The sequence below is a fragment of the Nicotiana tomentosiformis genome, chromosome 4, assembly GCF_000390325.3.
Source record: "Nicotiana tomentosiformis chromosome 4, ASM39032v3, whole genome shotgun sequence".
Lineage (NCBI taxonomy): Eukaryota > Viridiplantae > Streptophyta > Magnoliopsida > Solanales > Solanaceae > Nicotiana > Nicotiana tomentosiformis.
The window spans coordinates 52,021,507-52,093,595 of record NC_090815.1 but is presented as its reverse complement, the minus strand read 5'-3'; the positions used below and the strand labels follow the sequence as shown (position 1 = coordinate 52,093,595).

At 39.2% G+C, this 72,089-nt stretch overlaps 3 protein-coding genes across 4 annotated transcripts; 1 reads left to right on the top strand and 2 right to left on the bottom strand.

Moving 5' to 3' along the window:
• Positions 1 to 27,688: 27,688 nt before the first annotated feature.
• LOC104099114 (ribose-phosphate pyrophosphokinase 4-like) lies at positions 27,689 to 43,006 on the top strand. The gene is made up of 7 exons (XM_009606016.4): positions 27,689 to 28,189; positions 29,682 to 29,997; positions 30,119 to 30,214; positions 31,341 to 31,409; positions 40,934 to 41,062; positions 41,757 to 41,856; positions 42,583 to 43,006. Exons 1-7 carry the CDS (start codon positions 27,825 to 27,827, stop codon positions 42,714 to 42,716), a joined length of 1,209 nt encoding a protein of 402 aa, XP_009604311.1. The 5' UTR covers positions 27,689 to 27,824; the 3' UTR covers positions 42,717 to 43,006.
• Positions 43,007 to 43,381: 375 nt separating this feature from the next.
• Positions 43,382 to 51,914, bottom strand: LOC104099115 (uncharacterized). 2 transcript variants are annotated; one of them, XM_009606017.4, is made up of 10 exons: positions 51,325 to 51,914; positions 47,087 to 47,569; positions 46,779 to 46,936; positions 46,395 to 46,478; positions 46,254 to 46,306; positions 45,263 to 45,344; positions 44,857 to 44,964; positions 44,577 to 44,700; positions 44,317 to 44,402; positions 43,382 to 43,928 (listed from the first exon to the last, which is right to left on the bottom strand). In XM_009606017.4, the coding sequence occupies exons 1-10, from the start codon at positions 51,683 to 51,685 to the stop codon at positions 43,704 to 43,706; spliced, it is 1,764 nt and encodes a 587-aa protein (XP_009604312.1). In that variant the 5' UTR covers positions 51,686 to 51,914; the 3' UTR covers positions 43,382 to 43,703. The 2 variants fall into 2 exon arrangements, with proteins under 2 accessions (XP_009604312.1, XP_009604313.1); XM_009606018.4 differs by having other exon boundaries at positions 43,505 to 43,928; positions 44,317 to 44,411.
• A 17,125-nt stretch (positions 51,915 to 69,039) lies between these two features.
• Positions 69,040 to 70,501, bottom strand: LOC138909667 (uncharacterized). The gene is made up of 2 exons (XM_070200878.1): positions 70,444 to 70,501; positions 69,040 to 69,332 (listed from the first exon to the last, which is right to left on the bottom strand). Exons 1-2 carry the CDS (start codon positions 70,499 to 70,501, stop codon positions 69,040 to 69,042), a joined length of 351 nt encoding a protein of 116 aa, XP_070056979.1.
• Positions 70,502 to 72,089: the final 1,588 nt, after the last annotated feature.

Below are 72,089 nucleotides of genomic sequence, written 5' to 3'. Positions count from 1 at the left end.
TTTATGGGTTTAGTATCAAGATCTCATAATGATGCAGATAAGGTGCAAGATATTTTTCGCAAAAGCTATATCTTCACAGCTAGTTGTTTAGTGATTAACCAAGTTCCTACGCAATATTGAAGAGTATTGGAACGTAGTGTTGCCAAATTGACTTGGTATAGTTAGCAGGAAGCTATGTCATAAGTGTAGTGTTTGAAGACTACAATTGGAACCCGTTTTCTACAATGAGAAGGATCACTTGATCACGTACAGAATAGTGGCCATGATAAGGTTATCATGAGATATCAGTTAAGTACAAGGACATGTAATATTACCTCTTGTGATGAGGTTTGAGGATGTACAACTTCTTATGAATAGGTTCGTCCTATTCAAGTAGAATGGATACATCGCAGCAAAAGAGTTTAATAGATTGAGCAAGGTCACATGATTGACATAGGATAAGGGTTCGTCTAAAGGACACAATGACATGTATTATGTTTAGTATCACATGATCTTCCTCAGGTAAGAGTTGTATACTAGTGTGAGTACATGGTAGTTGAGAAAGATCAAGAAGACTTATGTTTTCAAGCCAAGAGGTGGAGTTTGAAATTGACAACTGGACCTTATGAACATGTGTTGATATAGTCTAAGCATTAAGGGACACTTATGAATTAGTTATGGCCTAAGAAGGGTGGCATTAAGGTTATGTCGGCCTTGGATTTGCCGAATAAGTGACATGCTACTGCTTGAGTGATATACATATGTTGATGAGTGACTCAAAATTGTTATTATAAGTGAGCTTAGTGTTGAAATGGGAAGAATTAGCTCGATTTCCTAAGGATAAGGCTACTTACTTTCTATATTCATTTGCAACTAGAACACAGATTGTTTGGCTATGCTTCGGGATATCTGAGTAGAGTTATTGACTCTTATCATAGATCTAGTGGTTATCAAGTTCCATAAGTGTTGCTTGAGGTTTGTCGAATGTTTCACTTATTTGGAGTTTGGAGCTTTGTACTTGGTTTGTGTATATCTCGTGATTCTCTGGATACTTATGTTTAGTTGTCTACACCCGTCGGGTATTCGAATTTGTAAATTGAGATTACAGGTCTTCATGGTTACTATTAACCGGTATTACATGTTGAATAATCTCTTAGTTTTGCATATGGTGGGCTTTGAGGTGATTCTTGGTATGGACTGGTTGTCTCTGTATCATACGATATTGGATTGTCGTACTGAGATAATTACGTTGATGATGATGTGTTTCCCTAGATTAGAATAAAGAGGGATACTTAGTCACTCCACGGGTAAGGTGGTTCGTTCTTGAAGGCACAATGTATGGTTTTGAAGTGATTTTTAGCCTATCTAGCTTTCATTTGAGATACTAGAACAGAGACTCCTGTAATTAATTCAGTACCAGTTGTGAGGTTGTTCCCGGATGTGTTTCCTACAGATTTACCGGGTTTTTCACGTGATATGGATATTGATTTTGATATTAACTTGGTGGCAGGCACACAACATGTATCTATTACACCATACTGTATGGCTCATCATATTTCAAAGAGTCGAAGGAACAGTTGCAAGATTTGCTTAGTAAGGGATTCATTAGACAGAGTGTTTCCCCTTGGGGTGCACTAATATTGCTTGTGAAGAAGAAGGATAGTACCATGAGGATATGCATTGATTATCGGTAGTTGAATAAGGTTACCATCAAGAACAGGTATCCATTGTCTCGTATTGATTATTTGTTTGATCAGCTTTAGTGGGCGTTTGGACATAAGAATTATAAAATTCCGAAAAAAGAGTGAAAAAAAAATTCAAGAGAAAATGCTATTGAAAATTAGAGTAGTGTTTGGACATGAATATAACTTTGGGTTATTTTTGAATTTTTGTGAGTGATCTGAGTGAAAAATTTTGAAAAATAACTTTTTGGAGTTTTTCAAATTTTCGAAAAATTCCAAAATTTATCTTAAGTGAAAATTGAAAATTTTATGGCCAAATATTGATATTGAAAAAAGTGAAAAATTTTCGAAAAAAGGTGAAAAACTTTTCATGGCCAAACGAGCTCTTAGGGTGCTAAGGTGTTCTATAGTATTGACTTGAGATCGTGTTATCAAGTTAATATTGGGGATTTGGATATCCTTAAGACAAATTTAAAGACTCTTTATGGTTATTATGATTTTTTAGTGATGTCCTTAGGTTTAATTAATGCTCCAGTGACATTCATGGATTTGATAAATCAAGTATTCAAGCCTTATTTGGATTATTTTGTTATCGTACTCATTGACGACTTGATCTACTCTTATAGTTGAGAGGAGCATGAGAAACATTTGAGGATTGTAATTTAGACTTTGAGGGAACAAAATGATTTAAGCTATGTTCTCCAAGTGTGAGTTTTGGTTGGACTCAGTTACATTCTTGGGTCACGTGATGGCTGGTGAAGGTATTAAGGTTGATCCTAAGAAGATTGAGGTGATTCAGAAGTGAGCATCAGAAATAGGGTGGTTTGGCTTTGGAGATAGTTATATCGGAGTGGAAGTTGTAGCGTGTCACAATGGACTTTGTGGTAGGACTGATATGTACTTTGAGGAAGTTTGATGTTATTTGGGTCATTATTGATAGATTGACCAAGTCCCGACACTTCATACCAGTGTTGGCTACTTATACTTCAGAGAGATTGGCGCATATTTACTTTTATGAGATAGTTCATTTACTTGGAGTGCTTATTTCTATCATTTCAGATTGGGGTACACAATTTACGTCTCACTTTTGGAGAGTTGTGCAGCGTGAGTTGGGTACACAACCTGATCTTAGTACAATATTTTACCCACAAATTGATTGTCAGTCCGAGCGTACAATTCATATTCTTGAGGACATGTTGAGAGCCTATGTGATTGACCTCAATGGCCATTGGGACCAGTTCCTACCTTTTGCTAGGATGTTGGGTACAAAATTGGTGCAAGATACTTTGGAAAAGGTTAAGTTAATTCATGAGCAACTTCAGACATATCAAAGTAGGCAAAAGAGTTATCCGGACCTGGAAGGTTCGTGATGTTGTGTTCATGGAGGGTGAGAAAATACTGTTGAATGTTTCGCCTATGAAGGATGTGATGAAGTTTGGCAAGAAAGGAAAGCTGAGTCCGAGATTCATTAGTCCATTTGACATATTATAGAGAGTTGGAGAGATGGCTTATAGACTTTCTTTGCCTCCTAGCCTATCGGAGGCACATTTGGTATGTTATGTTTTTATGCTTCAGAAGCATCAAAAAGATAAGTCAGATGTTTTAGACTTCAGCTCGGTCCATTTGGATGAGAATTGGTCTATAAAGAAGAGTAGGTGGTTATCCTGAACTGATAGGTTCGGAAGCTAAGGTCAAAGGGGATCGTATCATGAAAGCACTTTGGAAGGGTCAACCGAGCAGGGAGGCTACTTGAGAGATTGAGTTAGATATACAGAGCAGATATCCATATCTTTTTGACAGACCAGGTACATTTCTAAACTCATTCGAGGATGAGTGTTTCTTTAAGAGGTGGAGAATATAACGACCCAACCGGTTAATTTGAGTTTTATAACCCACTTCCCTTGTTTGAGACCTCCCATTGGTTAATTTAGTAATTTGTGACTTGCAGGTATCGATGATTCAAGTCCCGAAGGATTTGAGAGCATTTTGGAACATTTGATTCCAAACTAGAAGCCTTGAAGTTCATAGAGTTGACTAAAGTCAAAATCTTGTGTTTACATGCTTAGAAACTTGGTTTGAAGGTTCTAATAAGTTCATATAAATATTTTTGCTTGTACGGATGTTCGAATTCGGACTCGGGGGTTTTGGGTGCATTTCAGCACTATTGCATGAAAATTATAACCTTAAGCATAAGTTGTTGATTTAATTTGTATCTTTTCCTTTTGTGTGTCAAGCCTTTGAATAAGTCCCTATATAGTATTTGGACTTTTTGGGATTGTTTTAAGGAATCCCAGGGGGCTCGGGTGAGTTTTGGGGTGTTTGGGGAAGGGTTTTAAGGCAAAAACTAGCAAAACTAGTAATTGAACCAACCATCTTCATCCAATTATTACCAATAGCTTTTTATTGTCCTTTGGTTAAATTAGCCTCATTTCATACTTAGAGTTCATTTCGCCATTTTGGGAGATAGGAAGCTCGGATTGAGGTGATTTTTTAGGAAACTTTCGTCTACTTCATTGAGCTAAGTAATATTAACTTGGATCTATAATTATTACATGAATCTATCTTCAATTTTTCCTTAGAATCAAGGAATCAGAGGTAGAGATGAGGGCTTTTGAATTGAAAAGAAAAGAAGGTATTCTTTTTATTTAAACATTGATTTGGACTCGGATTGAGCATCTAATTAAATATGTGGAGCTGGGAGGTTATGGCTCACCGGGATATGACTCACAGTTTAGGGTTTGACCGTGTGGACTCATGGTTGACATTTGTTAGCTTTTTTTAACTTTGATAAGGATTTAAATTTTCTTTGAGGAATAATTACTATAGCTTTATTTTTCCTTGTTAAGTATTCTTTGGCTAGATTGTGAGCATTTTGTGGCCATAGAGAAAGAAAACGACATTCTTGAAGCTTGTTTGGAGAAGGTAAATATCTTTTCTAAGCTTGACTTAAGGGAATTTTTCCTAAAATATTCATGTATGTTAGATGCTACGTGGTTTGAGGTAACATATATACATGGCGACGAGCGTATATTAGAATACTAAGATGTATCCATATTTGTACTGACCCGGTCGATCATTTTGTATATTTGAGAATGTTCCCCTATTTTATGCTTCTCATATGTTTGTTTGTCGTTTTGTGACTTTCGGGGATGGTTGGTTTGGTTTCGGGAAGGTTTGAGAGGGATTTGAGACACTTAGTCTCATTTTGGAAGCTTAAGTTGTAACAGTTGACCAAGGTTTAACTTTTGTGTAAAGCATCTCAGATTGGTGATTTGAGGGTTCCATTAAGTTTGTATAGTAATTTTGGACTTGAGCGCATGTTTGGAATTGGATTTGGGGGTTCTTAGGAGGTTTCAACGCTATTTGCCGGAAGTTGGCAATTTGGAGGTTTAGAGAATTCCTAAATTTGACCAGGAGTTGACTTTGATGTTCTCGATTTCGGATTGTTATTCCAGAACTTGGAATAGGTTTGTTTTTTTCATTTGAGACTTGTGTGCAAATTTTGGATTAAATCCGGATTAGTTAGGCTTAAATCGGACGCGTAGTTGAAAGTTTGGAACTTGATGAACTTAAGAGAAGCTTAACTTGAATTTTGATCAATGATTCTTGATTTTGATGTTAGTCGTGGTGTTTTGAGAATTTGAACTAGTTTGTATAAGGTATTGAGATTTGTTGGCATGATTGGAAGCGGTCCGGGAAGCCCGGGCGTGTTTCGGGATGGTTTTGGTGACCTTATGCATATTTGGTTCTGGTGCATCGCAATTGCAATTGGAGGATCGCAATTGTGATTGCCGCATTTGCAAGCTGGAGGTCGTATTTGTGGCCTAGTCTTGTTGGGGTCCTTGCATTTGCAAAGGGTTGGGTCGCGTTAGCCACAGTGAACTCATGGGAGGACCTTCGTAATTGCGAAGGTGTTGTGTTGCATTTGTGAATGGGTGGATGGTGAGTCTTCGCATTTGCGAACCTTTGGTCACATTTGCGAGTGTCGCAATTATAAGCTAGAGGTCGTAAATGCAACATCTGCAGCTGGGTTAAGAATTGGAATTTCGAGATTTTTTTCTCATTCTTTTATATTTTGAACCCTAGACTTTGAGAAGTGGAGATTTTGGAGAGCTAATTCACTTCTATATTGGAGGTAAGCAATATTCACTTGGATTTGACTTTATATATTAATTCCCCATGGATTTCTACATCTAAAACATGAATTTTTAAAGGAAAAATTAGGGTTTTTGTCTACAACTTAAGAGGGTGTATTTTAGGTCGATTTGGACTCGATTTTGGAATCTAATCACATATTCGGATTCGTAGGGTTATGGGTAGTCGGGATCTACCCCTTGACTCGGGTTTTGACCATGTGGGTTCCGGTTGACTTTTGATGACTTTTGCGGATTTGATTAAACATCGAAGATTTATTACTTAGAATTATTTCTTATGGCTTTATTTGACATTATTGAGTTATTTGTAACTATATTTGAATCTAGTTAAATTTGGACGGTAGGTGACTGTTGCTTTACTTTAGCTTACCGGGAAGAGGTAAGTTGTCACGCCCCGACCTCGAGGAGCGCGACCAGCGCTCAACCGATATACCCCGATTAAGCAAGCATGCTAGATGCCTTCTGCCCAACCTTGCCCATTAACAATATAAGAATCAGTACAAGTGATAGGCATGAGAAGAGTCAAGTGTTCCATATTCTTTTTCCATTACTAAAGGATATTCATTTATGATTTCCAAAATATTACAAGTTTATATATATAATGAAAAACATGTTTGCCCAAATACCAACACTTACTAGTTTAATTCCCAACAACAAACATCACCCAAAACCTATCTACGGAGCCTCTAAGTACAACAAAAGAGTAGTATAGAAGTGCCGGCGACAAGGCCCCGGCTATACCTCAAATCATAAAGTACGACGTCAAATAACACAAAGCCCGAAACAGAGTAGGGCTCACCAAAATCTGCTGAATAGAAAGTAACTGCTAACGAGGATCAAAACCGTTCGCTGACGAACCACCTGCATCCATTGAAGATGCAGCGCCCCCGGAAAAAAGGGACGTTAGTACATATGGAATAGTACTAGTATGTAAAGCTAAATGTCATCTTTCAAAATAGAATGCCAATATAAAAAAAAAGGGAAAACCATAGAAATAGCAAGTCACAATCAACAATATCCAAATGCCTAGTTAAAGCATAACAATTTTCAAAATACGAAAATAATATATATTTTTGGTTAGGAGATCATTAGCACCGATATACCACTGAGTTTTTAGGACGGAGTCTGATCACGGCCGATTGGCTAGGCCATCTCCCCATGAACAATGTAGTTTGACATGTGATGCGAAAAAAAAGGTGTTGCCAAGATTAGTACCACCATGTGCGCAACATGGCGTCCGATCTCCACCCGATCGGCTAGGCCGCCTTCCCACATATGCCGTGTGGGTTGACTTTTCAATTCACAACTAATATCAATCTCATCCCAATTAAGGAGAATAATCACAATCACACCAATATTTCAATCTCATCCCAAATAAGGGGAATAATCACAATCCACCCCTACACCGGCACGTGTAGTTTCGGGTGTGGGCCTTATGACCCACCCTTCCTCGGTTTGCTAATGATACTCCCAAAATATTTGTTTTGAACAGAAGGGAAACAAAAGTACAAATATATTATTATATTCATCTCTTAACCTTTCACCTTATATATATAGCTTCGTTAGTACTTTCAACCATTCACAACATCATTATATCCTTGGCTCTCTTGGCCATACTTATAATTCTTCATTCATGGCACGGTGGCCGTATCTCATATTCCACACTTTCATTTATTTACTTTCAAGGATCATCATCACAAACATCAACATATCGAATATTCTGAAAATCATAACTTTAAGTTCATTAGTAATGATGGCTTTAAACACATTAGATCCCTTTTCAAAGTATAGAGCACAATGACTTGTAATCACAACACAAGTTAAAAATCATAAGCGAGTACTACACTGTATCTTTTTAAATACTTCTTCACAAAAGGGCAATACACAATTTTAACTCTTGAGTACGTAAGAACTCAAATTACATTGGAAATATTAATAAAGGAAGGCATGGTGATTTACGATTTAAACACGACTTCAAATCAAATGCACTAGCTACAACAACCATGGCCACGTTTTATATCTCACTTTAGTTCTTTCACTTTCAAGCATATTTGTAGGTCATCAATAGTAAGAGCATTTGGGATCAAGGCCTTAAGCATGAATATGAACAATAGGGGTCTTAGGCGCATTGAGTTTTCTTTCACAATTGGGCATAACAACTTGCAATCAAAAACATGATTGAAATCATAACATTCTGACACATTGGTCACATTTGAATACATTCCCGAAGGAGAGCACAATACGATAGGAGTATTCGGTACACATTTCTAGTATATATCTTTCAACACAAGTTTATTCAGAATAGTAACGTTTGTACAGAATAACTCGAAACATGAGAATTAGGAACTTACGGGAACATCATGAAATTCGATTTCAAGAGAGAAGTTTAGCCAACATACCTTGTTTGAGCTTTCCTTAAGTTACTACAACGTCCCAACACTTCTAGCAAAAACAATCTATAGGAAGATAGCGAAAATCGGATAACAATTAGAAGGATTCTCATGGTGTAACTCTCTTAGAAATTTTGTCAAACACCTAGTATGCAAAATAGACTATAAAGCTACACAATGGTAATCCCTTCCTCCCTCAACCAATTTCAACAAGAAACTAACTAAAATGGTTCATTAATCCCACATACTACAACCTATTGTCACATGCATGGCCTATTCCCAACCCCCACAATATACTTAGACCCTAAAATAACTTGCATGGGTGGTTAGGACATGAACTTACCCGGATAGATGGTGGTCTAGTGAGTGGATTCCTTGATTCTTGAAGATTGATGCAAGAATGAGTGCTTAGAATGTTAGGCCCTCCCCTTCTCTCTGCAAAATACTCTTACCTCTCTCTAAATTCATCAAACATCCGCTTCAAAATGAGCCCCTAAGGCTATTTATCAAAATGGGGTCGTGTTATTAAAATAGGAAAAATGGACCCTCCGAACTCAGGTCTGCGGTCGCAGAATGGATCGCATAATAGATACGTGGCCCGCAAAATGGACCGCGAAAGTGATGCCAAAAATTGGGTTGGTCTGGACAGATCTGTGGTCCGTAGAACACTTATGCGGCCGGAGAATGGACTGCAGAATCATCCAACAAAATTCTTCATGCCAAATCTGTGATGGAAAATGCGGACCGCGAAATGGATATACAATCGTACAATGGATCGCAAAACGACCTTCAAAATTCAACCATTTGTTTGCCCAACTTTGCGACGGGTATGCGGCCCGCGGAGTGGTTCTGCGATCGTGAAACTAACCGCAGAATCGCCTTCTTCTGCCAAAACTTTCCATCAACTCCTCTGTGCATTCTTCAACCCAAAAAGTCTGTACCGTGGCTCGAAAGCCCGCCGCGATAATTTCTACAATCCTCAAATACATAGGCCTATCTCGGCATCACGAAACCTTAAATTCCTTGACAAAATTTTACGGGGTCTTATATAAGTCTCTTGTCTATCATTGTAAGAGAGAATTCGCCTCATAGGTGATATAACTGCTACTTGATTAATGATTTAAGAGCCATATATATGCGAAGTGATGAGCGTATATGTGTAGCTAGGTTTTGACCATATTCAGTATTATTTGACTTGAATTGTGCTTTATTAGATTAGGTGAAGTTTCTATCCATGTTCAAATTAATTTTTGGGCTATGTGATAATTTATATTCATGATTTAGGAGCATGCCTAGGTTTATGACTTATTTATTTTACATGCAAGGTTTTTTTTGTCATATCGAGCTTTATTATAAAGTCATAGTCATATACTTGACTTATGTGCTCCACGATTTTTGATGGTTTCTATGGCCTAATTAACTCATGATAATAATATGATTAAGCTTGAACATGTTAAATAGCTTATTGAGTCATTGTGATAAATTGAGTGACATAATTTGCCATAGCCATCCCTTACTCATTTGAGGTATTACCCGCATTCTTATTATCATGTTGGTGCCCTTTTATTATATTATTTCATACACATATGCAAGAGTTGAAAAATGTGGTTATTGAGGAAAGCTGAGGATTTTGGCACTATAAGCACTTGAGCAGATATTGGTACTGAGTATTTGATTGATGATGCTATGGTTGGAACGGGTTACATGCCGAAACGATTGATTAACGATCATTAAGTACGAAACAATCAATGGTTGGATTATGGATCTATCCCTCCAGAGTAGGGTGATTACCCATGTTACTCTGGGCCCTGTGAGCGTAGGCACTGATAATTCTTTTGGTGCTTGTTTGACACGTGGTGTGTGTCAGGCATATGTATTTGTGTTGTGAGTTGTTGAAAAAGGGATCTGGAACATGCATATGTATATTTGTTTAGACCCATGCTATGAATTGATAAAGGTATTGTTGACCGGTATTATGTTTTATTCGAAAATTGGGATGATGATATCTTATTGACTTCTTTTATTTGAAAAACATGTCTAAATTTTGCATGAACTATATTTTGAGCTTTGATAATTATTTATGATATCATTCCTAGTTTCATGTTGAATTATTCTCACATCTGATTATTTGACTGTTAGTGAGTGTCAAAGTCGACCCCTTACCGCTACTTCTTCGAGGCTGGACTTGATACTTACTGGGTACTGTGGTTTGTACTCATACTGCATTCTGCATATTTTATGCACGTTCTGAGGCTGGTCTGAGTGGAATTCATTCAATTTAATAGGAGGACTTGTGGAAACTTCGTGGTGAGATGCTCTACTTGATCGATTCCCTTCACATGGAGTCCCCCTCCCTACTTATATCTTATGTCCATCTATTCCATTCAGACAGACAGTGTATTCAGATTATTTTACATACTTTTGGTAGATGCTTGTGTTGATTGACATCCGGGTTTTGGGCGGTATTGGAAGTTGGGGTCGTGTTTAAACCATACCTTGGATAGTTTATTTATGTTATCTGACTTGAGATTATTCTATTTCTTATCATATTGAGTATTTTGTTAAAATTGGATTAATCTGCTTTAGAATTATGATTGTATTGTGTTGGCTTGCCTAACGAGCGGGTTAGACGCCATTACAACCTCTGGTGGGATTTTGGATCGTGACAAGTTAATATCAGAGCACTAGGTTCTAAGGGTCTCACAAATCACAAGTAGGCCTGGCAGAGTCTTGTGGATTGGTACGGAGATGTTAGTGTCTATATGCAAGAAGCTATAGGGCTTTAGGAAATTTCTTTTTTCTTGATTCCTCATCGTGCGTTGATTATTGTCTTGAATTTAAATCCTTATATTCTGTTCTCTCACAAATAATGAGGACTTGTGCTTCTGGATCACCAGAGGATGTAGGGGTGGTACCACCGGTTGTGACCGGGAGAGGCGGAGGCTGGGGTAGGGCCAAACCTCCCGTTATGGGCCGTAAAATTACAACCAGAGGTGGAACATCCACTGAGGCCCGTGGCCAGGACAGGGTAGTTGCAGCAGACTCACCTATGGACCATGTGGAGGAGCAGAACATAAAAGGGTATATTAAGGCTCCAGTGCATACCTAGTAGCTAGAAGGTTTCATCATTGCACTCGTGTTTTAGAAGGCTATGGCCAAGATGGTCCCAGTGGCTCCAGCCACATCTCAAGTAGGAGGGGGAGCTCAGACCCTTGTCACTCATACTCTGGAGCAGCCGATTGTAGTAGCTAGACCTGAGACTTTAGCTGTCATATCTGTTAATGAGCAAAAGAGATTAGAGAGATTTTAGAGGTTATTTCTTCCACACTTTGACGGCAGTGCTTCAGAGGATGGCCAGAACATTTTAGATAGGTGCCATCAGATGCTTCGCAATTTGGGCTTGGTAGAGTCCAACAGAGTGGACTTCACTACTTTCTAGTTTAAAGGAGCTGCTAGGGGTTCTCAGTCCGTAGTTCTGGCACCAGTTACATCACCCCATGCCCAGATAGCAAGAGGGGGAGGGAACGTAGTGAGAGGACGCCCAAGAGGAGGAGGTCAAGTTGGTGGTAGTCATACTAGTGGTGGCCAGGCTCGTTGCTATGCTTTCTTTGGGGAGACCCGAGGCGATGGCCTCTGATGTTGTGATCACATGTATGGTTTCGATTTTTCATAAAAATGCTTCTGTGTTGTTTGATCCAAGGTCTACTTATTATTATGCGTCATCATACTTTGCTCCTTATTTGGATATGCCTCGTGGTTCTCTTGATACTCATGCGCATGTATTTATACCAGTTGTTGATTCTATTATGGTGGATCATGTGTATTGGTCTTGTGTGGTCAGTATTGGTGGTTATGAGACTAGTGTTGACCTTGTATTGCTTAGTATATGGACTTTTATGTAATTTTGAGTTATTTCAGTACCATGATATCCTTGATTGTCACGCTAAGACTGTGATGTTGGATATGCTGGGGTTGCCGAGGTTGGAATGAAGAGGTTCTCTTGGTCACACTCCTAGTAGAGTGATTTCATTTCTAAAGTCTCAATGGATGGTTGATAAGGGGTGTTTGGCGTATCGGGATTTTGTTCAAGATGTTAGTGTTGATACTCCTATTGTTGGTTCCGTCCCTGAGGGAGTTTCCGGATGTGTTTCCTATAGACCTACTTGCCATGCCACTTGATATGGATATTGATTTTGGTATTGACTTGTTGTCAGGTACGCAATCCATATCTATTCTTCTGTATCTTATGGCTCCAGTAGAGTTGAAGGAATTGAAAGAACAGTTACAAGAGTTGCTGGATAGGGGGTTCATCAGCCCTAGTGTATCACTGTGGGGTGCACCAGTGTTGTTTGTAGAGAAGAAGGATGGGTCTATGAGGATGTGTATTGACGACCGACAGTTGAACAAGATTTCCATCAAGAACAACTATCCGTTGCTGCGCATTGATGATTTATTTGATCAGCTTTAAGGCGGCAAGATGTTCTCGAAGATTGACTTGAGATTTGGGTATCACTAGTTGAAGATTAGGGCTTCGGACATCCCTAAGACAGCTTTCAGGACTCGTTACGGACATTATCAGTTTTTGGTGATGTCTTTTGGTTTGACTAGTGCCCCAGCAGCTTTTATGCATTTGATGAACAATGTGTTCTAACCTTACTTGGATTCTTTTGTCATTGTGTTCATTGATGATATCTTGGTGTATTCCCGTAGCGGTGAGGAGCACGAGCAGTATATCAGGCTTGTGCTTCAGATTTTGAGGGAGAATAAGTTGTATGTTAAGTTCTCCAAGTGTCAATTCTGGTTGGACTCGGTGGCATTCTTGGGTCACGTGGTATCTAGTGACGAGATCAAGGTGGACCCAAAGCAAATTGAGGTAGTTCAAAGTTGGCCCAGACCTTCTACCGCTACAGAGATCAAAAGCTCCTTAGGTTTGGTTGGTTATTACCGCCGTTTCATAGAGGGATTTTCATCTATTGCATCCCCATTGATTAAGTTGACTTAGAAGGGACTCCGTTCAGATGATTGGATGAGTGTGAGGAGAGCTTTCAAAAGCTCAAGACTGCTTTGACTACGGCTCCAGTTTTGGTATTGCCTTCAGGATCAGTGTTGTATACGGTTTATTATGATTCTTCACAAGTTGGCCTTGGGTATGTGTTGATGAAGGACGGTAGGGTGATTTCCTATGCATCACGCCAGTTGAAGCCCTTTAAAAAGAACTACACAGTGCATGATTTGGAGTTAGCAACTACTGTGCACGCGCTCAAGATTTGGAGGCACTATCTGTATAGCGTGTCTTGTGAGGTGTATACGGATCATCAAAATCTCCAGTATCTATTTAAACAGAAAGATTTTAATTTGACTCAACGGAGGTGGTTGGAGCTATTGAAGGATTATGATATCACTATTCTTTATCATTTGGGGAAGGCTAATATGGTAGCAGATGCCTTGATCGGAAAGGCGGAGAGAATGTGAAGTTTAGCATTCACTCCAACTAGGAAGAGGCCTTTAGCTTTAGATGTTCAGACGTTGGCCAATAGACTAATGAGATTGGATATATCTGAGCCTAGCAGAGTCCTTGCTTGTATTGTTTCATAGTCATCTTTGTTTGAGCGCATTAAAGATCGCAAGTATGATGATACCCATTTTCTTGTCCTAAAGGACACAGTGCAGCACTGTGGTGCTAAGGAGGTAACTATTGGTGATGATGGTGTATTGTGACATCGGAGTCCGATTTGTGTTTCTAATGTCGATGGCTTGAGAGAGTTGATTCTTAAGGATGCTCATAGTTCGCGCTATTCTATTCATCCATGTGCTACAAAGATGTATCATAATTTGAAGCAACATTACGGGTGGAGAAGGATGAAAAAGGACATTATTGGACATGTTGCATGGTGTTTGAACTGTCAGAGGTCAAGTATGAGCATTAGAGACCGGGTGGTTTTCCTCAGAGGTCGGAGATACTGGAGTGAAAATGGGAGCGCATTGCTATGGACTTTGTGGTAGGGTTGCCACAGACCTTGAGGAGATTTGATGTTTTTTGGGTCATTGTGGACAGACTGACCAAGTCTGCGCATTTCATTCCGGTCATGACTTCCTACACATCGGATCAGTTGGCTATGATCTACGTTAGGAAGGTTGTTCGCTTGCATGTTGTGCCTGTGTCTATCATCTCAGATCGTGGCACTTAGTTCACATCGCATTTTTGAAGAGTCGTTCAGCGTGAGTTGGGCACCCAGGTGGAGCTCAGTATAGTATTTCACCCTCAGACAGATGGGCAGTCCGAGCGGACCATTCGGATCTTGGAGGAGATGTTGAAAGTCTGCATTATTGATTTTAGTGGCCAGTAGGATCAGTTTCTACCACTAGCAGAGTTTGCATACAACAATAGCTGTCAATCAAGTGTCTAGATGGCTCCGTATGAGGCCTTATTTGGGGGCTATGACGTTCTTTGGTTGGTTGGTTTGAGCCTAAGGAGGCTAGGTTATCGAGAATCACGTTGGTTCATGATGCTTTGGAGAAAGTGAAGTTGATTCAGGAGCAGCTTCATATAGCACAGTTCAGGAAAAAGAGTAATGATGATCGGAAGGTTCATGATGTGGCTTCATGGAGGGTGAGAAGGTTCTTCTCAGAGTTTTTATATATGAAGGGCGTGATGAGATTTGGGAGAACGGGCAAGCTGAGTCCTCGGTATATCGGCCCATTTGATATGTTAGAGAGGGTTGGTGAGGTCGCTTATAGACTTTCTTTTCCACCCAACTTGTCGGGGGTTCATCCGGTGTTTCATGTCTCCATGCTTCAGAAGTATTATGAGGATCAGTCATATGTATTGGATTTCAGCTCGGTGCAGCTGGATGAGAATTTGGTTTATGAAGAAGAGCTGGTGGCCATTTTGGATAAGCAGGTTTGGAAGCTGAGGTCGAAGGATATTGCATCAGTGAAGGTTCAGTAATGAGGTCCACCAGTTGAGGAGGCGACTTGAGAGAACGAGCATGATATACGGAGCAGATATCCTCATCTTTTTGGCACTCTAGGTATGATTCAAGACCGATTCGAGGATGAACGTTGGTTTAAGAGGAGGAGAATGTAACGACCCAGTCGGTCGTTTGGTGTATTTGAGCCCTGTTACCCTTTTTTTTAACAAATTATACTACTAGGCGGGTTGCCTAGTAGCTATTTCATTAATAATAAATAAATAAAAACCACAAAGGAAGAGTACAATTAAGGGAGGCAAAAGTTACAGTAGTGTTGCCTCTATGCCTTGGCTATATAATCATCCATATGTGCCTTTATTGCCTTATGATGGCCACCTCATGATGAGGCTCATGGTGTGGCTGCCGGTAACATCTAACGAGGGCGAATGATCTCATAGCCGTTTGGATTATTCCCAAAGGCATAGGTCAAATAGCAAACACTTACTGAGCTAGACCTTACCTTACAATTCCTATTGAGGCATGAACAACCTCATCTACTAACAAGCATGTAAATAAATAAGAACTAGAACGAACTAAGTACTCTATGATCATCACAGAGTTTATAACATACTCTGTGATGATATTACATATGGTGATACTTATAAAATGATAGAATAAAACAAGGTAAAAATTAGAGTCTTGCCCTTCTTTCTTCAACCTTGTGAACTCTTCAAATTGTAGCTCCTTGACTTCTTCTTCAACTATCTTCAACAATTCTTCGAACGTCATCATTTTTTCTTTGATCTATTTGAACTTGTGGAGGTGGTACCCTGTTACCCTATTTGATGTTTCTCATATGTTTTTTTTTTGTGACATTCAAGGATGGTTGGTATGGGCGGCTGGTGAGGTCTTCGCATTTGCGACCCTTTGGTCGCATTTACAAGGGCCGCAATTGTGAGCCAGAGGATGCAAATGCAGTCTGCAACTAGGTTATTGGAATTTTGGGATTTTTGCTCCTTCTATAATATTTTGAACCCTAGATTTCGAGAGGTGGAGATTTTGGAGAGAAAATTCACTACTACATTGGAGGTAAGTAATTTTCACTTGAATTTGACTTTATATCTTAATTCCTATAAATTTCTACACCTAAAATATGGATTTTTTTTTAAAAAAAATGGTGTTTTTGTCTACAACATAAGAGGGTGTATTTCGGGGATTTGAAGGTCGATTTGGACTCGATTTTGGAATCTAATCACATATATGGACTCGTGGGATTATGGGTACTCAGGATCTACCCCTTCACTCGGGTTTTGACCGCGTCAGCCTTGGTTTACTTTTGGGGATTTGATTAAAGATAGAAGTTTTATTGTTTGGGTTGCTTCTTATGGCTTTATTTGACGTTATTGAGATGTTTTTGACTAGATTTGGGTCGTTTGAAGATGAATTTGGATGGTAGGCAATTGTTGCTTGATTTTTAGCTTACTAGGCAGAGGTAAATCTCTTATCTATCCTTGTAAGATGGAATTCTCCCCGTAGGTGATATAATTGCTACTTAATTCGTGATTTAAGAGCCACGTATATGCAAGGTAATGAGTGTATATGCGTAGCTAGGTTTGACCATATTTGGTATTTGCCGACGTGAATTGTGCTTTATTGGATTAGGTGAAGTTTCTCTCCATGTTCAAATTGATTCTATGACTATGTAATAATTTATATTCATGATTTAGAAGCATGACTAGGGTTATGACTTATTGATTTGACATGATGAAAGATTATTTTTCCACGTCGAGCTTTATTACAAATTCATATTCATATACTTTCCTTGTATGCTCCATGATTTTTTAGGTTTCCTATGGACTAATTAACTCATGATAATAGTATGATTAAGCTTGAATATGTTAAATAGCATATCGAGCCTTTATGATAGATTGAGCTACATGATTTGTCATAGTCATACCTTAGCCATTTGAGATGTTATCCGCATTCTTATTATCGTGTTGGTGCCCTTTTATTATATCATTTCATACACATATGCATGAGTGGAAAATGTGGTTATTAAGGAAAATTGAAGATTTTAGCACTATGGGCACTTGAGTGGATATTGCTAATGAATATTTGATTGACGATGTTATGATTAGAACGGGTTGCGCGTCACGATGATTGATTTACGATCATTAAGTACAAAATGATCAATGCTTGGATTATGGATTCGTCACTCCGGAGTCAGGTGATTACCCATGTTACCTTAGGCCCTATGAGTGTAGGCATCCGTGATATTTTTTGTTCTTGTTGGACACGTGGCATGTGTAAGGCATATGAGTTTGTGCTGTGTGTTGTTGATAAAGGGATCCTAAACATGCATATGTATATTTGTTTAGACTCATTCTATGAATTGATGAAGGAATTATTGACTAGTATCATGTTTTATTCGAGAATTGGGATGTTGATATCTTATTGACTTCTTTTATTTGAAAAGCATGTCTAAATTCTGCATGAACTATATTTTGGGCTTTGATTGATGATAGCATGCCTAGTTTCATATTTAACTATTCTCTCATTTGATTATTGGACTGTTAGTGATGTCGAAGTCGACCCTTCGCCACTACTTCTTTAAGGTTGGACTTGATACTTACTAGGTACCGTAGTTTGTACTCATATACACTTCTGCATATTTTGTACAGGTTACGAAGCTGGTGTGAGTGGAATTCATCCGATTTAGTAGGAGGACTTGTGGAGACTTTGTGGTGAGATGCTCTACTTGATCGATTTGCAGCATATGGAGTCCCCCTCCCTACTTATCTCGTATGTCTATCTATTCTATTCAGACATACACTGTATTCAAATGATTTTATATACTCTTGTTAAATGCTTGTGATGATTATGATATTCGGGTTTTGAGCGGTATTGGAAGTTGTCGTATTTAGACTCTGCCTTGGATAGTTTAACTATTTTATTAGACTTGATATTATTTTGTTTCTTATCATATTGGGTATTTTGTTAAAATTGGATTAATCTGCTTTAGAATTATGATTATATTGTGCTAGCTTGCCTAGCGAGCAGGTTAGGCGCCATCACGACCTTTGGTGAGATTCCGGGTCCTGACAATATTTGAGATACTTTATTCGGCCTTATTATGCCTTGTTTTGCTACATGCCTTTACTTGTTGTATGTTTGTCACAACCCTAAAATTTCACTAAGTCATGATAACACCAAACCCAACCGTCTAGGTAAGCCAAACAAGATATAGCACAGTGAGAACTAAAGGTCATCAAGTAAATAATATAATGAGAATGCGAAAATCAATTCAACTTTCCACAAGAACTGGTACTACAAGTCATGACCAACTACGATTTTAGATTTATAATGTTGGTACAAAGAAAATACAACGTATGTTTAAATATATATATAAATAGAAGCAGAAATCCTAAACTACCATGAACAAAATGGTAGCTTGCAACTGGAACACCGGTACATCATCAAAGTTAGACTTCTTCTTCCACAATAACTCAGCTCCAAAATCTGCACGTACGGTGCAGAAGTGTAGTATGAGTACAACTGACCCCATTTAATTAGTAAGTATCTTGACTAACCTTAACGAAGTAGTGGCGAGGTAACATCACCAATAAATTATAATGCCCATAACGGGTCCGTCTTAGGAATGTCCGAAGCCCTGATCTTCAACTGATGGTACCCCGATCTCAAGTCAATCCCGGAGAACACCCTATAATCCTAAAGTTGATCAAATAAATCATCAATGCGCGGTAGTGGATACTTATTCTTGATGGTAACCTTGTTTTATTGCTTGTAGTCAATGCACATTCTCATAGAGCCATCTTTCTTCTTCACAAATAGTATCGATGCACCCCAATGGGAAACACTCGGCCTGATGAAACCTTTATCTAATAATTCATGCAATTGTTTCTTTAATTCTTTCAACTCTGTTGGAGCCATGCGATATGGTGAAATAAATATAGGCTGAGCATTCGATGCCAAATCAATACCAAAATCAATGTCCATATCGGGTGGCGTACCCGGTAGGTTTGTAATGAACACATCTAGAAACTCTCTTACCACGGGAACCGAATAAACCGTAGTATTATCAGCACTGACATCTCTAACAAACATTTCCTGTCTTCCAGGACGCTAATACGGTCCCGGATCTGCTGCATGGCTGCAGTCACAAGTGCAGGATCGATGGGAGGCAGACTGTATGCCAAGCATCCTTTCTCAACCATCCGTTGAGATTTCAAAAAAGAAACCACCCTACTAGGAATGTGACCAGGTGAACCCCTCCATTGAAACCTCGGCAACCCCATCAACCCCGGCATGGCCAACGTCACGGTCTTAGTATGACAATCAAGAATAGCATGGTATGGAGATAACCAATCCATACCCAAAATCACATCAAAGTCTATCATATTAAGCAGCAAAAGGTCAACCCTCTTCTCATAGTCCCCAATAGTGACCGTACAAGAGCGATAAACACGATCCACCATAATAGATTCCCCAATAGGTGTAGACACATAAACATGAGTAGCAAAAGAATCACGAGACATAACCAAATATGAAGCAAAGTAGAATGACACATACGAATATGTAAAACCCGGAGCAAATAAGACTGAAGCATCTATATAACAGACTGGAATAATACCTATAATGACTGCATCTAATAAGAATACCTTAGTCCTACTAGGGAAATCATAACAATGGGCCTGGCCTTCCCCTCTAGGGAAATCCCTACCCGCATGTCCTCCACCTCTAGATGGTTGTACAAGTGGTATAACATCTGGAGCGATAATCATAGCCTGGGTACCCTGCTGAGGTACACTCATCCGAAGCCTGGGATAATCTCTCATAATATGTCTGGTATCACCACACTCATAACAACCTCTCTGCAGATGTGGCTGTTGGAACAGAATCTGTCCTAGCCTCCTAGATGACTGGAATAATCGCTGTAAGAACCTTGTGCAGGAGGTGCACTGAAAGATGATTGTCTAGTACGAGTATTTTGAAATCTATGACTATCTGGAGTACTACGTGAGACCTTAAGTGCTGACTGAACTGGTCGGTTAAAATAACCTCTACCATATCGAACCTCAACCCCAAAGTAGGAGCCACTAAATCCTCCAAAACCACGAGGCTTATTAGGCTCCATATCCTCCTTCTCCTATGATGTTACAGTATAACCTCCTAGCAATCTCCACAGCATGATGAAATGCAGTCTTAATCTCTATCTCCCATGCCATCCCAAATCTAAGGCTGTAGGTAAGTCCCTCACCAAATTTACGGACTTTCTCTCTCTCTCTCTCTCTCTCTCTCTCTCTCTCTCTCTCTCTCTCTCTCTCTCTCTCTCTCTCTCTTTAAGTAGAAACTAAAGAAGCTTCATAGCGGGATAACTCTGTAAACCTCTTAGCATACTGGGTCATAGTCATACCCTCCTAGCACATATGCTCAAACTCGATGCGCAACTCGACCCTACGGGTCTGTGGGATCAACTCCCCCAAGAGAAGATCCGAGAACCAAAACCATGTAAGTGTGCTGCGCCAGCTAGCCTACTTTCTTCACAAGTCTGCCATCGTCTATATGCCGGCCCCGTTAACTAAAAGATGGTAAAGTTGACCATATTCGACTCCACTAAAACCAAAGTACGCAGAATACAATGGCACTGATCCAAGAAACCATGTGTATCCTCAGTAGCCATTCTACTGAACTAAGGAGGATGGAATCTCTAAAACCTTCCCAACCTCTTCTTCTCCTCAACATACACGACTGGCCCTACCTCGGGTTGCACTACAAATATTGGTTACACCGGCATAACACCTGGTGTCTGATAAACAAGAGCCAGCTACTCTGGTGTACATACAGTGGGAGTTCGGGCTCCTTCCCCAACTTGTGAAGTAGCTGGTGCAACCAGAATCAACCCTACCGAGGCTAACTCGAACATACTCATAAAATAAGCCAAGGTATCCTAAAGTCCAGGGGTAGCAATAGGCCCCTCAGGTGCCCGAGCGGGTCCTACCTACTCAATATAATTAGGCTCCATCTCTACAATTAGGGCTACTAGTGGCTCCACCACTATTGCTCTAGTAGGGGCTCTAGCTGCGGCATGTGCCCCACCTCGGCATCTACCTCGACCCGACTCTCTTGCGGCTCTAACAGGGGTAACTAGTGCATGCTTGTCATGATAAAAAAATCCCATCAAAGATCGTGATGGCACTTAACCTCCAAGACTAGGTAAGTCAATCACACAATAATATAAAATAACAAAACATGATATAATAAGTTTGAAATTATCATAAACAGCAAAATACGATTCCAACAAAGCCAATACAAGGTACATAAGCCAATCTCCCAAATTTAGGTAATACAGAATCATGAGCTTTAAAATGAATACATAACGAGTCTCAATAAGTACAATACCTTCTAAATGTAATACGATAGTAAGAAATGAAGAAAGGGGACTCCAAGGGTCTGTAACGTCCATGTATCACTACCTTGAATTCTCTCGAAGATATCAAAGCTCACACCTCGGTGGAATAGTAACGAGATTCGAGTCATGTGGTTCTTACTAATCATAGAACTTGTGCTATATCTTAAATAACTAGTGACAATAATATAACAAGATGTAGTACCATCAACACGATGAAACAATAGTTATCAACCATCACATGTAAATCATGTTTGACAAAAGAATTATCTGTCAATAACAGAGGCATAAAATAGCATGTTAAAAGTAACATGAAATCATGTAAAGTGCATAACAAAGCATAAAGAATTAACTTGCTTAATCAAGAATGCCACCCTTATACTCCACATTTCATCAATATGAATGTCGCCTTTATACTCCTTGTTTCATCAACAAGAATGCCACCCTTATACTCTACATATTATCGATATGAATGCCACCTTTATACTCCACAACTCATCAATATGAATGCCACTCTTATACTCCACATTTCATCAATAAGAATACCACCCTTATACTCCACATTTCATCAATAAGAATTCCATCCTTATTCCCAGACATCATAACAATAACAATATCCATCCCAACATGTCCATATGTACCATAATAATGACAACACAAAATAACAGCATATCATCAAGAGACATAGTATCACAATTCATCAATAAGGGGCACAAAGACATGAAAATAGTATCTGTCCCAACATGTCCATATGCCTCCTTATTATGACCATCTTGATCATTTGCTCCACTCCTTCTTCAAGGAGTTTTATCTTTGGAACCAATTAGTCTATTACGCTTTATGCATGTCATAGACTCTGTCTATCATGGACTTTATTTTAGTTGGAGCATTGCAGCTGAAATATGACATTTAGCTTTGGGTCAGCAAATTTCCCTCGCAATATTTTACAAATGAATTATCATTTGAACTTCAAGTTCACATTTTCTTGTACGAGGATGTAGATGTACTCATAATAATTCATTTCACGTATCACTTTTTTCAGCTGCTCATTTTCTCCCCCTAATGTTGGGATCACCAACATATGTCCACAACCTTCTTTGGGGATCCATCTTTGTGCATTGTGGTAGAACAATTAAATCATATAGCACATCCATATTTCTAGATGAAAATTATTTGGTTCGTGACCCTGAACCAATTGTAATAGGGAAAATTTATCATAACTTTTTGGCTAGGTGCGTACAAGTACTACTGTCTATTAAATAATGCACCTCATACAAAATTTCTTTTGGGAGTTTTGTTCTCATAACAAATGATTTAGCTATAATTGGAGGCATACAATTTTTGCTAAACTAACTTGGATTTAAACCAGCATTATCAAGATAAATCATCATAATTTATATTCAGGAACTGTGCTCTAATAATTTGAGCAAGCAACCTTGCAAACACCATACTGCAAGTTGATAAATATATATATATCACCTTTTATACGTTCCAAAAATCAGGGAATACAATCCCAACCCCAGCTGGTATAGTAATCAGTTTATCATGAGAACAAGTCGTACAAGAGAATTCTCGAAGAATCTCCTAATTCTTCAATATATGACAATGTGAATTCTCAATCATTTTTCGCATCATAATTGAAGCGGGATGGCCAACCAGTCATGCAAACTGATATTTATTTCAATAAGCATCTGTACTATAGCATGTGATTCCATCATCATACTTATACATGTGTAGTACAAATAGAAGAAAAGTCGGGTAACCTTTCATATTTACCCGGTATGATTATAGTAATATAAAGATATTCAATCTTCCTTTAAAATGCCAACCACTTTGGCTAATATATTTGAAACTCAAAATGTTTCTTTTGTGTAACGACCCGGCCGGTCGTTTTGAGAGTTATAGCCCCATTTTTCCCATTTACTGCTCATTTTGTACTTTATAACTATTATGTGACTTGCCAGGGTAGTCGGTTCGGGTCCTTAAAAAATGAGACACTTAGTCTCAAGGTTCAAAGTTGAAATGATTGACTAGATGTTGATCTTTGAGTAAACGACTTCGGAATGGACTTTTGATGGTTTCGTTAGCTCCGTTGGGTGATTTTGGACTTAGAAGCGTGTCCGGATTGTAATTTGGAGGTCCGTAGTGGGATTAGGCTTGAAATGGCAAAAGTTAGATTTTTGAGAAGTTTGACCGGGAGTGGACTTTTTAATATTGAGGTCGAATTCTGATTTCCAGAAGTTGGAGTAGGTCTGTAATGTCATTTGTAACTTGTGTGAAAAATTTAGGATCAATCGGATGTGTTTTGATAGGTTTCGACGTCGTTTGTAGAAGTTGAATTTCCTTAGTTTCAATAGGCTTGAATTGAGGTGCGATTCATGTTTTTGAAGTTGTTTGATGTGATTTGAGGGCTCGACTAAGTTCGTATGAGGTTTTAGGACTTATTGGTATGTTTGGTTGAGGTCCTGGGGGCCTCGGGTTGATTCCGGAGGGTTAACAGATCAAAAGTTGAAGTTGAGAGATTGTTGAAGTTGGACCTCTGCTGGTGTAACCGCACCTGCGGAGCTTTGATGGCATGTGCGAGCTCGCAGGTGCGGGCTGGCTTGCGCAGGTGCGAGTTTGGAGGGGAGTGTGCAGGTGGTCGTAGGTGCGGTGAGAGGTGCGCAGAAGCAGAAGGCGCACAGGTGAGATAGGGAATTCCGCACCTGCGTGACCGCAGATGCGGCAGGGGGACCGCAGAAGTGGAGCTGGGCAGATGAGCTTGGTCCGCATAAGCAACTTGGACGCTCGCAGAAGCGGAGTGAGGGACCACAGGAGCGGAATGAGCTGCAAATACGTGTGTGATGTCGCTTCTGCGATGCCGCAGAAGCGGTTAAGTTTCCGCAGAAGCGGAAGTACTGGACAGAACACTTAAATGCAAGGGTTCGCGATTTTGCTTCATTTAAACATTTTGAGCTTGGGTTTTGGCGATTCTTGAGAGGGTTTTCGAGGGAATTCTTGAGGTAAGTCGCTTGTGCTCATTTTTTATCAATAATATTACTTACCCATTGATTTTTCCACCTAGTTGGTGTATATTTAAGGTGTAAATTGGGAGATTGAGGTTAGGGATTTGGAGAGTTTGATTTGGGTATTTGGGTGACGATTTGGTGTTGGATTTTTATGAATTTGGTATGGTTAGACTCGTATTTGAATGGGCTTTCGGCTTTTATGACTTTTATCGAATCTCGAGACGTGGACCCGGGGGCCGGCTTTTGAGTTGATTTTTTATTTTGATTAATAGCTTAGCATTTCCTTATGTAGTTGATTCCTTTAGCCCGTATTGATTGTATCGAATTGTTTATTAGCAAGATTCAAGGAATTCAGAGGCCGTTTCGCAAGGCAAGAGTGTGTTGGAGTAGAGATTTGCTCGGATTGAGGTAAGTAACAGTTCTAAATCTGGTTCTGAGGGTACGAAACCCCGTATTACGTGTTATGTATTTGGTTTTGTGGTAACGCACATGCTAGGTGACGGGCGTGTGGGCGTGAACCGTAGGAATTATGACTTGGTCAAATTCCATAGAACTGGGTAGTTGAATAACCTGTTGTTATCTGCACATTCTCCATATATTAGAGAAATTGAATCACGAATCATGTTAGAAATCATGTTTAGACTATGTGTTGGCACTATAGGGACCCACAGAGGTCGTGTACATGTTGAATTATCTGCTAAATTATTATTTTGTACTCAGTCACAGTTTTACTTGTATATTACATCGCAGTCTCTATTGTTCATTATTGATGCATTATATCATTGATGTTTGGGCTGCTTATCATGATTTCTGAGAGCCCGAGAGACTGGAGAGGTTGATGACTGAGTGAGGCCGAGGGCCTAATTGTGAGAATATTTATGGGATCGGGCTGCACGCCGCAACATGTTTCACTGATATATGCCATGATTGGCTTGTTATAGCGCTTGGGTTGAAGGAGCCCCTCCGGAGTCTATACACACCCCCAGTGAGTGCAGGTACCTACTGAGTGCGAGTGCCGAGTGCTGAGTGTCGAGTGCTGAGCGATTGAGAGGAATGAGTGAATGTGAGGAATGGGTGATTGTGAGGTTGGAGTGAATGGGAGGATTGTGTTACTGTTGCTCTGAGAGGCTGCATTTGACTTTCATTTCTGTTGCACTTCAGCTGTCATATATCACTATCTTGAAATTTCTGAGAGATATAATCTTCTGTTTCAAATGAACTTGATATGAAATAACTGTTTTGGACTTATTTGTCGAACTTGAAAGCATGCCTACCTTCCTATGCTAAAATTACTATAATTAAACTTTGACTGTGAAGCTCGTCACTACTTTTAGTTTTTTATTTAGTCTTGTTACTTACTAAGTTGGTTGTACTCACGCTACACCCTGCACTTCGTGTGTAGATCCAGGTGTTTCTGGACACGGTGAGTGTTGATTTCAGTGCACAGTTGATCTTCGGGAGATTTCAAGGTAGTTGCCGTCGTTTCGCAGACTGTGTCTCTCCTTTCCTATCTTTCCGCTTATTGTATTTAGTTTCAGACTATCATAGACAGTATCTTTTCAGACTTGTGATGTATAGATGCTCATGTACTCTGTGACACCCCATGGTTAGGAACTTTCGCGTTGTGTTTTGGGTTTCTATCCCGTTTATGAGAACCTCCATTGTTTAAACTACTTTAATTCGTTTTCTGTTAAAAATGTTGGGAATATTTTGAAATGTCGGCTTGCCTAGTACCACGATAGGCGCCATCACGGCAGGTTAAGATTTTGGGTCGTGACATTTTGAGACTTACTACAATATTAATGTCAAGAACAATTTCATTCATCCGGATAGTAACAAATTAGTTCTTTCAGAGCTCTTAATTAATTTTGTACTACAAGATCTTTTGTTACACCATTCATACGGTGAATATCTCCTTTACGGAGAAAATTATTTCGTAATAATTGTCATGGTCAAAATCAGCATTAGCAAAATCATTTCTTGCTTTAAATTTTCCTTTAATAACTTTTTATAAGACATGACGATATATTTTTGGCGTACCATATGTACGCGACTAATGACATATCCATGTAACCACACAGTAATATGCATTTTCTTTCTTTCTCTCAAACCTCCCTTAGAGGTGAGTTGTAGTATTTATCCAACCATGCATAAGCGCATTCTTATGCATAATTTTTATCACATATATATTTTCACATTCACTTTCATGAATGAGTCCGCATTTACAATGCTTATCACAAGTCATATTTTCAAGGAATGGACTATAATCATGTGAACGTGCCTCGTATTAACAGACCACATTGATACATATTTCTTTAACCTTGGAAGGATTATTTTGAGAACCCTTATTATTCTCTTTTTTATAATTACCATAATGATGACTATTATTGTTTTGATCTTTAGCACGCTCACGTTCTTTGGTCAACCATTTATTTTCATTTAGACTTATTATACACTGCTATCACATTCACTTTAAGAATGGAGCAAATCAAATGGGACAAGCTTCATGCCTTTTCATGAAAAGGCATTATTTTTCTTTAGTAATCATTATATCATCAATATGGTGCATTGGGACTCAAACCCAATGTCTTACCCATATAACGGCATGTTAAGCCATAATGAGTTGGGATCAAACCCAACTCTTATAATCACGGTGCACCGGGACTCACACCCGACGCCTTACCCTTATGGTGCAGTGAACTTGAATCCACCGTCTTACCCTCAAGCCATAGTCAATATGGACATTCTTCATTTAGTCCGCTTATTTTCCTGCAAAAATTTATTTGTATTGTCATGTAATATAAACTAGACCAAGCCAACCTCAAAATAATTTAAAATAAGAATGCATAGATTCACTCCTTGTAAGCTAGTTGAATTCAATCCCAGGAACTATTGAGATCATGAGAAAGATAATGAAGGTATTGGAGTTACAATCATAATGGTAAGATTAATGGAGAAGTATAGTGGGTGTTACTCCCTTAGTAGTTACGAACATCCACCATAATCAAGTATTTCAAAAAAATTATTTTTATGAGACTTGATTACATAAATATTTGTTACAACACCCGTACATGGAACCTAATGTCCTAAACTATGTACTCCATATAGGAGTATATATGTAGATTGTAAGTTAATGTAGTTTGGTCCGAGCGGAAGTGTATTTATATTTTCTTTCCTTACAACACAAAGTGCCGCCAGCTCTAGCCGCAATTCTAATAGTCTTTAGTTCCTCCACCCTTACACAACCCGTTAACACTGACACACTTCCACCCCATGTCAGCCACAACTCCGCCGTCGCCGTCGCCGCCGGTCGTCTCTTCACATTCCTCAAAAACCCTTGACAAATTCCATAATTCCACTTTTATCCTCTCGCGATCCTTCAAGCGTAATAAGGATTTTTCCATTCGATGTGAATTTGAGAGTAACCAAAGGTGGACGGTGGGCTGTGTCTCAGCGACTGATCCAATTCATATTATTCTGAAACCTCCTTCAATCCCAATGTCTGCAGCTGCTGCTTTGGGTTCTGCTGGTAAGAATTCGAAGAGAGTTTGCTTATTCTATTGCGATGAGATGAAAGATCTTGCTGAGCGAATTGCTTCTCAATCTGACGCCATTGAGCTCCGTAGTATCACTTGGAGGTAAGATTCGCCCAACTCCTTATTTATTTATTAATTCGACATTGTTTTTAGTAAAATTATCTTCTATACTCCTTGGTGTTGCATGACTAGGCACAAAGATTAAGAAAAAATACACTTTCCAAATTTGTGGAATAAAATAAGTTATAGACATAGTAGTCATTGAAAGTTTAAAGTTAAATTCTTTCTCAATATAGAACGATATTACTCGCTCAGTTCACTTTTACTTGTCCATTATACTAAAAATATATTTTTATTTTTACTTTTCCATTTTAGCAAATCAATCTTTTTTTCATGTTTTACCCCGTCATTAACTACTAATTCCCAAATTATTTTTCTAATACTTTTTTTATGGGTAAAATTGTAAAATACGTACTATTTTTTCTATCGACCTACCCTACCCTCCCAGGCCTCACTTGGGCTGTTGTTGTTGTTGTTGGAGTGCAAAGTCAAAAGTCAACTAAAAGCGAACAGATGGAGTATTTTTTTGGAAAGTCAAAATAGAAAAGAATATCACATAAATTGGGATAGAGTGATTAATTTTTATGAATTAGTAGAATTTAAATATATTTTAACTAATCATATTTAAGTAGTGATATGTTATTTTTCTTTAAAATTATTTACACAGTTCCATTTTATATGGCTGTATTTGATTAAGCATGGAGTTAAACATATTTTTTTACTTGTATTATAAATTGGTGATTGTGGGAAAAAAACATTGAATTTATGGATAAAAGTCAGTTTGATAAATAAAACACCATATCAAAGAATTTAAATTCTTTAAAGTTTGTGAAGGTTGTAAAGATCTTCACCACGTAGGGGTAAGGTCTGCGTAGACACTACCCTCCTCATACCCCACTTGTGGTATTAAACTGGGTAAAAGAATAATGTTATTGAACGATTTGGGATGTCCCAAGATGGAAAGTGTCATATAAATTGGGACAGAACGAGTAATTTATAACTAATTACTGAGCCTAGATGAGGTGGAAGACCGAGAAGAAATAAAAAGGAGAAATTGCCAGCTTTTATTAAGGGTTGTATACTGAACCAGAACTTTTAACTATTTAGCTAATTTTTTATTCCACTCTTTCTTTTGTGTAACATACAAATCAAACTAATGTGTTAAGTTCAATGTCACATAAAATGGGGCGAAAGAAGTACCAAATTCATTCTGGTTAATAGGTCCACAAGGGTAAACTTTGGAAATTGGAGTTTTGCCTGCTTACGATGAGATCAAAGTTCCCTTCTTGGCGCCATAGAAACATGCTTGTCAAAATAAACTAATAGTTTGATCAGATATATTTATGTTAAATAGACTTGGATAACAATTTTAAATCGAATTTAAGAAAAATGAGTGAGAGTGTAGAATTAATTTGATTTTCTGACCCCTATACTTGCTGCATTATTAAGGGAACATAACTTAATTGAGTAAGAGGACCACAAGTACTGTTTATTGTATTATTTTGCAAAGTTGATTTGGTCTAAATAAATTCAGGACTTTTGAAGATGGATTCCCAAACCTATTCATATCTAATGCTCATGGCATCCGTGGACAGCATGCAGCTTTCCTTGCTTCATTTAGTTCTCCTGGGGTGATTTTTGAGCAATTATCAGTTATTTATGCATTGCCAAAGCTCTTCGTTTCCTCATTCACACTTGTCCTTCCGTTCTTCCCAACGGGCACATCTGAGCGTATGGAGGATGAAGGTGATGTTGCCACAGCTTTTACGCTTGCCAGGATTTTGTCAAACATTCCAGTTCCTCGAGGAGGACCAACTAGTTTAGTTACCTTTGATATCCATGCCTTGCAGGTGTATACCAAAGTCATGTCTTCCTGAAAAACCTGATGTTTTTTCATGCTGGTCATTTTCTAGCTTATATGTCATTGTAATCTTAAGTTGATGCTTGTTTATGTGACTTCCTCAATTACAGGAGAGGTTCTACTTTGGAGACAATATACTACCATGCTTCGAGAGCGGGATCCCCTTGCTTCTGAATAGGCTACAACAACTCCCTGACTCTGACAATGTAAGTTTTGTTTCCTTTCCTTTTATCCTGGTATGAGGTAACATAAACAAGTTAATCATATGTTTGATATTCCGATGCTGGAAATAGCGGTGTTTCTCTTCCGAATGTTTTTGTATTCTTTGCAAAATCTGATGTTGAGGAACTCCAGTAAACTAACATGTTGATGAATCTTATAGCACATAAAGCGAAGGGATCGTGAGGATATTGAAACAAGTAAACTTCTCATCTCTTTAAGCTAAATGTTTTTATCCCTTCAGTCCAACCTCTGATGGGTAAAACTAGGTGGATGTGACTCGGTATTCTATAATAAAAATGAGTGTAATAAGAATCAAAGCATCTTTTCTGGCAGATTAGCTACGTCAAGCTTAATAGCTGTTTTTTTCCTTTTTGATAACTGTGGTGTCCGGGCCAATTTCCCCACACCTCGACTAATGCACAGGACACCTGCTAGCTCCCACTAGTACATATTCCGATTAACTTTGTCCCTCAAAACTTAGACAGATGAAAAGAAATCACTATCATTTTTCACCTCTGATGGGATTTGAATCCTGCTCTGTAGTTATTTGAGCTTGATTGTTGCTAGGACATACACTTGAAATTTGTAAAGCTTCTTAAGAGTTGTTCTAGTTTTGGTGTCCAGTTCAGAGTCCTCAAAGATTTGCTCTCAAACAGATGTACTGTTTGGTTTATGTTCTTTTCCGATGTGCTTATAAACAGAATGAATTTGTATTAGTACTGCCTTCCAATAACCAGAGGCTATAGTTATTTTTTCCAAACTCGTGCTTAGATTTAACGGTTCAGAATTCAAGCATGAACTAGTTATGAAAGATGAGTCTAGACTATGATTTTAAAATTAATGAATTCCTTTGGGTTGCTTTTCCCATTACATGAAGAAAAATAAAAAGGAAATGAATTCCTTTGGGGTGCTATTCCCATTGCATGAAGAAAAATTAAAAAGGAAATGTAACGGTCTTTTTGGTCCTAAAATTTGTAGATCACATAATGTGCTTGTGACATTGCAGGATACCGATTTTTCACCTACTACTTGTATGATTGAAATAATGGAAGTGGTCAATGGTTAAATATTTTTTCCTGCTAATAATCGACGTCCTGTTGCTTTCTGTAGATATCTCTAGCTTTTCCTGATGATGGTGCATGGAAACGTTTTCACAAGCAGCTTCAGCATTTTCCAATGGTATTCCTTCAAAACTAGTTTGTTGCTCAAAATAACTCCATCAGCATGGTGATCATACATTTATATTCATGTTTTTATGCTTGTAAACTTGCTCCTGTATGCTCTAATATGGGATTGAATTATAGTTCCCCTTTTTATTGTCTCGAATCTTCAGTTTCTTCGTCATGCACTTGTATTTTACAAATTGCAAGTAGGACTATTGACCTTTCTAAAGGCCCTCTAGTACCTATGCTCAAAGTTGTCATAACCCCCTTAAATAAGTGCAAATTGTATTTTACAAATTGCAAATAGGATTATTGACTTTTATAAATGTGCTCGAGCACCTGTGACCCAAAGATGAATGCCATAAACCGCTCCTTTTTTGTTTTTGGTAATTAGAAATTTTTTATTACCAGGGAAATATGTACAAGTATAAAACAAAACCATATAGCTTTCATACTAAAGTTGGACATATAGCCCCAACTCTAAAGACTCTTAAACTAAACAGCACCAATACTCCTAATTCAAATCTAAAGCAAACTAGCTAAGGATAAAAGTTTAGCTCCTGCAGTTGTTTGGCTAGTCTAGGACTCATACTTCCTCGACAATGAATCTCTTGAACTATTGCTCTAACAATATCATCACTGGTCCTCTTCTTCATGCGGAAAGTTCTCCCATTTCTCTCCTGCCATATGTGATAGACAGCACTAGTTAAGGCCATTCTTTACACTGCTGCTAATGGTTGTCTTCCTGATGCATATTTTGTAGCCCAGCTGATTTCTCAGTCCAACCTTGTGCATCCCTATTGATTCCTATCCAGTATAGCAGCTTTCTCCATATTGCTGTTGAGTAGCTGCACTTGAAAAATAAGTGTTCATGGTCCTCTGCTCCTCCTTCACATAATGAGCAAAATGGACTGGTTAGTACGCCCCATTTGATAAGCCTGTCTCTGGTGTATAACCTGCCCTGTAATGCTATGTATAGTATAAAGATCCACCTAGGACTACTCTGATTGTTGCACATCAGCTTCCTCCACTCAACTTCAGGAAAGTCTCCTCTAAGTATGTTATAGATGTCTCTAATGGAATAGCTTTCTGCATTCAAAATATCCTCCACTCTTATATTTGCTTCTGGTAGGTACTTTGCAGCACTTAGGTCTTTTTGAGTTAACCATGAAGCTTGCTTGGCATATGTATTCCATACTACACCTTTCTTTATGTAATATATATGCATCCACTGTATCCATAATCTATCCTTCTTCTTACATAGATTACGTAGGTGCTTTAGGACTGCTGCTTTTTTCATCTTTTTTTTTTTGAGAAAGGTAACGATTATATATATGAGAAAAATAATTACAAGATTGTGTGTCACCACAATCAGAACCAAAAGAAAAAACTGAACCCCTTAGTCTATCCTTTACAATTCTTCTAGCAGATCAAACAAAGAATGTACATCCACCCTATAGCTCTCCTTACACCAAAAATGAAACAACAAAAAACAGTTTAGCTTAATTTTCTGGTAAGAGCTTTGCTTATCTTCAAAAATTCTGGCATTTCTTTCCTTCCATATAGCCCACCATATGCAAGCAGGGATGACTTTCCACCAATTCTTATGTTGAATGTTTGCCTCTCCATTGTTCCAGCTACTAAGAAGGTTAGCAGGATTGTTTGGCATTGTCCAGGAAATTCCAGCTAGGCTTAAAAAGAAATGCCACAGTTAGCAGGATTGCTTTTTTCATCTTAGTATGTCAGTGATGTTCAGCCCTCCCGCAGACGTGGGCCAACACAACTTCTCCCAAGCCACCAATGCCTTTTTGTTGCCTTCAGATTCACACGTCCAAAGAAATCTTTTACAAATAGTTTCAAACTTCAGAATTTTCTTCTTTGGTAATGGAAATATTTGTGACCAAAAGGATTGGATGGCAATCATAACACTCTTAATCAATTGCAACCTTCCTGCATACGACATGAATTTTGCTGTCCAATGGTTCACCTTTGCAAGCATCTTGTCCGTCAGAGTTTGACATTGAGCCACCGATAATCTTTTTATACTCAGAGGCACCCCCCAGGTATCTAAAAGGTAGAGAACCTACAGAGAAACCTAGGCTTTGTGTAATCAGCTGCTGTATATCTAGTGGAACCCCTCCAAAATAGATACAACTTTTGTCTTGGTTTGCTATCAAGCCTGATGATCTGGAAAATTTTTGAAAGCTGTGAGAATGCACGGGAGAAAAATCCATTATTGATATTCTATTAAGTGTTTTACAATAGCTCTATTTGTAACTATACACAATACATATTCTACTCCTATTCCATGTGGGACTTGGGTTATTTTCATAACTATCTAACACTCCCCCTCAAGCCGGTGCATACAAATCATATGTACCGAGCTTGTTAAATATATAACTAATACGGGGACCAGTGAGGGACTTGGTAAAAATATCTGCAAGCTGATCATTCGACTTCACAAACTTTGTTGCAATATCTCTTGAGAGTATCTTTTCTCTGACGAAGTGAGAGTCAGTCTCAATGTGTTTAGTTCTCTCATGTAACACCGGATTTGATGCAATATGAAGGGCAACTTGATTATCGCACACAAGTTCTATCTGACTAATTTTACCAAATTTCAACTCCTTGAGCAATTGTTTGATCCAAACTAGCTCACATGTTGCCATAGCCATTGCTCGATATCCTGCTTCTGCACTAGATCGAGCAACTACATTCTGTTTCTTGCTCTTCCAAAACACCAAATTGCCTCCTACTAAAACACATTATCCAGGCGTAGAACGTCTATCAGAAGGTGATCCTGCCCAATCAGCATCTGCGTATCCAACGATCTACTCATGGCCTCGATCCTCAAACAATAATCCTTTGACTGGAGCTGATTTTATATATCGAAGAATGCGGACAACTGCATCCCAATGACTATCACAAGGAGAATCCATAAACTGACTTACAACACTCACAGGAAAGGAAATATCGGGTTTAGTCACTGTGAGATATTTAATTTACCAACCAGCTGCCTATATCTTGCAGGATCGCTAAGCGGCTCCCCCTGTCCTGGCAAAAGTTTAGAATTCGGATCCATCGGAGTGTCAACGGGTCTACAACCTATCATTCCTGTCTCCTCAAGAATGTCTAAGGCATACTTCCGTTGTAAGATCATAATACCTGAGCTAGACTGAGCGACCTCAATACCCAGAAAATACTTTAATCTGCCCAGATCCTTAGTCCCAAAGTGTTGAAAGAGATGTTGCTTCAATTTAGTAATACCATCCTGGTCATTGCCGGTAATAATAATATCGCTAACATAGACCACCAGATAAATACAGAGACTTAAATCAGAATGCCGATAAAACACAGAGTGATCAGCTTCTCTGCGAATCATGTCAAACTCCTGGATAACTGTGCTAAACTTACCAAACCACGCTCGAGGATACTGCTTTAGACCATAAAGTGACCGGCACAAGCGACATACAAGGCCACGAGAGTCCCCCGAGTAACAAAACCAGGTGGTTGCTCCATATAAACTTGTTCCTCAAGGTCACCGTGAAGAAAAACATTCTTAATGTCCAGCTAATAGAGAGGCTAATGGCGAACAACCATGGATAGAAAAAGGCGGATTAATGCTATTTTAGCCACGAGAGAGAAAGTATCACTGTAATCGAGCCCAAATATTTGAGTATATCATTTGGCAACAAGACGGGCCTTAAGTCGATCAAACTGGCCATCCGGACCAACTTTGACTGCATAAACCCAACGACAACCAACAGTAGATTTACCTGAAGGAAGAGGAAGATGCTCTCAAGTACCACTCGTATGTAAAGCAGACATCTCGTCAATCATAGCCTGTTGCCATCCTGGATGAGACAATGCTTTACCTATAGACTTAGGGATGGACACAGAGGACAAAGAAAATATAAAAGCATAATGGGGTGATGACAGACGATGATAACTTAAACCGACATAATGGGAATAAGGATTAAGTGTGGTATGTATACCTTTCCGAAGTGCAATCGGTGTACTAGGAAGAGACAAGTCCGCATAGGAGCAGGGTCAGGTGCAGGACGTGAATCAGCTGGGCCTGATGCTGGGCGCGGACGACGACGATAAGTCAAGAGTGGTGTTCTTGTGGCTGGGGATCTAGGAGGAGCAACAGTAGACTCCTCAACGGTTGGTATGGGTAAGACTTTTGTGGCTGAAGGTAGGGGAGGAGCTATAGTAAACTCCTCAAAGGTCGGTATAGGTAAGACCTCAGATATATCATGGTGGTCAGAAGAGGTAAAGAAAGGTTTAGACTCAAAAAATGCGTCAGCTGACATAAGGTACGTACAAAGATCATGTGAGTAACAAAGATATCCTTTATGAATACGAGAATAACCAAGGAAGACACACTTGAGAGCACGAGGAGCTAACTTATCTTTCCCAGGGTCTAAGTTATGAACGAAACAGTGCTCCCAAAAACACGAGGGGGAAGAGAGTATAAGGGTGACTGGGGAAACAATACTGAATACAAAATCTGATTCTGGATGGGAGATGAAGGCATCCGATTAATCATAAGGTGCCTATTCTTTCTCTCTGCAACCCCATTTTGCCGAGGGGTATAAGGACAAGATGTCTGATGAATAATTCCTTGAGAAGTTATAAACTGCTGAAACTGAGATGATAAATATTATAACGCATTATCACTGCGAAAAGTGCGAATAGAAACACCAAATTGATTTTGATTTCAGTACAAAAATTTTGGAATATAGAAAACAACTGAGAACGATCTTTCATTAAGAAAACCAAGTACATCTTGAATAATCATCAGTGAAACTATCAAAATAACGAAATCCAAAGATTGAACTGACTCTACTAGGACCCTATATATCAAAATGAACTAAAGAGAAAACAGACTCTGTATGACTCTCAACACTACGCGGAAAGGAAGCTCGGGTATATTTTCCAAGCTGACACGACTCACAATCTAATGTAGACAAACTAGATAAACTATGCACCATCTTCTGAAACTTGGATAAACTCGGATGTCCTAAACGTCTGTGAATTAGGTCTGGAGGATCTGTAACTAGACATGCTGTGGAGGGAATGAGTGAGTTAAGGTAGTAAAGGCCTTCTGATTCACGCCATGTGCCAATCGTCTGCCCCGTACTGCGGTCCTGCATAATAAAAGAATCATCAATAAAATATATTCCAATGGAGGGCACGAGTCAAATGACTAATAATTGCAAGACTAAAAGGACAGCCAGGGACATAAAGAACATAATCTAGAGTGACAGAAGATAAGGGATTAGCTTGTCCAACTCCTTTTGCTTTAGTTTGAAACCCATTGGCTAAAGTAGCAGTGGGAACATACTATGAATATACAATATTCGACAAAAGTGATTTGTTACCAGAGATATGATCAGAAGCGTCTGAGTCCATGACCCATGGTCCAAGAGTACTAGACTGGGAAGCACAAGCAAAAGAATTACCAGTAACAGAAGTATCAGTTTGAGCAACCGAGGCTACTTGTGGAGATGTCTGCTTGCTTGATACTGAAGGAACTCATTATATTCCCCTATAGATAAAGAAAATCACTGGTTACGTGTAGTCTCGGTCTGAGGAACATAAGCATTTTTGGGTGGTCGACCATGTAAAGAATAGCAAACTTCATGAGTGTGTCCAAGTTTATGATAATAAGAACACTTGGGTCTAGATCTTCCAAAACGACCTCCTCTTCGTCTATTCTCCATAGTTTGAGATGCCCGGTTGTCCACTATCTGGGATGCGAGAACAGAGGAGTCAAGTGTTTGTGATGAGATCACTGGGTGACTTGGTGCTGCAGCAAGGCGAAGTAATCGAGAGAATAATTCATCAACTATAAGGACAGTCGGACTAGCCAAAATCTGGTCACGTACTGAATCAAGGTCATTAGGAAGTCCAACGAGTGTAAGAACTAGAAACATATTCTGTCGTTGCTCTTGTTGCTTTTCAATACTAGCAGAAACTGGCATCAACTTGTCAAATTCTTCCATGACTGCCTGTACTTGTCCCAAGTAAGTAGACATATCCAATTCCCGTTTCTTCAAGTTTGTCTTCCGCGATATCACATCATAGAAATGAGATATGTCATTAGTGTATAAAGCACGAGCCTTTTCCCAAACTAAATGACATGCCTGGAATGGACGAAACAAAGGCATCAACTTGGAATCAATAGATCGCCACAGGATACTACATAACTAAGCATCGATCTTTTCCCACTGTGCTTTGGCCTTTTCATCTCCCTCATTAGCCTTTTTGGTTAAGCGGTCTTGAACACCTTGACCCTTGCACCACAACTCAACAGAGGAAGCCCAAGCTAAATAGTTTGAGCTTCCCATTAAGGGCTCCGAAGTAATCATGAAGCTTGAATTTGCAGAACCCGTGCTTTTAAAACCAAATACATCAATTCCCAAAGACATCGTTGGATTGGAGAGAGGTCTAGAAACAAATAATAAAAATAATCAGATGTACCTTGCTGAAACAGGGAAGAAATCATTGTTTTTGCCAGAAAATCACTATTTCTGCCGGAAAAAATTGAAAGTGATCGGAATAAAAAGAAAATATGATGGGTAGGCTGGGAATTGATGGGCGAACGGACTGTCCAAAAGAACTTTTGTCAAAAACTGGCCGGAACAGAACAGTGTCCATGTGCCGGCGCGTGTGACTGACGCATCGCCGGCATCAGAGCTTTAAGCCGCGCTAGACGGCGCGTGGTAGGGTTTCTGCCGAACTGGTTTCTTGGGGTTTGGTCGCCGGAGCTTTCCGAGTATGTTGGTGGTGTTGGTTTTAGCACAACACTCACCAACAGAGAGGTGACACCATCATATTCTGGAAAGAGTTGCCGGAAATTGATGCACATCGACTATCCGACCTTTCCGGAGTTTCTCACTGTTGCACTGATAACATGTGAGAATTAATAACTCGGAAAATTATATTATTGATGTGTATTAACTATAATACAAGTATCCCTATTTATAACAATACACAATTCCTACACTACTCTTATTCCATGTAGGACTATTCTTATTTACATAACAACTAACTAACTAACACTTGTAAAAACCCACTATCTCATCTTCTATTCCTTCTGCATTCTTATCAAGCTTCCATCTTCTTCGGTGAGCATTTTGATCTAATTCTGTGAGGCTCTCCCTTTCATGCTAGCAAAGAAAAAAGCTGTATTAGAGTCTCCCAGTTTAAGCCATTGTACTCTAAATTTTTGTTTGTAAATGCTCTCCTATATCATACTCCATTTTTCCAACTGCAATCTTATATCCTTTTCTGTTTCAAACATGTCTGCACTTGATGCAGTATTCCTCATTTGTGCTTGTATGCTTTCCAGATCTCCCCTTAGCTTCTGGACCTTTTTAGTGGTATCTACAAATTCCTTCTTGTTGAGTCCTTTTAAAGCAGCTTTCACACATTTTAAGTTCTGCCAAATGCTCCACATATCTCCTCTCCTGATGCTCCAGTATTCCTGTACTATTTTCCCAAAGTCTGGATGATCAGCTAGACAGTTATAGAATCTGAAAGGTCTCTTTCTGTTGTCCATTGTTGCTTCAACCTCTATACTTAGTGGAGAATGATCTGAGAAGTGAGGATTCATCACTTGAATCTGCATAGGAGGCATATCAATCATCCATTGTGCATTCACAATTGCTCTGAGTTGGAATCAATTGGCTTGTTTGTACACCCCTTCCCTTTGCTCTCTGCCAGACATCTTGATCAGCTCCCAGTGCATGTGATTCAACCTGCTGTGATTGAGTCACTTGTTTGCCTATGTTCTTGTCAACCTGTTTTATTGGTCCTCTTTCCCACCATTGGACTTCTGGCTTTTGGCTCCTAACCTGCCTGCATATTTTAGATGATTTTTTAATTTTTTCCTGCTGATTTTATGTTTCTGCCTTCTGCTTTTGTTTTCCATCCTATTGCTTTGTCACTTGTGTCCCTGGTACTCCTTTTGGTCTATTGTAGTTGTGTCCAACCATTAGACACTTATTACAGTATTGTGGTACCCAGTCATACTCTACCATCTCATCACATTCCTTCCCAGTTGAGTCCTGCACTCTAATGCCTCTAGGCAACTCCTTTGTAATGTCCATTTCGATGAGCACTCTGGCAAAAGAAATCCTTTTTGTACTCGTGGTGCATTCATCAGCATATATAGGGCATCCCCGTCCACTAGCAATTCTACGCAAAGCGACCCTTCCCCAACAATTCAGTGGCAAATTTGGAAAATTTACCCATAATGGAATAGTCTTTAGAACATCATAGAAAGTAAAATCAGCAGACCACGATTTCAGGATTACTGGCCTATTATTTATGGTGTGTGGCCCTGAGTAAAGTACCTCATTTTTGTCCTCCATGGTATTGAAAAGTATGACAAAATACCCCTCATTATGATAGTATACCTTTGGTTTAGCAGCGAAATTCCATTGTGAGGCTATGAATCTCTCTGTGGCACCAATTGGTGGAGATTCTCCAATTACATATGGCATAATAGCCTTTTTCCATTTCTCATTCTCAATCTTCGTTTCATCCTGTTTCAATTGTGCCTTCCTGATTCCATCCTGAATCAAAGGGGGAACAAACACTAGGTCCATTCCCCTTGCCGCCATCCTGTTACCAGAGAACAATTTTGCCCATGTTTTCTCTCCGTTCCCATTGATCGGTTCTACCTTTTTCTGAGGTACTGGAATGGCATCACGTTGTTCCTTCTCCCACTGCTCTTCATTTACAACTATTTTGCTTGCGCTGGATTTAGCCTCTTGAGTGAAAGCTCCACGCATCTCCTGATCCTCACCGTTTGAAATAACCATTCTCGCTGCAGTAAGCTCTTTCTGGGCTTACTACTCCAGTCGTCATACCAGCTGACTTAGGTGTTGAATTCAGTGTACTGGTACTTGGGTTTCCTGAATTGAGTGGTGAATTAAACTCTGGAGCACTTACTCCTCCAGGGTTGGGGGTTATCGAGGCTTTCTCCTTTTCACAAATTAGGGTACCCTTCCCATTCCCCCACTCCTTAAATAAGTACGTAGTGACTAACATTGTAAAATGATCCCTCCCTGCCCCTTACCTACCAAACAAATAATAGATAAAGAGGGAAAATACCAGCCCTAGCTGATTTGGGATTTAATGCATGATTGATGATTCATTGATGTTTTATCTTTGGGGAGGGGGTAGGGAAGAGGGGAGTGGATCCCGCTATGTTATGAGCTTCTTAAAATGTGCAGTATGTGAGCTTACGAAGTTTGCGCGCATGTCTGTATTTGCATTGACCGCTACCGTATGCTATTCAGGGTGTTAGTTTTCTGGATTTAGCAGGCTGTGCATATCATCATCTACTTGTTCTGGTTGAATATAGTTTATTCCTTAAGAAATTGTTGGGTCCTTCAATAATCAAGCTGCTGGAATTTTTATCATCTTACTGAAAGACTACATCTTTGCTTTTCAATTTGCCTTACATCTGGAACCACGTTCGCCCTGCTCATTTATATATGGCCTGTTGTGGTTGATTATCAGATTGTCTGTGCTAAAGTTAGGGAAGGTGATCAACGAATTGTACGGATTAAGGAGGGAGATCCTGATGGACGTCATGTGGTGATAGTGGATGATCTTGTACAATCAGGTGGCACCCTAACAGAATGCCAGGTGAGAAAGCTAATGGTGCTGACTGCTTGTTACATCTGAACAAATTTACTTCCCCTCACATTAGGCTAGAGCCCTCATATTTAGCTATACGTTTATGACCTGGTCGGTTAAAAAAAGAAAGGAAATAAAAACATTCCTATCTAGAGTCTAATGCTCCTCTATATTTGGTTCTGATACTTTTGTAACTCATTTCCATTCTGGCTAATCCAAGTTACTTGGCAGAAACTAGTGAAGCAGAAGCTATTTATGTACGGTCTTTTGTTTTGATGTAGTCTCTGATAAGTGAAAAGTTGGCCTCATTTAGGTAAGTAATGAAATCCTAGCATTTAAAAGGTAGAACTGAAACAAAGTGCAGAAAGTACCATTCTTGGGTCCATGAATTCAAGGTACTGCTTTATAGTTGTTAGTTCTGTATGCTCTAAAACTGGAGAAACTTATTTAGATTTCTTTTTTTTCCATGTTGAAGGGTTGTATTCTCAATGAGAAGATTATGAAATGTGGAGAGGGTCATAGTAGCATATGTATCTTCTTAACAAACCTGTTATTAGTATGCACATTTTTTAAAATACTTAGATGCAGAGTAGAAGTATAAAATATTTGACCATGCTGTATAGAGTTGACATTCTTGAAAATTGATATATACTTTTTCTCTTTTGTTATTTCAAGTAGAAAACTATTCTCTGCCTTTTTGCAGAAAGTGTTGGCTAGACATGGAGCTCAAAAAATAAGTGCTTATGTGACCCACGGAATTTTTCCAAACAGATCATGGCAGCGGTTTAACCACGACAAAGGAGGTAGGCATGTGTTCTCAGGTTCTTATATTAGTAGCAATAATTTCCTTCTATAAGATTGGTTCTGCCAAAATGTCAAAGCCCTTAAAATCTTTGCAGAAGGCTCGAGTGTGTGGCATCACGTTTGAGATCTCTTCTGATTTATTAGACTTTTATATATCCTTATCGGGAAAAAATCATGTATCTTTTAACAGGTTTTTCCCTAAATAATGCTAAATTACCATGCTTTAATGTGCTTTTCGAAATCTTCCTCTACTATTCTTTTGACCGAGTGGTGGTCTTTTCTGCCTCTATCCATTTCATGAAAAATTCCTTGAATAGTTGTTTCATCTTTCCTTGAGCCGAGGGTCTATCGGAAACCGCCTCTCTACCTTCACAAGGTAGGGATAAGGTCTGCGTACACACTACCCTCCCCATACGCCACTTGTGGGAATATAATGGGTTTGTTGTTGTTCTTGGTGTTAGACTGGAAAAATTATGTACTAATAAAATTTGGCAACTGAAAGTAGATATTATTCAGCAATACAACACATTCAGGCACCAAGTGTGTTTGCAGCATGATCTTTGAAATTTCGTCCGTATTTAGCAAATTAATATTAAAATTTGTTAGCATATCTAAAAGTTTTTAAATTCTCAATGAAATGCACAACCGCACTCTGAATGTCTGTCTTGAGTTTTGGTCTATCCTCTTGATTTTTCTCATCCCTATTTACCTTCTAACTTTTTCAGGTAGTCCGGAGAATGGGATGACCTACTTCTGGATCACAGATTCATGCCCTCGAACAGTGAAGGAGGTGAAAGACAGAAAGCCATTTGAGGTTCTGAGCCTCGCCGCTCCCATAGCAGCTGCACTTCAGATTTAATTGCAGATCCTCCTAAGCTGTTATTTCATTCTTTATATTCACCTTTGATTCAAGACAAGTATAGAGAAAGCAAGGAGAAGCGAGCTCTTCCAGGCAGCACTACCGCAATAACTGGTGCTACTCAAGTGATTAGATAGAACTTTCTTAGTTAATCTACTTCTCAAAAAGATATACACTTCGATTGTAGCATAACTAAGATGTTTCTACTCTTTCAAACTTCTTCACGGAGATGATGAATGTACCTCGAGAAATGGATCTTTTCTTTCTCATAAAATTGCTTTCTTGCATGATATGCAGTTCTTATTTCTAGCCGTTGTGACTTTCGAATTAGGAAGAAAGTCCAGTCATGCAACAATTTTGTCAGTGGATCATTTGTTGGCATCATGCATGTGCTTACCGTGATAAAAGAGAAAGGACATAACAAAGGAGATGCTGGAATTACCAAGACATTTTTCATGTATCTTTACTCTTTATTTACACAATTTCTAGGTTATCTGTTTCGGAATTACCATTAGGTTATCTTTCATGAAAGCAAACTTTCTATCTATACCCTCTCTTTTCTATTCCTTCTTTTTCATACCTACAGATTTTCAGACCATTTTATCCGGCCTTCAAGTGGAAATCAAAGCTGACAAGAGATATTAGTTCCTTCAAGTACTCGTTCATGAATAAGCTAATAGTAATACTGACATTAAGTTCATAACTAAATATCAGAACAGTTCTTTAGATCAGTTCTCAAGTCCTCTACGGAAGAGACCTTTTCAAGTAGGGAAAAAGGGGGAACGGTATGAGAGAAGCTTGCCTAAGCAAAATTGAAACAGTGAAAATCTTTCCGACATGTACAACAGATTTAAAAGACAAAAGATAAAGAAAACAATTTTGAATTTCAACTTCCATCATCTGCACATGCATATGGACATAAACCCATTACACATTTGCTGGGATAATGGCCTAGACGAGGAAGGAGAAAATCCAACATGCCTCAAACTATGATATCACTTTGTTAGATGTCTTGATGTAATTCAGGAATCTTGTCAAGGCCTTGCCACTATCAATGGCTTCTCTGGCTCTATCTAAAGCTGCACTTATGTCTTGAGCTCCATCAGACCCAAGCAAATGATCGATCATACCAGCATTTAAGACAATTCTATCATATGCTGGACCTTTCTCTCCACGTAAAGCTGCTAAACCCAACTCTATATTCTTTGCAACCTAAAGAAATTTACAAAGGAACAAAGGTTTAATCATCTTGATTTATATTACCACCAGAAGGACAAAGCTCGAGGAATAGGCTGGAAGTACGAGAGAAGCACTCAAGTTGAAGCAACTGGCCTTGATTTCCGTCTAGAAGTTTCAAAACCTAAACAAAGTAAACCGATGATCTTGGACCACATGGTTAACTTCACAAAATATAGTCATTTATAAACTTTTAGAATTGATGCGGCCACCAAGATAGTAGTCCCAATATATACAATGGCAAAGAGCAATCAGTGTAACATGCAAAATGATAAAAATCACTTATCGCTCTGACAAATTTTGGTGCTAGTAAATTCTGGGAACAGAAAGCATTTGAAAGAGAAAAAAGAGAGACGGAGCTTACAGATCTATCTGTTCTTGGAGTATCTGTGGGTGCAAAGCCATAATCCTTAGCATTAACCTCAATATTGAAACTCTCACGTGATACACCTGCGACATCTTAAAAAGCTTGAGCTTGCTGAAAAGATGCTTAAAACCAGTTACCTCATTGTCTATTTTCTTTAGAATGGGTATGTTGTTTTTATGTACTTGGAGAAGCAGAAATTCAGCAACTCAACATAGAAAGTAAGGGATAAAATCACTGACAGTATGGTAAACACGTACCATCAACTGCACAAGCAGGTGCCAAATTCACTGAACGAAACCCTGAGCAATAATTCACAGGAAATCCTTTTGATGCATTTGCTGTCCTCAACCTCGTCGTCATTGAAAGTGCGCCTTCCTCACCCTAAAGATGCAAACATCTACAGAGATTATGTACAACTCGCGAAATCAATGTTGCCACTGGTTTTCTCAGGTCAGAGATGATAATAAACAGCAGAGGGGACCATCCCCACCGCCCCACCCACCCCAAAAAGAAATCTTCTTTCAGGTCATGAAGTACCTTTACAACCAAACCAGCATGCACACCCCGTCTCCTCATAAGCATCAACAATGGTTCTTCATAGCCTTCGTGATAGAAACCAGCAACAATTGCTTCCTTCCCCCGAGCCTGAAGAGAAAACAGAACAATTCAACTAAAGATCAACTTGTCCAAGCTGCAAGGAGCTTCTGCTTTTAAAAATACAAATTGGAGAAAAGAAAAAGCCATCTAAGAGCCTATAACTTCTTTCTAAAGAACCTACATGTGATTGAGAGTCAATTGAATTAATTCATGACCAGTTCTAAGCTAAGCTCATAAGTAAGCAGAACAAGATAATAACATACTTGAAATCTAGAAATTTAAATACGTAGACCTAAATGCATTTTTTGTATTTGGTACAAAAGAAACAAACAGTAACATGACCTACCCGCACAATTTGTTGAACTTTCTCAGCTGTCGCCAGTGGTGGGCGTTTCTTTATATGTTCCCTTAACCCTATCAATGAGTATCTGCAAATACAATAACATATGGACCATCATGTTAGCTGCTTCTTATTATCATGGAAGTTTAACACAGGTTACATTCATAAAGCAATGATCTAAGGAACAATTTCTTTCTACAACTGAGCTGTGCCTTAAACGGACATATATATGAATACAGACGAAGTACTGACTAGGTGCTTAACCTTCGGGGTCAGCCAATTATTGGCAAGTAATTTTGCAATTAAGTTGAAACTTTTAGCCTCTAGTGATAAGTATAACATATTATCCATTTCAAAAAAATAATGCATAAGCCATTTCAAAAAAAAAAAAAAAAAGCATAACTTATGCATAAATATTTTAAATATAAGTAATTTTATTTCTTAATTTTCACACGATATTCAGGAATGGAGTAGCTGTTCTAAGCCTAGCTAGATATCAGAATTTAGTGTTTTATACTTGCAGTCTTGCACCAAAAAGAAACTGCCTTCCCCCAAACAAACAAATAAATAAGAGCATGGTAAAAGTACTCAAATAGAAGACATAATGATATCTCACATATTTTTTAAGTAAGCCAAGAAAAGTCAAAAGTGAAGAAGAGACTCAACGGTAGGAGCCATGTTCAGATGGGAAACTGAAATATTAAGAACATCGAGGAAGGGAGGAGTCCAACATATAGAAAGGCTTTGGAACAGCCATACAGAATATCTCAAACCATCAGATTCTATGAACCTAGAACTTTAAAAAGCCTTCAGAATTGGGAAGACCAGATTGCAGAATCTACAGCAGAAATATATCCTTTCTATTTTTAACTGCTAGGACAGTTGCTGGGGAGTTAATTGAGGCATTATCTTTCCCTTTAGGACATGCAAGAAAAAAAAAGGAAAAAAACAAAAATAAAGAGAATGATTCGGTTTCTGAAAGGTTGGATCTACGTACAAAGATGGGCGAGCTTCTCGTTGACTTATATAAGCAAAACCAACTTCATCATCCTGAATACAATTTGGATTACTAATAAACTGCAACATTTTATGTAAGTTTAATGCAAAAAAGGTATCAAGGGACGGGAAAATCATGGACCTCAAGAAGCTTTTTAACTTGAGAGGGTGTTAAGTGTGTGTTTGCTCCCATAAACATCAGCATTTGTTCTTCAGTGATGCCTCCCTGGAATAAGAAAATGAGGTTTGGTTAAACCACTTGCTTCAAAAAAAATAAAAATTGAACGGATGTAGAAATCTATCTGCTATTATTGGATCATAAAATTTTCTGCAAACTCAAATTTTCATTTGAAGGTGACTATTTGAGGACAGCTTCTTGCAGCAGGTGCCTCTTCAAGTAAATATTTCCTTGCATATTCATGTTTTCTACTAGTAATATCTTTTCCGTATATATATCAGACATAAATTTTAGATATAGATATTAAGTAATGGATATCTTATTACAGCATATAGGCACATATGACACCTTTGGTGGCATCCAATCCACACCATGGAGCAAGCAAGATTCACCATAGCAGGATCTAACAGCAGCAACAAACAGTGTACTTCTGAAGTAGCGGGTATTTCCATCATAAGGCTCACCGTAGTGAGTCAATGAGTTTACATCAGCAACGGGTGCAGGGCCTGAAAGGGATGATGACAAGATTAAAGCAGATAATAAAGAAATGTCATTTAGCAGCAGGCACGTAACAAGCAACAACCAATGTCATTTAGCAGCAGGCACGTAACAAGCAACAACCAATTCTTTTTAGACAAAAGGAAATAGTATATTACCAAGTTCATTATCAAATGCAAGGCAGTAGGCTTTCAGCTCACGGTCTGTTTCCCGATTCATTCGTTGGCCTATCATAAATGCAGAAAACAGTGACTCACTTACACTAGATGATTCCATTTTTCCTACTTCCAATGGAAGGACATCTTTTAGAACACCCTGAACTTCCTCATATCCAAGATGACCCCCAGCCAAAACTTCCCTAAGGGTACCAACGAGTCTCATCTCCGCAGTACCATTACCAACGAATTGAGGGCCTATTGAACTGCCAACTCCCATTATCGAGCCTTCTGGATCAGCAATAAATATGGTATCCTGGGGAAGCACTCGAATCAATTGCGGCCAATAATGGTTCATTGCACGCCTTTCCCCTTCACTCCATTGGGTTGGCTCTGGGAAGGCATTTGCACGAATGGTCATTGCAGAAAAAAATGCCCCAAGTTGTGCTTTTGATACTGGTTCTTCGTCTTTGAGCTCTCCCTTTGCTGAAATCAAACATTATGCTACTAAGTAACTTCAGTAGTCATCAAGAAGTCTTACACAGATATATCCATTTTAATGGCAAAGCAAGTTTTACTCTGGGATATGGGAATTCCTGCCTCAATAATTTTTGTGGTTTTGCTTTATTTAAATTACTTTGACCTTGTCAATTTTATCTTCTGAAGGTATACTTGCAGTGATTTAAATCAAGCAACATCGGCATGCAGATTTCTGGAAGAGGGCCAAAATCAGGACACCAGATGTACTAACCATCAATAACTCCGAGCTACAATACGAACCGGAATTATTTGAAACATAATTAGTTGGGACTACTTAGACTGTTTCTGACTTCTCCTGTTTCTGTAATATCACACTGTATTGAATATACAAACAAGTTCTACTCAAAAGGAAATAGAAAAATAAAACGAGCTTAAATTCTAATTTTCTGATGGTGTAAGAAGTACTTATTCAGATCAGGTAATTTAAAAGCTAATTTGGATATGTAACGACCAAACCGGTCGTTTTGAGTTCTAGAACCCCATTCCCCTATTTGAGATTTCCCGTAGGTTCATTTGATGTTTTATGATTTGCAAGGACGAGTGGTTCAGGTCCCAAGAGGTTCGGGAGTTTGGAACACTTGGTTCATGACTAGAGCCTTTAACTAAGAGAGTTGACCAAAGTCAACATTTTGGGTAAACGGGCTCGGATTGGTAATTTGAAAGTTCTGATAGGTTTGTATGGTAATTTTGGACTTGTACGTATATTTGGATCGGGTATCGGGTGGTCCGGAAGATTCGGCACTTTTGGTTGAAAGTTGGCACGTTGAAGAACTTCAAAGTTCATAAGTTTGACTTGGGGTTCACTTTTGTGTTATTGCGTTTCATTTTGTGTTTTAAGCCTTTGGAAAAGTCCATATAGGTTATTTGGACTTACTGGGATGGTTGAGAGGTGACCCGAAGGGGTCGAGAGTGATTCGGGCCTATTTTGTAAGTTTGAAGCTTGAAAAACTTAAGAAAGTTCATATCTGGTTTGGAGCTTGATTCTTAGTTGTAATGTTTCCAGATGTGTTTTGAGCCCTTGGACAAGCTTGTAGAGGGTATACGAACTTGTTGGGATGATTGGACGGGATCCCGAGGGGATTGGGTGTGTTTCGGAATGTCGGGGGAGCTAAAGGGCAAAGCTAGAAAAAAGTTGCAGGTTTGCAGACCTACCGCGGCGCACCCCATGACGCGGTAGGCCAAATTTTGCTGCAGAATTCTACAGCTTTAGCCCTTCGTATAAATAGCCCCATTTCGTGTTTTTGGCATATTTTTCTAGTTGTTAGAGCTTGTGGGACTAGGTTTTGGCCTAGAGATTCATCTACAAGGTTGGGGTAAGTGATTCTAACCTAAATCTATGATTTTTACATGAATCTATCGCTATATTTAACATCAAAACATGGGATTGAACAAGAGAAATTGGAGTTGTCCAAAAGTTGGAAAAGTGTATTTTAAGGTTTTGAGTGTCGATTTATACTCGGATTTGGAAACTAATCACATATTTGGACTCTGGGGTTATGGGTCGACGGATCTGACCTTAAACTCGGGTTTTGACCATGTGGACCCAGGTTGACTTTTTTGTTGACTTTTAAAATTTGATTAAAGATTGAAGTTTTATCGTCTGGAGTTAGTTTTTATACCTATATTTGACCTCGTTGAGTATTATTTGGCTGGATTTGGAGCGTTTGGAGGCCAATGATAGAGGAAAGGGCATTTTGGAAGGTTGAGGCTTATTTCGGATAAGGTAAGTATCCTGGCTAATTTTGATTTGACGGAATTTTCCTAAAATGGACTTGTATGATAAATAATATGTGTTTGGGGACAACGTATATGCGAGGTGACGAGCGTATATGCGGGTGCCAAGGTTATACCATGTTTGGGGTAGATTTTAGGCTTCTTTGTGCCTTGTACGAGATATATTTCTTCTTGTTTTATGCCTTAATTGTTGTATGACTGCTTGAGCAACTTTATTTATACTAGAGATTATGTCTAGCCTTTTGATGCTTCATTTGGACATGATGGGCTATTTGGCATGTTGAATTACATGTTGTAGTTGTAGTCTAAGTTGCTCCGACATGGCAGTTGTGTCGCACCCGTGTCGACACAACACTAGTATGGGTATGGGTATGGGATCCGTACCTGATTTGGTAAAAATATTTTGGGTACTTTGACCACGACAGACGAAAAAATTCGAGACGAGATATCCCGAAATCAGAACCAAAAGCTAGGGTAAATTTGAAGTAAATAGTATACCTTATCTAGGAAATCAACACTTTACATACTACAACTTGAGAATAAAGAAGAAATCCACACTTTACAAACTATACGTAAGTATTCCACAAATTTTCTCATAATTTAGAGATAATTTTTATATTTTTGAATTATTTTTAGTCGGATCCCTCACCCGTATCCGTACTAGGATCCGTAGGATCAGACCTCTAGATCCGCACTCGTGTCCAAGCAACTTAAGTTGTAGTCTTACTTATACACATGCACACATCTCTGCATGCTGATTTCTCTGTCCATATGCAATATACATGCTTATTTCTTGTTCATATGCATGCGTCCCTGCATATGATACTCTAGTATGGACTGAGGTTGGCACGATCGGACATTCCATGCAGTTATTATGATTTGGCACGATGTACATTCCATACGGTTTGATGACTAATTTCTGAGATATTAATGATAAATTATGGAGCTATAATGCTCGAGCGCAGTGATTTGGATCCATCCCTTTGGAGTCATGTGATTATCCATGTTATTTTGGGCCATGTGTGAGCAGTGATATTGGATACCAAGGAGGTGTCGGGCACCTAGGAGGTTTTGGTTAAAGTAGAGCTGAGTTTTTATCATGCATAGACATTCTAAACTCACGTAGAGGTATGCATTCACATGCTATTTGGTGCATACCATCCTTATATGCGGATTCGATATGTTTAATACTTGTTCCTTGACAGGGCCACCTTGCTATTTATATCTGTGGTTTCTTGGTTGTTTTCTCCATTTATGTATATTTTTATGAGTGAAACAGGTTAAGTATGTACATTTCGTCTAAACCTCGCCACTACTTCATCGGGGTTAGACTTGCTACTTACTGAGTGTGCGTTAATTATGTACTCATACTACACTTCTGCACATTTCTGTGTAGATCTTGGTATTGGTCCTAGCGGCGTCCAGGAGGGTGCTTAGTTGCTTAGCTTTGGAGACTTCGTGGTGAGCTGCTATGTTGGATTTGCAGCTTATGGAATCCCTTTCTTATCTATCCTAATGTTTATTTTGTTCTAGACAACATTTTATATTTGAGACCTAGTTGTACTCTTTTTAGTAGCTCATGATTCTGTACTGCCGGATTTTTTGGGAGATTGACGTATTTTTCGCATTTAGTTGATGTTGTCAGACTTATATATGTTTTATCTTTATCATGACAGCGGATTATCCTTTATTTTTGTCTTACTTTGATTGATTATAAGTGTTGGCTTACCTAAAGGGTTACATTAAGTGTCATCACGACCTTGGTGGGGTTTTGGGTCGTGACAGGATAGTTCACAATAGCAATGATTCATGACCCAGAAAAAATGATAAGTAATAATTATACTGATGGATGGTGTAAAAAGAATTCTTTATCTGTTTATATAACTTAAATCCTAAAACATGTCACAGTACCAGAAAAACAAAAGAAATGAATAAAAATTAGAGAGACAAAGTCAAATCAGAATAACCTGATTTCAAAATGGTGTCCAAAACCTTGAAGGCCTGTTCCTCAGTGAGAGGCCTGGTTTGAGTGGGCCCAGTACAAACTTTGGTTTGAGCTTCCAGTACAGTCTGATTGGGCTTTGGTAACTCAGAATTCCGATACGAAGTTGACAGAGCAGGGTTCTTAATATCGGGTTCTTGTAGCCTCAGTTCATCAATCGATGCCGAATCCAATACAGCATTAATGGCCGAATAACTGCTTTTCCCCACCCAATAGTCGACGCGTTTAATGGGAATGCGGACGGAAGTTTGAGGATTCAAAAAAGGTCTGTTTTTTGTAATTGGTACTGGAGATATCAATGGGTCTGGATATAACAAAGCTTTCATAGCTATATTTCTTTGTTCTGGCAACTCTAATAAAGCTCTGATTTTTGTGAGTTGCTGGGTTTTACGAGTAGATGAGATCGCCGGAAGTCGGAACACATCAATTACTCGGTGGGGAAGTGCGTAAGGACGGTGACCGTCTACCTCGGCACGATAATGAATAAGGAATATATACGCACAAACACAGAATATTACAACGATGTTGCAAGTTGTCTCACAAAATTGCGTTCTTTCTTTCAGCTCTCCTTTCCTCTCTTTTTTTCTTTAATATAACTCACTTTGAACATAGCTCAAATTGCAACTTGCAATGAATTTACAACTTGCATTCTTAAAATATAGGTTTAAGAAAAAAAGAAAACTTTTAAAATTTGTGGTCCTAAACAATTCAAAAAGAGCCCCAGAGTATTTGTATGGTTATAAAAGTTTCTCATTAAGGGTATAATTGTAAGTTTAAGCAAAATTATTTTTAAATTTAGAAAGGGATCATTCTTCTTGGAACATACAAAAAAGGAAATAGGTTCACATAAATTAGAACAGAGGTAGTAATTATTTGTATTACTCTTACAATTATTTGGACTTTTAATGCATTTGGCATGTCAACCAAAAATAAGCAAAAAAATTTATAAGTAGCCCTGGTCAATCATATTTAGCCACATATTCAAAAATCAACGATATGTAGATAGTAGATTCAGACGGAATTTGACAAAAATACCCCTCCTATATTTTTAAAAGTTACGCGACATAACCTCGTACCTCTTTCTACATAATTTCACGCCTCCTTCTGCAGATTCAAGTAAGCTCTCATGATTATTCTTCTCGTTCTTCCATTCTTCTGGAGTTAATCTTCAATTCTTCTCGTTTCTGATTGAAATCGTAACTGAAAATTGTTGGATTGCTGGATATTATGCTGAATTTCATATGAAAATCCTTTAGTTTCCAGCAATTTATTCTGTGATTGACTGTGTAATATATAAAATGTAATTTAATTTCTAGTACTTTTATGTTGTGATTAAACACGTAAATATTTGTTTGATTAAAAAGAACACAGTTAAAGGCATGTCAATATCATGTATGAATTACATAACAAAATACTGGAATTTCATATGAAAACAAATTAAACACCAATATTTTATACTATAGCATATGTTAAAAGTTCAAAATACCAATATAATATATTGGACCTTTTTGAATTCATATGTAAAAACTATAAATTTTCAGCATATAATATTGGAAGTATCTTTGATTCATACCAGAAAAACACATCTGAATGCCTAATTTTTCCTCAATGTCCTGAATAAAATGCTGGATACTAAGAATGAATTATTTGTGAACATTAAATGCAAGATGTCATTAAATAGCTAAATATTTGATGAATTTAATACTAGAATTTCATATGAAAATAGTTTGAAAACCAGTATTTTATATTAGAGCATATGTTAAAAGTTCAAAACACCAATATATTATACTGGATCTTTCTGAATTCATATGTAAAATCTTCAAACCTCCAGTATATAATTGTAACGACCCGACCAGTCATTTTGTGTATATGGGTCTCGATTCTCATTTTTATGCTTCACATATGTGTATTTATATTTTTATGACTTGCGGGGTTAGTTAGTTTCGTTCCGGAAAGGTTTCGGATTGATTTGGACCTTTTGGTTCTTGATTTAGAAGCCTAAGTTAGAAATGTTGATCAAAGTTTGACTTTTGCAAAAAAACGACCCAAAACAATGTTTTTATGGCTCCGGTAGGTTCGTATTGTGATTTTGGACTTAGGCATATGCCCGAAATCGAATTCGGAGGTTCGCAGGTTGATTTGTGTTGTTTCGCCGAAAATTGGCCATTTGAGCTTTAGAAGTCTTTTCCAAGTTTGACAGTAGGTTGACTTTTGGTTATCGGATTCAGAATTTGATTTTGGGACTTGGAATAGGTCCGTTATGTAATTTGGAGCTTGTCTGCAAAATTTGATGTCATTTAGAGTTGAGTTGATAGGATTCAGATGATTGGTTGCAATTTTAGATGTTCTTGAACTTTTCTTTGAAATTCATGCATTTTTATGTCCGATTTGTAGTTCTAGATTTTATTTTTATATTTTGATCGTGCGAGCGATTTCGTATGATATTTTTAGACTTGTGTGGATGTTTGGTTTCGAGCCCCGAAGGCTCGGGTTAGTTTGAGACGTGTTTCGAAAAGGTTTTGACTGAAAACAGATTGCTGGTATGCTGGTGTCTCTGATGTCACAATTGCGAGCACCAGACTCACAATTGCGAAGTAAACATGTGAGGTTTAGGTATTGCAATTGCGATGCATCTCGCAATTGCGAAGTGTATGACATTTTGGGTAGGTTCGCATTTGCGGCATTTTAGTTGCATTTGTGAAAGGAGCGGGCTTCGCAATTGCGAAGCCTATGTCACATTTGCGACTTCCCACTTAGGCTGTCAGTAGCCGCAATTGCGAGAATTTCTTCGCAATTGCGAGGGTTCGCATTTGCGAACTCACTGTCGTAATTGCGACATCTACAGCGGAACAAGAGGGCTGAGAGTTGGGATTTCATATCATTTTCTCTCATTTTAGAACCCGTAGGAGGCGATTTGGAGAGAGAATTTTCATCTACAAACATTGGTTAAGTGATTCTAATCAATTTCCAACTATATTTCCTTATTATATCTTAGATTTAATATCAAATTTATGAGAATCAAAGAGGAAATTTGGGAATTTATGTCAAAGTTTTGAAAAATGAAGATTTTAGTTTTAAGAGTCGATTTGGACTTGGATTTAAAAATAAAATACATATATGGACTCGTGGGATTATGGGTAGTCGGAATCTACCCTTGGACCCAAATTTTGACCGTGCGAGCCCGGGGTTAACTTTTGGGAAATTGTGTAAAGATCATAACTTTATCTATTGTAATTGGTTTCTCTTGCATTGTTTGATGTTATTAAGTCATTTTTGGTTAGATTTGAGCCGTGTGGCGGCGAATTTTAGGGAAAAACTATTTTCGAGGGATGATTTGGCCGAGTTGAGGTAAGTATCTTGCCTATCTTTATGTGGGGGAACTACTCCATAAGATTTGGGCTGATTGTGTTAATTGTACTATGTGGAAGACGTGTACACAAGGTGACAAGTGTGTACATGGACTTTATGTGGTATTTGACCGGTTTATACTTTTAGACTTCTTCCATGCATTTAATTAAATTTATTATAACATTTATATCTTTCATTATTAAATTTACTCTCACATGCTCTAATTGATGTTGTTAGCATTTGTTCTATCCTTTATTGTTGAAATTGCTCTTATATGCTTTAGTTGAAGTTGCTACCTCCCTTATTGTCTTGTTATCCCTTTTTATTGTCGAATTACTCTAATTTTAAGTTGTTAATTGTTGAGATATCTTTCCGGTGTTGAGTATTCCTCATTCATTTTGTTGTTATCGAGATTCTTGTACATATTGTGATTGAGCCATGAACTATGTGTTGTTGTAACATTGGTATTATTGATATTGGCAAGTGTTGTGGCATATGGACACATGTGATGCAAGTTGATTATTGTGTTGTGATATTAATATGCATGCGGTGGTATAAGGATATGGGCTGATACACATGCAGTTGATTGTTGGTTAAACAGTTCTTGTTGCTTTCTTCAATATCTTACTTGTATTTGTCCATAATTGATTGCTTGTTGTTCTCATCATGTGTTCACTTCTCGTTGCCTTTCTTTCCTTAAACTCTGTTATTAGCCTACCTTATTGTACTACTTTGTTATCATTCATTTCCTCATTTTTCGTTATTGGTCTTTATTATACTCTATTCAGTTTATCTTGTCCTAGTAGATGTCCTGACTTGGCCTCGTCACTACTCTACCGAGGTTAGGCTTGACGCTTACTGGGTACAATTGTGGTATACTCATACTACGCTTCTGTATATTTTTGTGCAGATCCAGGTACATCTGCCTGTACCGAACGCTAGTGATCATCCAACAATTTTCGCAGACTTCAAGGTATACCTGCTGTAGATACCCAAATTTTCCCTCATATTTTATAAAGTATTCCATATACTTTTAAAATATCATTTTGCATTATTACCCAATTTACAATAGTCATATAAGTATTTTCTATAATTTTCTATAATCTTTTTAAGCTTTAAAACTGATTTTCTTGCATTTAAATTATTCAAATATTTAGTAATTATCCCTTCAAATTATTTTGGGGCGATTTAATCATTCAAATTTATTATTTATACCAACATGTATGATTTATATTTTTACTTCATTTCATATAATTACATTTGTATTTTCGAGCTATTTACACAATATTTGCAATAATAGCCTACATTCTATACATAATTATATTTATTACATTATTTATGCTAAAATAACATTTTTTTTAAATATTTTTATAATGTTAAGATATTATTTTCAAGTATTTTACTATATAAATGATATTTTTATTATTTATTAATTACTTTTTATAAATTATTTTTAATAAATTTCGTGAATTTAAACTATGGCCCAATTTTGAGTTGATTTCGGACCAAAGTATGGCCCAAAATCCTTAGCCCACTTCCCCATCCTAAACCAGATGACCCCTTTTAATAAACCCGGTCAGTCCTTGTTTTAAATGACCCGCCCCACTCTTTCCTTCTATCTGAGCCTTTGATCTCAGAGATCAACGACCCACAAACTGTCACACCCCAAACCTGGGGGTAGAGACCGGCACCCGGTGCCTTACTTAACCGAGCGGACCCACTTGAGACTGAGGGACTCTGAACATACAATGTCATACTTTGGCCATAGGGCCACATTGCAAGACAATTTGTGAAACAAAATATAAAGTTGAACGGAATCTAGCTCTGACTAAACATCAATATAAAGCTGGGCCGACAAGGCCGTCATAATTACTACAGCTGACAAACCAATAAAAATATACATACAAGGCCTACAAGCCCAACATACTGCACTGACTAGCATGATATGTCTACAAACCTCTACTGATGGATGAACTATGGTCGGAACAGGGCCCCGACCTACCCATAATATATATACATATATACACATTATGTACTCAAAACCCTAGACCCGGCAACTCCGAAGGACGTGGATCTTACCGATCAAGCTGAACACGGACAACACCTACGGAGGAGGTCTACTAGTCTGTCTATCCGAACCTGCATGCATGAAATGCAGCGTCCCCAAGAGAGGGATGTCAGTACGAAATAATGTACCGAGTATGTAAGAAAATAAAATTACTGAAAGCTAAAACTGAACTGATAATATAATAACTGAAAGTAACTGGGGGTCAAATATGATCTAGAGATATACTTACTTGCTGATATTGACTTAACTCTCTCAATATAGCAAGTAAAATAGCTGCCCGACCTTATAAGGTTCGGTACGTGTAACTGCTCGGCCGTAGTAGGCTCGTTCATAGGCGCTCGTCCATACTAGGCTCGGTATCTCGGCCATTCTGGGCTCGCTCATATGTGCTCGACCATAGTAGGCTCAGGTTTTAACTTACCATATGATCAGAGGTTGCCCAATAGGGGTCTGCCCACCGATTATAGCTCGATGGTGGTAAAAATACTGTAATACTATATATATATATATATAGACCCTCTGCTCTCTTGACTAAAAGAATACAATGCTTAACTTAATATAATCCCGATATGGGAGAATATGATAGCTTATGAGATTAGGATATAAGATCATGCCAAAATGAAGGAAAGGTTTAACCTTAACATACCTTATCACAATCTTTCCAATAACCATGTTGAACTCGTCTCTTTGCATCTTAATCTACAACAACGATATAATACTATCATTAAGTTACGAAAGGTACAACTATCGCATAACGAACGACAAACTTATTTTATATTAAAATGGGCAGCATCTCCCCTATAATCTTTACTTCCTCCCAATTCGAGACAACATCAATAACACAATAACAACATATATACATCATTTTACAACCTAGTATCCATCACAAAATACTACAAAATAACCCAACATACCCCTATCACTTCATACACAAAACGGCAACCATGGTAGTGTCAAACCACCCAAAAATGTTACGACGAACGAGCAGCCCACCACCCTGAATTTATTTGGTGTTTCTCCACAACCTTTCTCCTCCAAAACTCCCTAAAATAGTAGCAAAACACGCAATCAAACAGCAACATGAAACAACCCACAAAACAGTCCACTACAAGTTGAATAACTTGAACTCACGGCTTCCAATCACCATCCCGTGAGTTCTTACAATTATAGAACGACTTTCCATACATTTCCAGTAGAATAAATGGATGAAAAAGAGCAATATAATTAACTTATTTATTGAATATCTCATCTCCTATCTTGGTTCTTCAAACCCTAGGTTTTCCTGCAACTAGAACTTGAAAAGAAGAGAAAATCAATTAGGGTTTGTGTTCAATTGTTTGGGGAATTTTTCAGGGGCTTATCTCTGGTTATTTTGCTATATAATGAGTGTTATATTTGCAGGAGATTATCCCTTAAAAGGGATCTTTGGCCGACCCTAAATAGCCCCTTTTTGGACATATATAGTCCTCTCATTTAAGCAAGTAGGTGACACACCTACTTGTCACCTAGCAGTCCGCGCAGTCTCGCAAAAATGCATATATCTCTCTACTACGATATCATATTAATAAACAGTTTGATGGGTGGATCACCTCGTAACTCTAAGTATATTGGGAGACAATCGCAGTGACATTTGACCCAAATTTCAGTAAAACTTATGAACGTAACTTGCGATGACTTTCATCGACTTTTGTTCCACAACTTGAGTGACTTCAAAACTTAACACATGACTATCATAAGACTAAAATAAATCATAACATAACCCTCTTATCATGTTAAGAACCCTAGTCTCACCCCAAAGGTATGGGTTATAACATTCCCAACTTGTCAACTTTCGACGGAACATTATTTTCTTCAATTCCTTTAGCTTCTAAACCTTCCAACCCTCTTTGTACTTGTTGTTCATGATCTTCAATATTTGTAACTTCCGAGGTAACATGATAATTTACTTTATATACTTTCAAAGATGATCTCATTTTTTGTATTGCATCAGTTTGCTTACGATGCACTTTTACGTACGAAAATATGGGGTGTAACATCATTTCCCCCTTAGGAACATTCGTCCTCGAATGTTTACTCTAAGAGAATTGGGATACTTTTTCTAGAGTCTCCTCTATACACTAGACTAAAACCAACCTGCACGTAGCTAGAAAACATACTATACATGCCACACATGGCCAATGTCTATAAATAACAACACGCCTCACACGACCGTCAATCATAAATACTGAAAGTAAAAAATAAGTGCTTACCTGATGACCTACTGGCCTGAATAGAGCTCTGCTGAAGTATCCCATCTCGAGCCATATCTTCGGTTTGAAATAAGTGGGGGTATTTAGACTTCATTTCTCCCCCCGCTTCCCACGTCATCTCTTCCACGTTCTTGCTTCTCCATAAAACTTTCATGGAGGCTACCTCCTTATTTTGTAGCTTGCAAATTTGTCGGTCTAGGATGGCAACTGGAACTTCTTGGTACGATAAGTCCTCCGTGATTTGTACATCATCAGTGGGCACCACTGGGGTAGGATCCCCAATGCACTTTCGTAGCATAGATACGTGAAAACCCGAATGGACAGACTCCGATTCCGAGGGCAAATCTAACTCATAAGCTACTCGGACAAATCTTCAAATAATCCTATAAGGCCCAATATACCGTGGGCTAAGCTTGCCTTTCTTGCCAAACCTCATCACGCACTTCATAGGCGACACCTTAAAGAATACCCAGCCATTAACCCCAGACTCTAAGTCTCGTCGCCGCACGTCAGAATATGACTTCTGACGACTCTGAGTTGTCAACAATCACTTCTGGATAAGCTTTACTTCCTCTACGGCCTGCTGAACCAAGTCTGCCCCATGTAACCCAGATTCTCCAATCATAAACAAGCAATAAATCAAACACCCATTAAGTTTACACACTAGGGTTGGGTCACAACCCTAGTAAAAATCTAGTTACTCATGCTTAAACTAGAAGAAATAGGAGAAGAAATGATAATTAAACCCATATTGCTAATTAAATTGATAAATTCTATGTTCAAAAAGCTCAAATTAGCTAAAACTACTAAAAAGTAAAATAAACCGTCTACTGTAGCAGCTGATGTCAAAAGTTGACCTAAAAAAGTGAAACTCTTCTATTTATACATGGCCGGAATTTTCGAACAAAAATGCCCTTTCGGAGGTTCTGCGGTAGCACAATTCCATGTGCGATCCGCACTTTTCTTCAGCTCGACAGGATTGGAAATCTGTGGCCACATAATTCTGATCTGCGGCCGCACTGCTCTCTTTCTGCGGTCTGCACAATTGTAAGTACGGACGGACCTTGTTCTTCTGCGGCCCACACAATTGTAAGTGCGGCTGCGTAGCTCTTCTTCTGCGGCCGCACAATAATTGTGCGGTGCGCACTTTTGTTGGACTTGAGATACAGGTTCTCTGAACTTTTTCTCTGACCCAGCTTCTACGGCCGCATATTTCATGTGCGGACCGCACTTTGCACATTTCTCTAATGGCAATTTCTTCACAACCTGCGGCCGCAGATGATATTATGTGGTTCGCACTTCTAAGCTTTTGTGCCTGTTTTTGTCCTTGCATTCAAATTACTCTTTCTTGAGTTGGATTTCATCTTGGGATCTCATCTTTTAATATTCCTGCAATTAATCACATTTTCTCAGTTTTCGGGAACACAATTAAGCACTTTTGGACTAAAACAAAAGTTAAAGGGCGCTAATAAGTAGTCAAAATCCCCACTTATCAAATCCCCCAAACTTAAGCTTTTGCTTGTCCTCAAGCAAATAAAGTAATTCTCATCTCCACAAGTTAAGAGCTATTCCAACTAATCAAAGGTTAGTCATTCACACATCAATTGGGACCAATAATTACCCATACCACTTATGAATTATCAACAAGGCAACAAGTTAAAAGTTTAAGCACAGGTAGTTCTAGTGTGACACTTGAGCATCAAGAGTTGACTTTGTTCATCATGGAAGTTTGCTCTTTCATGTAGGTCATTTTGGATCCCAAACTCCTCCTCCTCTACTCTCCGTTTGCCTATCTCACTTAAGAATATAGCACTCAATCCAAAGATTTGTCAAAGGTTCGCTCAACTCTCTCAAAAGAATGTCGCAAGTACGGCTTTAAGTACCATAGGCTTACCCCTCATTTAAATCACCACTAATGTAAGCTTACTCAGCTTGAAATCACGTAGGGCTTTTTCGGAATGCAATGAAGGGTTTTGGACTAAGGTTGGATATGCTTTGAGAGAACGAGATCATCATTCCTTAAGCACTCAATTTTCTTTTCTAGGCTCATGCTTTGCCAACTCTTTGAGGCATTTTCTTTTCTTTAGGGGAACTAGAGAGACTTAACATCACTCTTTATTGGTCATGTTATTTATTTTCTCCTTCTTTGATTTCTCCATGCTTCGTATCATTACCTTTCTTTGAATCCCTTCAACTTTTCAACTTACTCACTTTTTTTTTTGCATTTTTCTTTCTCTTGCTCTTTCCTTCTCTTCATTTCTTTTCTCTTTTGTGCCTTGATACCTTTTTCAAACTCCTCGTCTCTCCCCCAAGCTTACATTTTTAGCCAATTGTTTCACAAGAGTGTTAAGGAAAGCTCGGGTGCCAAGAGAGGGTCACGACAAAACGGGTAAAGGCTTGTAACATGATTATCAAATAAGAAAGGTTTTAGGCTCAAATGGGTTGACTAGGGATAACAACATTGGTGGGCCATGAAAAATTTCAAGCGGGAGAAAGAGGGCCTACAATCATTTCTCAAGCCAAGCAAAACTTAAAATTACTATGGTTCAACGAAACCACTCGATGATTGCCTAAGTCAACACAAGAGTCAAAAGGTCACTAACTAGAGCTATTTCTTTCCAAAAATCTTATTTTTAACCATAAGCACGTAGTTAATTGTGTTGGTACCAAGTGAAACATGTTTGACTCTTCGAGCATGACTCAATTAGGTCTTTTTATTCATTATTACTACTATTATTACCTAACTACCAAAAACAGACTATATCTCTTAAGAAGGTTGTCACGCCATCCATCGTTGGAAAGAGTCACCCGGTTCACACAAAAAACCCACATTTGAAAAGAACCGTGTCATTAAGAAAACCAAAGGCTTATTATCCACTAAAACATAAAAAGAAGCTAGTAAAACAAAAAGAAGCTACTAATTCAAAAAGCAAATCCAAAAGAAGCTACTAAGTAAAAAAGAAGGCAAATATAAAGATAAAGAAGCTATAAAACAAAAAATTATTGAAAGCTAGACGAATATACATAATGAGGGAATAGAGAGAATATATGCATAATGAGAAAGAAGAAGAAAATAGTAATAAGTTAATTACATGCCAAATGTGTCATAGTTTTCAAAATACAGAATCAGAATCATCAAAATATCAAAGAAACTCCACCCCCCCCCCCCCCAAATAAAAATTAGCATTGTCCTCAATGCTTAACAAAATAAGAGTATAAGAAGGGTGGAGTGAAGAAAACTCCCTATGACTCTGTGGCCATCTCTGTGTCCCCAGCAGTGGCACCGACCTCAGTCTCCAATTGGATCTCATCATCCTCAAGTCTGAGAGTAGCTGGGTTGGTAAATATCCGACGGACTGCCTCAGCAGTGTCAGCAGCAAGGTATGGCTCCTCAGACTAGCCAGCTGCTACGGTGGGCTTTGGGCGTGGGCGGTGCGGGTCTATCAACATGTCAAATGGAATGTCTCCAGCTGCTGCAAACTTGGTGACCTGTCGGTGGAGCTTATCTACTGATTTCTTCGAAGCTTGTGACTTTCGCATCTTCTTTACTTCTTTGGCCAATTCTTCAATCACGGACCCATGCTATACCAGAGTGGCCATGATAGTGTTCTGGTTGTCCAGGATCTTCTTCAAAATTTCTTCGACTGTGGGAGGAATCTGGGGTGCCGACATAGATGATTGTGCTACAATATGACTGGATATATCAGACAGCTTTGCAGTAGTTGTCTGCATCCAGTTGTTGAGGCTCACCAAAGTCTGGGAGACTCGCAGCGTAGATAGTGGGGCAGAAGGCATAGGCACCGACTTCAAAGCCGAGGAGGGAGGAACTGAGGCTGAAGGTGGAGGCATGGCAACTGCACTGGCAGAAGGCTCTGCTGAGATAGAGGGCATATCTACTGACTCTGCAGCTACCACCGAAGGCTCATCAGACTGGCCTACGGTAGTAGTCGACTGACCCTTTCTCTTAGGGTTCTTTGGATCCATCAGAGAATACCAAGAGAAGGGCTTCTTTTCTTGAACCTTCGTGTCAAAATCCCTGGGCTCTACCCGTGCATCTGTAAGGTACTCAGTGAGGGTGTTGGGATACGGATAGGAAGTATCATCCGGCCTGGTGATTACTGACCTGTTGGCCGACATCACAACACCCACATTGATCGGGTACCCGGCCATAATAGATGCAACTAGAACATCCCGTGGAATAGGTAAGTTTGTCTCGTTCTGGAACGGGTCTAGTCTGCTATATACGAAGGTCTGCCATCCCTTCACCTCAAAATTTAGGGTGTTCTGCTGAATAGGAACCCCAGCAGTGATCCATGGTGGTGGTGGCCCCGGGGCAGCAAGAATCTCAGCTAGCCATGGGTGAGCTGCATCACCCATCGCCAGCTTTTCCAAGTTCTGCACTGGCTCCACGTCCTCAAACCCCAAGTAGGAGTTTAGTGTGTGCTGGTCGAACCGCACCTTTAGGTTTCTCACTTTTGTAACTTTGGTCCCTTTCTTTATGTGTGCCACATTGGCATAGAATTCCCAGACCAAATACTCCTTGGCATCAACCACAGTCTGGGTGAACCACATCTACCCCTTCTTCTCGCGTTACTGTCTCAACATAGATAGATTATACTTGTCAAGATCTTAGAGTTGGAATTGTCGCTCAAGAGTGAGCGATCTCACTGGACACCACTCACGAAAACTGGTGAAGGCAGCGAGACTTACAAAATGGTCCTCCTAGACCTCTTTCTTCTTCGACCTCTCAAGGCCGGAAACTGTAGTATCACCCCCTCGACCATTGTCCGGGAATATCATCTACAGCGGCTGCTGGTGCCTCTGGGGCAGGTGTAGAAGAAGTCTCTGAAGCCTGACTGGCACTCTCCGAACCCTCGGAGGTGCTATGTGAGGAGAAAGGCTCGTCCTGAAGTTGATACCTTCCCTGTGGCTGCTGTGGCTGTGATTGGACAGCAGGCTACTCTTGCACTGAGTCGCCCTTTGATGCTTCCCGAGATGGGGCATATGAACTAGATTCGGAGGGCTCAGGCTTTCGTCCTCAGCCTACTGTAGCTTTCTTGGTGATTATCTTCGGGAGGGCGAGGGGTAAAGTGCTTTTGGTTCGGCCTCTAGAAGGTTCACCCCTCCTCTTTGAAGTGTCACCGCGGCCAGGAGATCTAACCATTTTATGTAACAAGAAACAACAGAAGTCAGTTGTAATTCAATTGCACACATACAACATATCATAGTGTAGAACATGAGTGCAGGATGGGGAAGTGCGGTCCGCATAATTACAAGTGCTGCCACAGACTGGGTTGTGCGGATCGCACAATTTGGACTTTCGGCCATAGAGATAGAACTGTGGTCCGCACAATTTTAAGTGCGACCGCATAATAGAAGTGCGGTCCACACATTTCTTATTGCAGCCGCACATTAGATTTTCCAAAAGTACCAACTCTCTGATGACAGAGATTGGCCTGATATGCGGCCGCACACACTTTTCTGTGGCGACAGTGGAATTTCTGTGGTCCGCACAATTTCAAGTGCGGTCGCAAAAACTTACTTGACCAAGGACCCTAGATCTCAACTCCGCGGACCGCACAATTGCTTGTGCGGTCGCAGATTTCAAAATTAACTCGATCAGACCTCTAGGGTTTTCATGTTTTTGCACAGTTTCAACATGGTATTAACAATTACGCATGCAAATCAAGTTACCCAGTCCCCATAAAGCAATTAGTAGTTGACCCAACACACATTAACCCCCACATGGTAGTAAAATTGAAATCTATTGACAAATGGCATAAAACTATCTAACAAATTATAAATTTAACTAAAAAGTGAAACATTCTATGAGAAATTAAACATACCATATGAAGGAGTGCAACTAAGTGATCACAAATGTGTATGGAGTGTGGCAGATGCTTGAACATATGATTTCCAAGTTTTAGAATTTAGAGTGCTTAGAGAGGGAAAAACTTATACAGTAGCCCAAAGCTACTATTTATACTTAGACGCAAACTTGGGGAATCAAAGGAGGAGTGGGGCCGTAGAATTCCTTCGGCGGTCTGCACTCTGTTACCTAAAAGCTCAATAGCCTTGTTGATCTGCGGTCCGCATAATTTGTGGTGCGACCGCAGATTTTGGTTGCGGACCTTATAATTCGATGTGCTGCTGTAAAATGGCCAATTCTATGACAGACCAAACTTCAGAGAGTTTGCAATTTCCCATCTCAATTTGTGCGGTCCGTACAAGAATTGTGCGGCCGTAGTTTCCTTGTGCTGTAGCATTCAAAATTGTGTGGTCTGCACAATTCATGTGCGGTCCACACAATTCATGTGCGGTCCGCACTTTTTCCACACTTAGCCAATTTTTTTGAGCACAATTCCTGTAAAGCACACTCATTCCTGCAACACACTTCAAATCTAGTTAGCACAAAATAACACCTATCTACAAAAGAAGAAAAGAAAAAGAAAAAGAAGACATGGGTTGCCTCCCATGAAGCTCCTGATTTAACGTTGCGGCACGAAGCAGATTACCATCACTTCAAATGAATATCTGCCACCACGTGGCCATCATCAGCTTGTCCCAAATAATGCTTCACCCGATGACCATTGACTTGGAATACCTCATTATTTTTTTTCTTCAAGTCCAATGCGCCAAAAGGTGTCACACCCACAATTTCAAAGGGACCACTCCATTTGGATTTCAAAAGGTCTCCATTGTTGTTGACTAGGGCCTTGGACGTTGTTTCTTTGCCCTTGAAAATTGTTCACATATTGTACCTCTTCCTCTTGGTCATCATAAGAACCATCTTGATCAAATCCATTATCATCTTGCACAAAATTATCTACTCTTTGTTGCACTTGTGGATTTCTTGTTCTTCTCTTGTTCACCATCATATTGACTCCCTCCATTGCATTGACTTGCCTCGGGTTTTGGACTTGTTAAAGTTGAGCCTTTGCTAATTTGTTCATGGTGGTTGTTAACTCAGCTATGGGTTGTCCATGGTCATGCAACTCTTTGTGAAGAAGAATCACATTTGGATCACCTTGAGGAACATTGGCTCTAGATTGCCATGCCGATGAAGTATCCACCATCTCATCCAAAATATCACACGCCTCCGCATAGGGTGTAGTCATGAAGTTCCCACCGGCAAGTTGGTTCACTATACATTGGTTGGTGATATCGATCCCCCGATAGAAAGTTTGTTGAATCATGTTCTCCGTCATATCATTGTTGGGGCACTCTTTCACCATTGTTCTATACCTTTCCTATATCTCGTACAGTGGTTCATTGGGCTCTTGCTTGAATGCTATAATTTCATCCCCAAGAATAGCCATGTGCCCGGGAGAGAAGTACTTTGAAATAAATTTCTCCGCTAGTTCATCCCAAGTATGAATGGAATGATTTGGTAAATATTCCAACCAATCTAAAGCTTTCCCCGTATAGAGAAGGGAAAAGGCCTTAGTCTCAAAGCATCCTTGGAGACATTTGCTTGTTTGCTCCCCCAACACGTATCTACGAACCCCTTCAAGTGTTTATATGCATTTTGACCCGGTGCACTGGTGAAGAACCCTCGTTGCTCGAGCAAAGTGAGCATCACATTGGTTATTTGGAAGTTGTCTGACCTAATATGGGGAGGGACTATAGCACTTGCATACCCTTCATTCGGAAACACCCTATGTGGAGCCGCTCGTGGTGGAGGTGGGGGTGGAGCGGGTACATTGTCTTGAGGTGGTCGGCTTCATCTATTGGCTTGAGGTTCAAGAGGGACCTCATCCATTTGATCATCCTCAACATCCACATCCCCCACGGCTATTTTTCTGAGCTCGTTGTTTGCCATGATTGTACCTACAATACTCACATGTTAGTAACAAGGAAGGAAAAGAAGATATCCCAAAAACACACCTAAATATATAGCTAACACCATTTTTTAGCTCCCCGGCAACGACGCCAAAAATTGATCTCGTCAAATTTCACTCTTCTATTTGAGGTTATGAAAACGGTCGATGCAATAGTAAAACCCAACAAGAGTCGGTGTCGAATTCCGCAAGGAGCTATATGAATGGGAGTTAGTAGTATATATCTTAGCGCGTGAGTTTGTATATCTAAATTTGCACTTCAACAATATTTGGTTTGTTTAAAAATCTAAATTACACTACGATTACAATTTAAAGACTGAAAGTGGGAAATTGTTTTTGTTATTTTTCAAATGATATAAAAGGCCTAGGGCTATGACCTTCATCTAGGTGTTTTCCTAATGGGTTGTAAACTTTAAAGCTTATTTTATTGGTCGGGGTGTATTATAGCTATCAACACTCGGTTACCCACTCAATACCTCTCGGTCAGAGAATGATTTTGCCCAATTTGGCTTTCTCAAATCCAAATGGGTATTGAACAAAACGGTTGAATAAAAGCTCAAGTCGGATTTTACTATCTCTAGGTTCAACCCTTTAATTGGGCTTATCAATCTCTCGATTGACCCAATTTCTTGTTAGCCAAGTTTTCCTAGACTAAGTCTCTCTTTCTCAAGTAGAGACCAAGTCAAATAAGCATGAACTAATGTTTGCAATCATTAATTCTTCAAATAAAAGCAAGAACAAGTCTAAATAATAAATACCCAACCATAAACAAGCAATAAATCAAACACCCATTAAGTTTACACACTAGGGTTGGGTCATAACCCTAGTAAACATCTGGCTACTCATGCTTAAACTAGAAGAAATAGGAGAAGAAATGATAATTAAACCCATATTGCTAATTAAATTGATAAATTCTATGTTCAAAAAGCTCAAAATAGCTAAAACTACTAAAAAGAGTAAAAAAACAGTCTACTATAGCAGCTGATGTCAAAAGTTAACCTAAAAAAGTGAAACTCTTCTATTTATACAGGGCTGGAATTTTCGGACAAAAATACCCTTTCGAAGGTTCTGCGGCCGCACAATTCCATGTGCGGTCCGCACTTTTCTTTAGCTCGACATGATTGGAAATATACGGCTGCATAATTTTGATCTGCGGCCGCACTGCTCTCTTTCTGCTGTACGCACAATTGTAAGTGCGGCTGCACCTTGCTCTTCTACGGTCCGCACAATTATAAGTGCGGTCGCGTAGCTCTTCTTCTGGGGCCGCACAATAATTGTGCGGTTCGTACTTTTGTTGGACTTGAGATACAGGTTCTCTGAACTTTTGCTCTGACCCAGCTTCTGCGGCCGCACATTTCATGTGAGGACCATACTTTGCACATTTCTCTGATGGCAATTTCTTCACAACCTACGGCCGCAGATGATATTCTACGGTCCGCACTTCTAAGCTTTTGTGCCTGTTTTTGTCCTTGCGTTCAGATTACTCCTTCTTGAGTTGGATTTCATCTTGGGAGCTCATCTTCCAATATTCCTGCAATTAATCACATTTCCTCAGTTTTTGGGAACATAATTAAGCGCTTTTGCACTAAAACGAAAGCTAAAGAGCACTAATAAGTAGTCAAAATCCCCACTTATCAAAAGATGTGCTGAGATTCTCCTGAGTCCCTAGATCTCTCTGAAATGACCAAAGAAATGCGCTGTAAACAAGGCCCCACAGTCAGATATAATAGATACTGGTACTCCGTGTACTCGTACTACCTCCTTAATATATAACTTCGCATAATCTTTGGCTGTATATGTAGATCTGACTGGTAGGAAATGGGCTGATTTCGTGAGCCTATCGACTATCACCCATATAGAATCGAACTTACGATGAGAACTAGGCAACTTGTGACAAAGTCCATGTTTATCGCCTCCCATTTCCACGTCGGGATCTCTATAGTCTGCATTAGCCATCCGGGCTTCTCGTGCTCTACCTTCACCTACTGGCAACTAGGACATTGGGCGACAAAATCAGCTATGTTCTTCTTCATATCATTCCACCATTACACATCCTTAATGTCATGATACATCTTTGTCGACCCAGGATGAATGGAGTACCATGAATAATGTGCCTCTGACATATTCCTGTCTCGTAGCCCTGCTACATCTGGAACACACAGACGACCCCTGTATCAGAGAACCCCATCTTCCTTGATCTCTAACAACAAATTCTTCTGCTGCGGAACTTGCTCTCTCAACTCGACTAACTTTGTGTCCTCGTACGACCTTTCCTTTACTTCATCTATGAGAGATGATTTTGCAGTGTTTTGGAGTACAACTCCACCATCGTTAGAATCTACTAACTGAACCCCCAAACAACCCAATTGATGAAGCTCTCTAGCTAGTTCTCTTTTCTCAGTCTCTACATGTTCTAAGCAACCCATAGATCGACGACTTAAGGCATCAACTACAATATTATCTTTCCCTGGATGGTAGAGAATGTTAACGTTGTAATATTTCATTAACTCTAGCCATCACCTCTGTCGCAAATTCAACTCATTTTGCTTGAAGATATATTGCAAGCTTTTATGATATGTAACTACAACCACATGAACACTATATAAATAATGCCGCAATATCTTAAGTGCATGGACAATCGTAGCTAACTCGAGGTTGTGGGTAATTCCACTCGTGCTTCCTTAACTGCCTTGAACCGTATGCAATTAACTTTCCATGTTGCATCAGGACACATCCTAAGACGACACCTGAGGCATCACAATACACAGCATAACCCTCTGGACCCTCTGGAAGTGTTAAAACTGGCGCTAAGGTCAACTTGTTATTAAGCTATTGGAAACACCGTTCGCACACCTCTATCCACTAAAACTTAGCTGCTTTCTGAGTCAGCTTCATCAATGGTGCCGAAAGAGAAGAAAAACGCTCTACAAACCTTCGGTAGTAGCATGCTAAGCGTAGAAAGCTACGAACCTATGTCAGAGTGGTAGGTCTAGGCTAGGATTTCACGGCCTCAATCTTTTGAGTGTCTACCTTTATACCTTCATGGGATACAATGTTCCCCAAGAATGCTACAGACTTCAAGCAAAACTCACATTTAGAAAACTTAGCATACAACTTACGATCACAGAGGGTTTGGAGTACCGCTCGTAGGTGGTCTGCATGCTCCTCCTCTAAACGTGAATAAACCAAAATATCATCAATAAATACTATCACGAACAGATCTAAAAATGGATGGAATACTCTATTCATCAAGTCTATAAATACGGCGGGTGCATTTGTCAACTCGAAGGACATGACAAGGAACTTGAAGTGGCCATATCGGGTCCTGAAGGCTTTCTTCGGAATATCTTTCTCCCGAACTCTGGCCTGGTAGTACCCCGACCTCAAATCTATCTTTGAAAAGAATCTAGCCCCCTACAACTGATCAAATAAGTCATCGATCCTTGGAAGTGGATTCTTATTCTTAATAATTACCTTGTTCAACTGCCTATAATCGATACACATCCTCAACGAGCCGTCTTTCTTCTGCACAAACAGTACTGGTGCACCCCAAGGTGAGGTACTGGGTCTAATGAAACCTTTCTCCAGCAAATCTTTTAACTGCTCCTTTAATTCCTTCAATTCGACAGGTGCCATTTTATACGAAGGGATGGATATTGGTTGAGTTATCGGAAGCAAATCGATGCTAAAATCAATCTCTAGCTCAAATAGATCGGCTGAGCTCTGACAACTACAAACTTTAATCGTACAACCTCGGTAAACCCGTCTAGCAATAATTGGTTCTCCAACTGGTGTAGATACCTTAAAAGGATCAGTCAGTATATCAGGCACTATACCAAACTTCCCCGTGACAAACGGGGTAATATATAATAAACTAGATCCTGGTTCTATCAAGGCATAAGCATCGTGAGAGAAAATGGTCAATATACCTGTCACAACGTCTGGTGTAGACTCCTGGTCCTGTCGACCTGCTAAAGCATAGACTAAGACTCGTGCCCTGGAGGATGCACGGACATAGATGATCCTGCTGCTGAACCGTTGGTTCTGCTATACCCCCAGAATCTCTATTTTGGCAATCTCGCATCATATTTCCCGGACGCCCACATGTATAACAAGCGTCAGAACCTGCTTGGCATTGGCCCAAGTGTCCTCTACCACAGATGTCACACCGTGGTGGAAATGACCATGTTTTCCCTGAACCTCATTGTCGCTGCAAACCCGACGCTCGTGAGCTCTCACCTGGTCTTGACTGAGCATATCAGTCAAACCTGTAACCCTGTAATTGAGGCGGTGGAGGCCTAGGTGGCCGTCCGAAGTATTGGGGCCTATAACTACCCTGAGACTGCTCCTTAGACCTAGAAAATCTCATCCTCTTATGCTGCCCTTGGTCACTCCTCTCTGTACCCTGCTACCGACGCCTGCCACTTTCTATATTCTGTGCGAAAGCCTGGATCCGGGAGATATCCATAGTATCCTACAATACAGCGGTAGCACATGCCTTATTCAACTCTGGGGCCAACCCTGCTATAAACCTATGGATCCTGTCCCGCATAGTAGCAACTATGGATGGAGCATATATGGCCAATGAGTCAAAATGGAGACTATACTCTTGAATGCTCATATTGCCCTACTTGAGGGTAGGAAACTGATCGAATCGAGCCTATCGAATCTCCCGCAGTAAGTATTGGTCAAGGAATGCATCTGAAAAATTCCCCCAAATAGCTGGAGGTGCATCACGTCCCCTGGACTTCTCCCATCCCTCGTACCAAAGGACGGCTATATCTCGGAGTCAAAAAGTTACTAGCTCAACTGCCTCTTTCTTTGTGGCATGCATAACCCGAAAGATCCTATTAAGGTGATCTATGAAATCCTGTGGGTCCTCCCTTTGATCTGTCCCTGTGAACTTTGGGGGACTCACGGAAACAAAACTCTCAGACCCTTGAATTCCCTGACCCCTCAGAAGATCCTGCACTAGATGATGCTCCAGCCTGTTGTTGGGTAGCTACCAACTGTGTCAACAAATGCACCACACTCAAGTCCTGATCTGATGGAAGTGGAAGGGGAATTGTATGTGCGATATCCCTAGGAATCTCCCCAGGTGGTGGAGGAGCCGTTAATGGCCGAGTAGGGGTCTCGCCCTAGGCCTCAGACTGGGCCCCATCTACTAGGGGTACCCTATTGGTTCCCTCACCCGCTACTGTATCTCTCCTCTGACTAGCCGTAA

What these genes read in the sequence shown, in the direction of transcription:
- LOC138909667 (XM_070200878.1), bottom strand. Translation starts at nt 70,501, where the DNA reads ATGGCACCTGTCGAATTGAAGGAATTAAAGGAGCAGTTAAAAGATTTG. An exon ending in AAAAGATTTGCTGGAGAAAG is followed by an intron (nt 69,333 to 70,443) that starts GTTTCATTAGAC and finishes TCTACCATCCAG; the next exon opens with GGAAAGATAATATTGTAGTT.
- LOC104099114 (XM_009606016.4), top strand. Translation starts at nt 27,825, where the DNA reads ATGTCAGCCACAACTCCGCCGTCGCCGTCGCCGCCGGTCGTCTCTTCA. An exon ending in TTGATATCCATGCCTTGCAG is followed by an intron (nt 29,998 to 30,118) that starts GTGTATACCAAA and finishes CCTCAATTACAG; the next exon opens with GAGAGGTTCTACTTTGGAGA. An exon ending in GTTTAACCACGACAAAGGAG is followed by an intron (nt 41,857 to 42,582) that starts GTAGGCATGTGT and finishes TAACTTTTTCAG; the next exon opens with GTAGTCCGGAGAATGGGATG.
- LOC104099115 (XM_009606018.4), bottom strand. Translation starts at nt 51,685, where the DNA reads ATGAAAGCTTTGTTATATCCAGACCCATTGATATCTCCAGTACCAATT. An exon ending in TGCATTTGATAATGAACTTG is followed by an intron (nt 46,937 to 47,086) that starts GTAATATACTAT and finishes CATCCCTTTCAG; the next exon opens with GCCCTGCACCCGTTGCTGAT. An exon ending in AAGTTAAAAAGCTTCTTGAG is followed by an intron (nt 46,307 to 46,394) that starts GTCCATGATTTT and finishes AATTGTATTCAG; the next exon opens with GATGATGAAGTTGGTTTTGC.